Here is a 72089-nt window from a genome sequence, read left to right as displayed (position 1 = left end):
CGTTGTAATACACTTTTGTGGACCTCCAAGATCAGTATCCAAGGTAGGTTGGTAACCAACAGCCGAGGGAATACATCCAAGTAAAGCAGACACCTCTGAGTTAGCCTAGAATCAACAAAAAAAAAGGGTTTGCATAATCAAGAGGATCAATCCACGGAAGATTCACAATGAGTAGAGAAGTTCTTTGACAGGAAACCATACTTGGGTAAAACGGAAAATGTTGTCAATAAAGAGCAGCACATCTTGTCCCTCGGCATTACGGAAGTTTGGAATTGATCCCGAAATCATCTGTACATCAGGAAAAAGAGATTCTGACAAAAACCTGAGAATTGCTACTGTCAAAACCCAGAAGTTAAGCATGCTTAGTGACGACTAACAGAAGACCGTTTCACAAAGTCTTGTTGAGGAATAGGAGTACACGGGCATAATAGTGTATAAGAAGGTCTCATACTAACTTAATGTAAGATGTGGATAGCATAATATGTACAAGGGATGACAATTTTTTTCCTTTTTCTGGTTTCAAATCATAGCAGTATATACGCAACAATCCCACCCGAGACTTAATCAAATATTCGTTTTTTTTTTACTATTCTAGCTGATCATCCAGAAAAGATACGGAGACCGTAGGTTCTGAATGCAAAGTTACCTAAGGTTAACTTCTGCACATAAGCAGGAAAAGATAACTGAATCTCCTTACTGAAATCAACGAGGACCAGATTAAAATATACAAAACCTTAGCAGAATAAGCTAAAAAATCAGGTTACCTTATGTTGTTGGCTGCAAAAACCTCTTGCAATATCTGAACGAAAAAAAGAAGTTGTGAACTCTACTATCGAAAGTTGATGGAGTTCATCGACATCACACCCTATAAAGCCGCAAACTGCTTTGCTCAAGGGCATCCAAGTAAAAGCAACATAAGGGCATGAAGATTACAATGACAACTAATAAAACAAAATGTACCAATTCAAATAGTTCACAAATAGACAAATAGTCATGGGAAATTCCAAGTATTAGAATTATTTACCTGCTGAATATGCAACGGTCTCTCTCCCATTGCAGAACATATGGTTGCCACCTTTGCTTCATGATCATCAATTTCCTTTAGTAGCTAAGCTCTTTTAACAATCATGCCACTGATCATTCTTTCCAGCATAGACTTACGAGATATTCTCCAAGTCTGTGAATTTGCGGAATTTATTAGGAAAAATAGCCAATGTTGTAAACATGGTGAATGGAAAATATCAAATTGAAGTTCTCTGTATAAGCCAGAGAAACTCCTTTTCCACCTAGATTAAGTTCATATGGTGTGTCGTGGAATGGCAAACAAATCTTCACCCAAATTTAGTGCACACAGTGAAGAAACATAAAACCGTGGATACGGAGATAGGAATTTAAGCAAAGAAGTTGTATAGTTGAATGAAAACTTCTCTAGCATTGCCCACTAATAACATATTCAATACAACTATAGTGGTTCGTAGTATAGTGCCTACACCCAGACATTAAAGAGACTGTGGACTTGGCTCAAGTACCAAATTCTACTCAAGCGGCTAATTGCTTTTAAAAACCTCAAATAGATACACCCTAAACATGGTGCTAGGACAATATCTTAGATTCATGGACCTATCTCAACGCATGAGATCTTTCACTCACATTTTTTCTCATTCAAGAATTGTTTGTTTCTTGCCCATTTACAATTTACAGTATGTAATCATGAACCCTATTACTAATTAGAGCAAACATTTGAAATCGCGATCTTTTTTGGGGGTAATTTTGGGCAATTAGACATTATTGATCTATGCACTATCGCTTCAAAGTAAATTACCTAATTCTTCTAAGCCAATTACAGTACATCAGAATACCCTTTTATCTTCACAAAAGGTTTACACATTGCAACTCACTTGAGCTTAACAAGCCTTGAGCACAAAGACAAAATGTGGTCCATTACTTTTAACCTAGGTAGCATATGTCAATAACAAAAGGAAAAACTCGACGATTTCTCAAGTTTATATGCAATCATGATTAAACATTAAAAAGCACCATTCAAAAATTACTCTTTTTCCCCTACATTTTGAGCAAGAGAGGAAATTAAACTATCATCCAACGTACTTTAAAATACTGAACAAGAGTAATTGATGATCTTACTTGTACAAATATGCAGCAATCGCTGCAATCAACCTTTAATTCGACGAATCTCAGCATTCAACGCCACAACCGAATATAACCTGACAAAATTAGGGAAATTTGGGCACCAAACAATTAAATGTTGAAGTAAAATCAAGTTCAGTGGTATCACAAAACAAAATTGAGAATAATAACTCACCCTTTTTTTGAGCCAATCGCTGCAATCAACCTTTAATTCGACGAATCTCAGCATTCAACGCCACAACCGATGCCCTATTCGTCTCACTTGCTGCCGTTTCAGCTTTCTGCATAAGAAACTTTTAAAACAATTGAAAATGATAACAATTTCAGATCTGAAGAGCTTACAATTCAAAGGCAGAGAATCTTTGCGATATTTACCTCCCTTCATTCGTGAATTGTGTGGTCGACAAAATTTCAGTAGGAGATGGGGATGAGATTATACCAAGAAGAGAAGCAGGAGGAAAGAGAAAGGGGAAGCTCGAGCAAGCAAAAGGAAGAGGACGAAAGACCTAGGTCAAAGGCTGAACGTAAAGAGAGGGTCTAAGGCTGAAGCAACGTGGAGGAGCAAGATGTTAAGAGGGCAAAAACGATGAATCGGTAGAAATTGAAGGGCATTTTAGGTGTTCCACTATTGGATGAATAGTGAAACACAACTCCTTGCTTTTAAAGGTTGTAGGATTTATAGCTTTGTAATAGTTTGATTTGTTTTAGGAACTTCGCTTTTTCACAACAACAAAAAACACAACACTCAAACCATTATAAGTGGAATGTTAACCGGGAAGGAGGTATGTGAAGTGACATGTTGGCATGTGGTTTGAAAATTTGGTTTAACGCTTTTCACTTATTCTAGATTAGGTAATTATAAAAAATAATATTAACTTGATTTAACTTATTATTTAGTTAGGTCAATGACAAATCTGGTTGTCACCAGGTCGTGTAAAATCAGGTAACGGATTGTCACAAGTTGGGTCAATAACATGTTTCATAGGGTTATAATCGGTTTTGGGTTCACATCGGGTCGGGTGTTGAATCGGGTTCGCGTCATTTTTCGGTCGGGTAAGTTGACTCAGTTTGTTATCGGTTATACTTCGATCGGGTGCCAGGTTCGGGTCTGTGTCATGCATTAACGGGTCAAAATCGATCATCGGTTTTAACAGGTTGGATACGGTCGGGATACGGGTTTCCTATTTTAACAACATTTCGGGTCTCGGGTCGGATCCAGATCCTTAAAAATACATGTCGATTCAGGTCAGTCTTTCGAATCATGTCAGTTTTTGACAGCTCTAGGTAAGAGTAGACAGTGGTCGTTATGTACAAAAGAAAACGCATATGGGCGTAAAATGGAAAGAAAGTGGGCCAAAATGAATGTGTATGGTCGTATGGAGGTGGTGAGTTGTGAATAGTAGTGCACTTATCTTTGTTTTGGTAGAAATGGTAGTCCAATCATGCTTTTAAAGTTCGCTTTCATGCCCAAAAAGGCCCATCACGTCAAGTACAACATTAATTTGGGCTCATTGGCCAACACCTCACGTTCCTGTCCATCATGTGCTGCAGCATGTGTCATTTTGTCATTTTACACTCCACTTGTAACTTGTAACTTGTAAGAGCACAGTCTTGAATCCTAGGAGAGTTTGATTGTATACAAATGTTCTGAACATGTTAAAACTAGCATGCACTTGATTACCCGATATGAGATCCGAATTCAACTCCACCCGAAATGTATCATGTAACCAGTGTGTATAATATCGATAATGTAATTGTTATAAAGCAATAAAGAATGAAATCTTATCTTTAGGCTATAGCCCAGCCCTTCCGACAAGAACATTACACGCAATAAAACCAAAATTAATAGAAACGGAGTAATCAAATCTGACCTAATGGCTAATGCCAATTTCTTGAAGAGTGATCCCCTTTGATTAAAATGTTACTGTATGGGTATGCTACCAGCCTGCTGGTAACACCCTCGTCCAGGTAAGGCCTATATGCAAACACACCCTACCAGCAGTTATAATTCTTACCAGCTTCTCGAGAATGCTGGTAGAGAGGAGGTACGTGATCAGGCGAAAAGTCAACGGGTCGCTATCAATCGGGTAGGACCCATACATATCTGTATACCCGACCCGCGCCTATAGGTCTCATTTATTGTGAAAGGCACGCAAAACCCAATCATTTTACTTAACCTTAAACGCATATCCAACACCATATCTGACTTAGGCATCAGAAGGGGATCCTCGAATCACCTCCGAGGCCAGTTTACCAGTGTTACCTGTGCAAGAACTCAACTGGATAACAGTATCACACAACCCGCAAGACCTCTCCAACCGTTCCTAATCCATACCGGAACAGTTACCACATCCAAATATTATAATATAAAAAAAATACATTATATTTGAATATTTAATATATTGTGAATTAGCGTACGGATCAAACTTTTTGAAGAAAATAAGCAGAAACATGGGTTGTGGGCCCTTGTGGCTAGGTATTGGATTTATTGGCATCGGCAATGAGAGTAGGTCCTAGCGTCGTACATGAGATGTCTCCTTCACCCCCTGCCTTCTTATGGAAATTATTCTATGCTCCAACATTAGGCTTTCAACCCTTCGTGTTTCCCTTTACCTCCAATTTCTGTTATGCACCTGATGCGTCATGGTGCAAAATACATACTTTCTCTGTTCTTTTTTAAATGATACAATTATATAGGCATGTTTGTCAATGCATGATTTCAAACGTTGATATCTCTAACTAAGGATAAGAAAAAATTATAAAAAGTTGATATTTAAAAAATATTTATTCAGACGAATCTAATAAGACCACGTGACTATGTTTTTTCTTAAACATAAATCACAAAGTGAAGTCAAAGGGCTTGTGTGAATAGTGTAATAAACTCAATTGTGTCATGTAAATAAGAACGGAGGAAGTATTTCCTTCTTTCCTAAAATTCATATTCTGCTATCAACCCATATATATATTTTACAACTAATTGTTAATAAAGTAAATTTTGACCTTGAGACGATCTTTTACGGATGGAGATAGTTCATGAAAGACAAACTTAACACGATAATAGGAGTACATAAATAATTTTAAGAAATGGATATTTAATTCTCAAGAGTAGACTCATGCGTAATACGGAGTACTCCATATTTGGTTCTTCGTCTTTTTGGGCATTAGGGGCGGTTTTGAGAGTGTGCTGGGTGAGCGACGGAACAGGGCCCTCTAATATTTAGAATAATAATATAATTAGTTTTCTCAATGTAAACAAAAACAAAGTTGAAATAGTGGTTAAGGTCTTATTTTACAATAACGATGGTCTTTCAATTCCTAACAAGTTCATTTTTTTTAATTCAGCTCCATAGTCGTGACGTCATTGTAGCTCCGACACTGGTTGGGATCATCTAGCTTTTTTTTTATGAAAAAGCACAACAACATACGACTTAACACGACAAAACATATTAAATTTTGTGAAATTAGGGTTTGACATGACAGAGGCATAGCTCGACTCGACACGCTATGAGTGCATGGACTTGGGCCGTGTCCGGGCTACCTTTAGAAATTTTTGATTCGCCCAACCCGACAAGAAATAAGTGGGTTTAGCATGGATGCACTTGTTCAAGCCCAAAACACGAGGGATGGTTAAGAAGCACGACACGTCCAGGTCGACTCACAATCATCTTTACACAAAGGCAATACAAATTACAAAGGGGAAGAGAGAACAAATCTGAAACCTATATATTGAAAGATGAATGCTTGTACATATGACCAATTTATAAGGCGGTGATCGAGTAGGGAAGGGCATGGGGGTGGTCTGATGAGACTCCGACCCAGTCCATATTTTCATGTGGACCCAAATCTATCGGGTTTGAAAATACTAACCCATACAGATCTGATGGGTTTGGGCGGGTTTTGAGTCTGAAATGGCTTTGAAATGTGTCTATGAAATGTGACTTGAGATGTTATTTATTTTCAATATTTTTTGTCTCTAAAATTTTACTAGGTCAATAATTTGACCATTATTTACTTCATATATAAAATATCATAAGTTAATGCATATTACCCTGTAATTCCTGACAAACCAAAGTAAAAAAACAAATACGCCCCAAAATAAGTTAAATTAATATATTTATTTTTAATTTTAAAACAGTTAAATGGGTCAATGGGTCGGATCTGGACCGAGTTTGAATCTTAAAATATTAAACCCATATACATTTTTTAGAATGTGAACTCAAATCCGCCTCAGATCCAATGAGTCTCAAATAATTGGACTCAAATTCTCAAAATTAGGGACTGGTCCAATAGGGTATGAGCCTGCCCTGAACCGGTGAACCCATGCCTATCTCTACCGGTGAAGCGGTGAGTAATGACTAGTGAGCTACTCATCCTATCATCGTTGACCTTATGATGGAACTCTGAATATAATTGAATTGTGCTTGAATGTTCAGACAGGGATCAGACGTGGGCTTGTGCTAGCGATTTTACTTAGTTCCATGAGATTTAAGCAAGATTAGCGCTAGTATAAGCTAAGACTTCCACATCATCTTTTTATTAATCAGATTTTTGTCGAGACCCTTTCAGATTTACTTAATTTTTCCACTTCACCCCTCGTACTCATTCAAGACTCCTAAAATAAAAACATAAAAAATAAAAAATAAAAATAATTGAGATTGAATTTGCAATTTAAACGTCTTATGTAGAGTCTTAGAATTCCAAGACTCTTGCTCAGACTTTTGTCATACTCTTCCACTTAAATGGGAGGTCTTAAGTTAATATTCAATAAGACTATTGCTCAGACTATTGCTCAGACCAGCGCTAATCTTGCTCTAATGTTAATGAGAGAGCAAGGGTAAAAAGTAAAAACAAAATGAGGCTTAGGGTTTGTTAAGTCGAGGCCACAATTATATAATTATATTATAAACTCAGGTACAATGTACAATCGCAATTGGCAAACATATTTGCATACCATATTATAAAGGAGGCAGATCATAGCAATTGACTATCATCTTCTATTGCAAAGAATTGTACTGCAATTGGATTTATGAGATTAATTTGTTTATGCATGTTTTTGATCGTCGCGCGGCGTGTTTTAAGATTGTTCTGTGTCCCATTGCGCTCATTATCCAGACCCGTTTGCACCCCCATATACCAAGAAACCTATTATTAAATTTAAACCAATTCCATTTCCATTTAATTACCATTTCTTTCTTTTTTATGATCCATAATTTCCTTAATGGTCCCCCATACTTAAAATGTCCAAGAATCCTAAGATAGTGATTAAAGAGAACAAATCTTGTATTATATCATCTAAATTACTCCATTAAAATGCAGGCTTCGTGGTATGGTCCCCTAGTACCCTGCAAATTATCTTGTTAATTTTCTTTTATTTACCATTGGTTTAAGCTAAAATAAAGGGGACCACTATTGCATTTGAACCCTTTTGTACCCAAAGTTTAGTACAATTAAGACGAAATGCAAATTTAATTATAATTTGGACCACCCTACCATATTAGAACATATTCTTTGATATCCCTAAATTTGGCCATGAAATAAGAGAATTTTATCAATGGTTTTAGTTTTTAGTTAATTGCTTTTTTAGAGGGATGCGTTATTCCCAAGCACACCTTAACTATCTTAACCATCTAATTTCATGAGTGGAGCTAATAGATAGATGAGTGATCCAAATAATCGAATATCATTTTACTCCCTCCGTCCCAAAATTATAGTTTTATTTAACTAAAAACACGAGTTTTAAAAAAAATAGAATTTACGGAGTAATGTATAACTAACAATTGAGAAAGTGGAATATAATGTAAAGCATAAAAAGCGGAATATAATGTATGGAAAAGTGGGAAAGTAGGAAAAGTAATTGATAAAGTATAAAACTAATCTTGGGCTCTGATACCATGTCAGAAGACCAACTCAACCAAAAGCTTAAGCTAATGGTTGAAGCCCCAAGATTAGTTTTAGACTCTATCAGTAATGAGCAAATAAGACTAAAAATTTCAGACGTTCTAAATAAAAAACAGGACTACAATTTTGAGACTGAGAGAGTAATTCTTAACCATCTTTTTGCCATCTCTAAAGGGGTAATGGGTGTTCCGACAATTTTTTTTTAATTATGATTTATGGGGGTAATTCCTTTGACAGTATATATTGTAACTGAACAACTTCTTACTTGAATTTCATGAGTGGAGCTGGAGGTAATAGATAAATGAAGTGATCCGAATAATCGAATATGACCTATCAAAACTACTTCGTATGTTTTTGCCACCTCTAAAGAATACGTGTGTTCCGACAACTTGTGTAATTACGGATTGGAGTAATTTATTTGATACGGAGTAGTAATGTAAAAGGACAAGACATAAGACACCAAATATTCTTCATTTTTTTGGCTTCCAACTGTCGGTAGTTAATTGAAATAGGGGTTTGAACTGAGAAAGAATGATGCTTTTTTTGAGAGTGGAAGGGAATATGAAGGTATTTGCCATACCCTGGACTGGGACTTCTATAAAAGTCTAAATGGGTGATCAATTGATCATTGTCAGGGAGGCAAACTGAACATATTTTAAAGTTCTTGTTGTTTTTTTAAGTAAAGGGGAATTAGTGAATGACGAATATGGAGATGATGAAGATGAACTTCGTAAAGATCCAACTTGTTACGTACTCTCTCAGTTTTTTTGGTTTACCTCATTTGTTGTTTTTGATCCGTTTTTAAAATATTGTTCAATTATTAAAAAATGACTATGAGACCCTAATTTTATTCTCATATATATATATATAATACGTTTGGTTTCACCACTTTTGTTTTTTATTCAATTTGTATTCCATTTAATTAACCAATTCTTAATAAAGTACTTCTAGAACATGAGAATGATAAACAATAAGGGATGATCCCGACATTAGGTTTTTATTTTTTGCGGAAAAGCTACTTTTCCTCAATTCAACTATAGAAGGGAGTTACCAAACTCATTTTTTATGGGTTCTACTACGAGGAGTTCCCACCGCCTTCGGCGAGTGGACTAATCTCCCGCGGGAGTTTGCATGGGTACCTCGATGGACATCATCCCTCCCATTTGAGATTTTTTCCATTTACAAGGCTCGAACCCGAGATCTTGGTTAAGGAGCAAGAGATCCTTAACCACTCATGACAACCTCAATTGATACCAAACTCATTTATTTGTTGTTGATTGATGACATTAAAACTTAAAAATCAATAAACACTTGCCAAACACCCCCATAAACAATTTTGAGAGAACTTGTTTCATAATTAAGCACGGAACCGTACATTAGTGGTAAACATGTTTGTGTATTAAAAAAAAAGTTTAACCAACATTAGATATTTGGTGGTAAACTAAAACGTACGGATTTGCAGGTAGGGATACAGATTGTGGCCAAGAAGGGCACATCGCCAAGTTGGCAAAGACAACGGCAGCAAATTAAAGCGTCTTAAGAATAAAAATGGAGTAGCAAGTTGAAATTAACAGACTGTTAATCTCTCAGGGCTGTACACTTATTATACCACTAGGTTAGCCTTTTGGTTGAAATGTTGACATTAAACACGCCTCTTTGTTTTCCTGAAAGACATAAAAACATGCCTAATTGAAAAACCAGGAATAACCTGTCAAAAAAAAAATGTAAAAATAAATAAAAGGGTTATGGGAAAATCGTACGGAGTATCATATTAAAAAGAAAATAATGGTATAGTTTAGGTTGGTAATTTTAAAATAAAATAAAAAGACCCGGTGAGAATGACTAAGATACAACATTGACCGCCTATTCATTTTACGATGAATCCCTCCTTGTTATGTGACCAGATTCACTACAATATAACCTTGTTTTAGTACTCCGTAAATCTAAAATAAATAAATTAAACTTGTTTAATTTTTTCATAAATTTTGATAGGCCAACGTCTAGAAGGGGAGCGTGGTTGTTTATTTAAAATTTATATGGAAATTTCTATACTGATTTTGCAGATTATATTTCGTACGTTTACAATCTCTATTTTCACTTTTTTTGTGTTTGTGCCAACCAAACATTTACATATCTAACCAATTTTTTAGATGAAAATTTGATTGGTAAGTATTTTGAATTAAGCCATATTCAGTTTGCGTTATATTCAATTTTTTCAGCAAATAATACGTTTATATAAGTTTAAGTTAAAGTATAACGGAAAATTCAAGTAAATATAACACACAATCGATAACATGTTTAAATTACCTGGACCTAGGGACCAAGGGTCAGTGACTTGGTGTCACACACTCACACCCGTTTTATTACCATCCAAAACAAAAGATGAAAGCCATGAAATTGGGCACAAATGCTAATAAAACAAATCTAGTAAGGACATTAATTCTTAAAAGGTCAAGAAGTGTATTGATAATCAAACAAGAAAATCCATTCATTTCAATTGATTAGTGAGTGTGGGCCTTAATTAATTAAAAAAAATACCAATCTAACTAATTTTTTATTTCCTCTTGTTAATACGAAACAAAAAGAGTACTTGTATTTTGACGAGAAACGGTGAGAGTACTTAAGCGTTATCATATCATCCAATTTTATTTTATTTTTATATTTTTTCTTTTGGGACTGAGTCATCGAATTTATAGCCAAAAGAAGAACATTTCCTCCATTCCTTCCCTCTAGTTATCCTTAACTAGATACTCCGTACTTAGTGGCTGATCTACATTCTACAATATGAACACAGTACGAAATGGTTTTGGTATGGTGAATGGAAGGTTTTCTGGAAATGTTTTTAGTAAAAAAAGTAAGAAACTGATTTATCCTATTTGGATTGAAAAGATGAAAAATGAGTCATGAGTCATGAGTCATGAGTCTAGTAGTGTACTTAATGCATTGTAGTAACATGATGCAAGGTACGACGTAGGCGTACTAATTATGAAATAAAAAAGAAAAAATAGAGAGAAATTAGAGCATCGTCCAATTACAAGTCGAAACGATTAGCAATCAGAAAAGTGACAGCTGTACTATCTCTGATAGAAAGATGGTAAAGATGAACAGAGGTTAAACATACTAACACCTGCTTAAATTAGCTGTCAACATTAACACACTTGTAACTTGTACACCCCCCAATCACTTCTCAACAACACATTCCAATATCATTTTCTCTCAGATTAAAGTTTTTAACTCAGTCTTCCATGACAAACCAAGAGAAAGAGAATATACTCTTGTCTTGTTTGCCAAGATTCTATTTATCTTATTTTAGCTTAATTGAACTTATTTTAATTAATATGAACTGAAGAAGCCAGGTCGTTGTTCTATTTGTCGCTTTCTTTATTCAATATCGATCTTTGTACTATTGTTAATTATTCAACTAGCAATTCCGAGATGAAAAGAAACGACAATATAATATAATTCCGACCTGAAATTACTTAGAGAAATTTCCAATCCGAAGCGAATCAGCACGAACAAGAATATGCCAACTCTAATTATAAGTAGATTAAAATTATCAATAAAGTGTTATAATGTTTATTTTAAGAACAAGGTATCTATCGACATACAAGTAATTAGTTTTTATTGACATGTACTCGATCTGTATTCTTTTAACACTTACGGAGTACTTAATTATCAAACCATGCTTAAAACTACTCCGATTAGAAATGTGTAGGATAATAGGAGATTGGTGGCGTAGTGACATAACACGTGTATTTGATAATTAGTAATTATTTTTTACAAAAAATTATACGTAGTACTTCGTATTTATTTATAAAGCACAATAATTGGTCATGAGTTCATGTATACATTGTTAGATTTGTTAATTGTTAGTATTTGTTAGTGTGAAACGGGAGGAGTAAAATGGAAAGAATTGGATAAACTCAATAAATGGAGTATTTATTATGCACAAAAAGTAATAGCTCCCCAACTAAGCCACGTTGGATGATGCTTTCATTAACATTTTTACCTTAATAAACAGCGGATCTACATAATGAAAACAATATTTTCCCTATAATATGTCAATTATAAATGTACCTTTAAAGTATGTGAAATTAGTTTTAAAGAAAAAAAAGAATATATAGTGTTCATAAAAGGAGAGAGACCATAACCACAAGTAACAACGTACTCCATCTCAATATCTCATTAATGTTAACCCTTTTTTTGTATCCCTCTCTTATCAATCGTGACAATGAGCATCAATTATACACCCCCTTCACATCTCCCATTCGATGACTAATTTTGCACATGATCGAGCATGTGTGTTTTTAGAATTTAGATGAGCGTGTGCATACTCGTATCCTAACACTTATAAAGCTTCATACTTTGATTACTATTCACCCAATAGTGCATTTACGTGCATGTCTGTTAAGATATTAGATATTATTTTGTGAATATTCTGTAGAGTCCTAACTATGGTATGTTACCTAATGTGTACCTAGGGTTTAGGTAACTGAGTTGTACTATATATACGTGTGTGATTAATGAGAATGATACGAGATTACACAATATTTGACATGGTATCATGAGCCTAGGTTAAAAATCCTAGATTTTCTTTCCGCAATAATTTGAGAGAGTGTAGCCGAGTATTGAGAACAGCGAATTTCTTCGCTTGTTGAGTATCGAGATTAGGAGTTAACAATTCCTTAAGTATCACCATGAGTTCCGATGAGGAGGCACCACCAAAGGTCATCGCCGCCGCCGTCGACCTAGACTACTATCTCGGGTCAGGCAACGGTCCCGGTATTGTTATCACCCCTGTGAAACTGAGAGGAGCATCGAACTACGATGAATGGGCCAAAGACGTTCGTCGCTCGATGATTTCAAAATTAAAATTTGGATTTCTTGATGGTTCTGTGAAGGAACCCATTACGGACGCAACGAAGATGAAACATTGGATTGCGGTCAATTCGATGGTGGTGTCTTGGATCACAAACACCATAGACGAGAGTTTGCGTTCGAATCTGGAAGATTTTGATATTGCTCACGAGTTGTGGTGTCATTTGAGGACGCGGTACTGCGTCGTGTCGGGCACTAGGGTCTACCATATTAAGATAGCTCTGAGTGGCTGCAAGCAGGGCACGTCTGAGGGCGTCATGGAGTACTATGGCCGCTTGTCGAAGGTATGGAAGGAGTACGTACAGTATGCACGAGTTCCAAGGTGTATATGTGCGGGTTGCACGTGCAACATAGCGAATCAGGTGGGGGACATTCATGATGAAGATCGTCTGCACTATTTCTTAATTGGCCTAGACGATCACTATGAAGCCATTCGTGCACAACTGTTAGCAAGATCGCCGTTGCCAGGCCTCGACGAGGCATACCAGACGGTTATGAATACCGAGACCATGCGCGCCAAGGCAACGAGAGGTAAGGAGAGTGTCATGGCGTTCAAGGTCGAGACTAAGGGTTGGTCGAGGTCGGGAGATGCGAGTGACAGATTTTGTGTTCATTGCAATCGTGAGGGTCATGAGGAAGAAACTTGTTATCAGCTGATTGGTTTTCCCGAATGGTGGGATGAGAAGAAACGAGGTGGTAGAGGGCCTGGTCGAGGAGGCAGGACGTCGATTAGAGGAGGCAGAGGAGCTCGTGGGGCAGCGTCGTCGACCAGTGGTGTCGCTCGCGCCAATGCCGTGAGTAATACCACAGGAGGGGCGACAACCACTGTGACGAGTGGAGGCAGATCGCAGGGAGCAGTGACGACAACCAATCATGAGCTTGTTGGTGTGACGAAGGAGCAAGTCCAGCAAATTGTTGACATCTTATCACGACCACCAAACAAGTTGCAAGGTAATCTTGATTTACGATGGATTGTTGACAGTGGGGCCTCACGTCATGTGACGGGTGATATTTCAATTCTGAGAAATATCAAAACATCGAGCAATCAACAGGTTGTGTTACCAGATGGTCAACCTGCAAATTCAAATCAATATGGTTCGGTGGTCTTGGAGGATGGTTTCGTGCTCGATAACGTTCTATTTGTGCCTAAAATGAACTGCAATTTAATTTCTGTAACTCAATTAAGTGACGAATTACATTGTGCTGCTCAATTTACTAACAAAATGTGTGTTCTTCAGGACCGCTCGACGAGGATGGTGATTGGCGTGGGTGATCGACATGAAGGACTATATTTTTTCCATGGGGCTCCAAGGGTTCGTGTGCTAGCAGTGGAGTGTGTGGTCGACTTGTGGCACCAACGTATGGGGCATCCGTCTGAAAAAGTGTTGCAGTTACTTCCTCCTGTGAGTCATAAGATTAGGAAGAATAAAAACATTTGTGATGTATGCCCACGGGCGAAACAATGTAGGGAGAGTTTTCCAAATAGTGATAGTCGTCCAAGTCGCTCATTCGACCTTGTTCATCTTGATTTATGGGGGTCTTACAAAACACCCTCGTCGAGTGGGGCGAAATATTTTCTTACCATTGTGGACGATTATTCTAGGGGTGTGTGGATTTATTTATTGTGCAATAAAATGGAAGTTGAATCGTTGTTTCTTAATTTTGTTGCCATGATTAAATGTCAGTTTAATCGATCCCTAAGAGTTGTTCGCAGTGACAATGGTACTGAGTTTAATTGTTTGCAAGGTTATTTCTTTAAAAATGGGATTCTGTTTGAGTCGTCATGTGTTGGGACACCTCAACAGAATGGGAGAGTCGAGAGGAAGCACCAACATATTTTGAATGTTGGGAGAGCGTTACGGTTTCAAGGGAATCTTCCTATAAAATTATGGGGAGAATGTATTCTGGCTGCTTGTCACTTGATCAATCGTACACCTACACCGGTCCTTGACAATAAAACCCCTTATGGGATGTTATTTGGAAAACCACCATCGTATGTGTCTATCCGGGTATTTGGGTGTCTGTGTTATGCGTATAATCTCCGGAGTAAAGGGGATAAGTTTGCGTCTCGTGGTCGCAAATGTGTGTTTCTGGGTTACCCGTTTGGCAGGAAGGGATGGCAACTGTACGACCTGGAGACACACGAGTTATTTGTCTCAAGGGATGTAAAATTTCATGAACGGACGTTTCCATTCGCAGACACGTCGACTATGTTGCCTGCAATGCATGATGGTGGTGGGGTGATTGACCAGTGGGGTTTGGATGAGAGTGGGACTGGATGTACTCAGGAGGTGTCACCTGCAGGTGACAATGAGGAAGTGTCGTCACCTGCAGGTGCCACAGAGGAGGTGTCGTCGCCTGCGGGTGACACGGAGGAGGTCTTGTCGACTGTGAGGGAGGAACAACATGATACACCTAGTCGAGGTGAATCAGACGTCGTCTCAGGTGTAGATGAGACGACGGGTAGTGATGAGAGTGAGACAAGGCAGTGTGTGGAGGATACGGAGTTAGGAAGGGGGAAGCGTGTGAAGTTTCCGTCGACAAAGCTGAAAGACTGTGTGATACATACAATACGGGAAAAATATAGTACTTCCGACAAAACACCTACGGCGTCACCACCCTCAGGTACTCCTTATCCTATCACATATTTTGTTAATTATGAGCGTTTTTCGTCAAAGAACAGGCATTATATAGCAGCATTGCAAGAAGGGCAAGTTCCTAAGAGTTTTAAACAAGCGATGCAACATGAGGGGTGGCGTCAGGCAATGGCTGCTGAAATCGACGCGTTGGAGGAACAGGGGACATGGACGTTGGAAAATTTGCCGGAAGGGAAGAAAGCACTAGGGAGTAAATGGGTGTATACTGAGAAGCGTGATGAGGATGGGAATTTGTTGAGACTGAAGGCTCGATTGGTATGTTTAGGGAATCATCAGGAGGAAGGGTTAGATTATAATGAGACATTCGCTCCCGTCGCGAAGATGGCGACAGTCCGAACTTTTCTAGCTGTCGCAGCTGTCAAACAGTGGGACGTGCATCAGATGGACGTACACAATGCGTTCTTGCACGGTGACTTGGAGGAAGAGATCTATATGAAGATTCCTCCTGGATTTCAGAAGAATCACTTTGACAAGGTGTGTCGAATGAGAAAGTCGTTGTATGGGTTGAAACAAGCACCTAGATGTTGGTTCCAGAAGTTGTCGACATCATTAACACACTATGGCTTTCGACAGTCGCTGTCCGATTATTCGCTCTTTACTCTGTCCAAAGGTACGTTGCAGCTGAGTGTGCTCATTTATGTGGACGACATGATTATCGCAGGCAATAACAAGTTTGCGCTTGAGAGTTTTAAGGCATACTTGAAGGAGTGTTTTAAAATGAAAGACCTCGGGGCTCTGAAGTACTTCCTCGGGTTAGAGGTGGCACGAAGTAGTCAAGGGTCATATGTATGTCAGAGAAAATATGCCCTCGACATCATCTCAGAGGCCGGATTGTTGGGAGCAAAGCCTGTGGACTTTCCCATGGAACAGAATCATAGGTTGGCATTGGCAGACGGGCCAGACCTGTCGGACAGTGAGCAGTATAGGCGTCTGATCGGACGTCTGGTTTATTTGGCTGTCACGCGACCAGACGTTGCCTACTCTGTACATGTCCTATCTCAATTTATGCAAGCACCAAAGGAGGCACATTGGGAAGCAGCTTTGCGAGTAGTGAGATACTTGAAGAAGTGTCCAGGTCAAGGTATACTACTTCGGTCGGACAGCGCGTTGCAGTTGGAGGGGTGGTGCGACTCGGATTGGGCAGGGTGTCCAATGACGCGTCGGTCGGTGACTGGATGGTTTGTGTCACTTGGTATGTCGCCAGTTTCTTGGAAGACCAAGAAACAACATACTGTTTCTCGGTCGTCTGCTGAGGCAGAATATCGGTCGATGGCAGCTCTGATGTGTGAGTTGAAGTGGTTGAAACAACTACTACGCGACTTGGGGGTGACACACGACCAAGGCATGAGGATGTATTGCGACAGTCAGTCTGCGTTGCATATTGCACAGAATCCGGTGTTCCATGAAAGGACAAAACAAATCGAGTCAGATTGTCATTTCATTCGAGATGCAATCAAGGAAGGGATCATCAGTCCGTCGTACGTGTCGACGAAGGTTCAGTTAGCAGATATCTTCACCAAAGCGTTGGGGAAGGCGCAATTTGAGTTTTTTTTGAACAAGATGGGCATTCGAGATCTACATGCTCCACCTTGAGGGGGGATGTTAAGATATGTTAAGATATTAGATATTATTCTGTGAATATTCTGTAGAGTCCTAACTATGGTATGTTACCTAATGTGTACCTAGGGTTTAGGTAACTGAGTTGTACTATATATACGTGTGTGATTAATGAGAATGATACGAGATTACACAATATTTGACAATGCCCCTCATTTCTTTCTTTGTTTTATTTTGTCTCATTCTTAACAATAGAGCATTTACGGTTTCACCCTTTCATTGCTATACAAAATGTATTGTTTTCTTTGGGTATAATTTCCTATATATTGTACATTCGAACTATCAATTCAAACGTATATGGTTTCTACTGTCTTGGTGTAGAAAAAGCCACAAAAAACTACAGATATACTCTGTATGTGGTATGTTGACATGACTTGATTTCAATGGTTGAATACCACCCGTCCTGCCGTCCACCCCAAATTCAACTTATTAAGCTAGTTCTCATCCCCTCAAATAAAACATTTTAAAATGTCATAAGCTCACTAAAGACTTGGTAAGTTCAAATAAATTTTAGATATAGAAGTACGTAGTATATGTTTATTCAGTCCTAAAAAACGAAATCTTAAATTAGCCATTCAGATGAAAATTTCAGTATAAATGATATAGGGGGATTTAAACTTGTAAACTATAGAGTATTGTATACAATTACAAATTATTGATCTACTGGTAGATCAAGATCTTATTGATAACGAACATCGGAATACAATTTAACATAAAATATAAATATTGAGAAGACTAGAAGGACAATAATTAGTATTGACAAATTTGGCAAAAATAAAATCTAATAACATAACACCAAAAATGAGTACAACGTTTGTATGCTCCATATTTTCTCGACAGCCAATCCCAAAGCGACAACACAAACACCCTAGTTTTCCCAAAACTACCCTTTTGCCATAAATTCCCTCTTGTTGAGGAACTATCTTTAACAAGCGTAAGGCGTAACCTTACCTTCTTCTTCTATCCATTTCCTACAAACTCATCTTCAAAAATAGAAACCCAGCCATGTTTATTTTTCTCTCTCATTCCCTCTTTTTCTCCCTCCCCCTTTGAAATCTACCTTCCATTTTTAGAAGTATAAGCTAAAAAACAAACAAGGTTTTTTTTTTAGTTTGGGGAAAAATAATCTCCATTTATATAAAAATATAAATCAGATATTCCATATTTGCATATGTACTAGTTTGTAGTGAATTTATAAGTAAATTGAGTAGAGAAATTAAGGGAAAAATAATAAAGAATCAGTGAAAATGGGGAGGGGTAAAGTGGAGCTTAAGCGAATCGAGAACAAGATTAGTAGACAGGTAACATTCTCAAAGAGAAGATCTGGGTTGTTGAAGAAGGCTCATGAGATCTCTGTGCTTTGTGATGCTGAAGTTGCTTTGATTGTTTTCTCTACTAAAGGCAAACTCTTTGAGTATGCTAGCACTGACTCCAGGTTCACTCTTTTTCCACTCTCTCATGCATCAATCTTTATTTTTCACTATTTTAATTCCAATCCATATATGTGTTAATTAATTTTAAATGTAATGTTCAAAATCATTATTACGGAATCACACGATATGATTTCCGTTATTCCATATCGGAAATTCAGTATGCGTTCTGTTTTATCGATTAGTAACAGAGTTTGAGGATGTCAAGATATACATACCTTTTCTCTTTCTAGTCAAACACGCGGGGTCATAAAGTGTGATTAATTTAACTTCTTTAGAGTTTTTTTTATATCATTGACAAACTCTATGGTGTCATGAAGCATGTCAATTTTTTGTGCAATTTGATCAGGTTATGTCCCCCTTTCTCCATACTTTACCTATTTTGGTTAAGAACTACCATTTTCAAAGTCTCCATTAAATCAATTTGATTATTGATATTAAAAAGATAATTATCTTAATTAACCTAATTATATTTTGTCTTAGCTTCCTTTATAAGCTGGAGCTTCTCCTAATTGATCCATTTTTTTAATTTACTTTATTTTTGAAATCAATTAAATAATAATAAAACTAATACGGAGGATTAATTTTATTTTTATTACTTCATGTTTAGTACCAGTACGGACTACGGAGTATTATTATTTGAACTTGTTAAAAAACAATTACCATTTTTTTTAGTAAAAAACTCATTTCAATTGGTGCAGTATGCAGTATGCAGTATACTACTGTGAATACTTGTACTACTTGATCCAGTGGATATGATCATTATTTATCGGGTTTTATCCAGTTGTTTAGATTTTCCGGACATAGCTAATCCCTGATTGGTTTTGCAAAAAGTAGGAGTATTGAATTTAAAAGTCCTCTGAGGCTGTGAGTTTCACGAGTAGGGATTTAAACCCTCGTTTTATTTCTCGAATTTTTTTTTTTTTTTTTTAAATAAATAAATTATGAAGATTATGCAAAAGTGTTTAGAAAACGGTTTTTTTCCTAAGATTGTGCACAATTCAAGTGTTTAGAAAACGGTAGTCTACTGGTACGACGATTTTGTTAACATATCGGAGGAAATTATATATATATTCTCAAATGCCGTTCTTTTTTGTTTGCTCTATCTGACTTTTCGATGTCTGTGAGATGCGATTTGAAACGTAAATATTATGCGCGTAAAAATTCTAAAAAGTTGATATTATAAAAATATACATTGAACGAATTTAACAAGACTCCAAAATGACTATATTAATTCTTATAGGTTCGAATGGTCAAACTTTTTAAAGTTTGATCTAAAAAATTCAATGTATGGTACACATTTAGGGACGAACGGAGTGAGTAGAATTAGTTAAGCGGTCGATACGAAATGTGTATTTCTTTAATTAATCTAGGGGTAATGGATTGGAGCATGGTGATCTTGAGCTCCGTGTGGGTAAAACCTAGTATTTTTTTGTTACTATTGAGGTTATATTTGATGAAACTTAGGGTTAGGGTCACTCCATTATCATCATCATCATATGTTATTATATGAAAAGGAGTGCTGATCGCCATGGTTACAAGTGATTCTACCTTGGGGATTGAATATTTACATTTATCAATATACGGAGTAATTTGAAAGGAGAGCCACTCAATTTTTTTAATATAATAATTAAATCATATCCATTATATTTTTTATGTACAATTGTACATAACTTATAGAAGTAGCTAGGTTAAAATTTCCTTGCTTAATTTCGAGCTCCATTCTTCAATTGAAATAAGTTAAACATCTTCCGTACTAAGATCATTTTATATATATTTTGACTTATGATGCATTTTATTTACATGATTTTCACTTATTTTTTCTGAACTTAATTTATCTGAACTTATTAAAACTTATCAAAACTGATTTTATTTATAAATTGCATTTGACCAACTTATTTTTTCTGACCTTATTTCCGAAATATATAAGTGAAAATAGGGTGGGCGAAACAAAACCTTAATATACATCCTTAGGGATTCGATTATGTCTAAGTAAAACAATAAGTTTAACGTCTTAACTTTTTTCACATGAGATCTCGTAAACTTATTAAAATTAATCAGCTTGAAGTTGTCTTGGCTTACTTATCGGTCTTGAACTTAACTTAATTGAACTTATTCCCTCAATTAAGCAGGAAGCAGTGCCTTACTTCTTACCAAATAAGTTTCCATATTTCTTACCAACCGTTGTCTTATGTATAAAATACTACGCCTCTATTTGTACGCAATTGTATAAGATTACATACACTTAGGCTCCATTTGGTAGGGCGTAAAACATTTTCATGGAAAACGATTTTTCCTTTTTCAACCGTTTTACGTTGTTTGGTTGGGTAAGGGATGGAAAATAATTTTCCATGACTTCCTCCAAGGTGGAAAACCATTTTCCATTTGAAAGGGAGGGAAACCACTTTTCCTTCTTTCCTCCTTACCTCTTCTCCTTTTTCCCCCTCAATCTTCACCATCTTCTCCCATTTTCCTTTAAGGTACCAAACAAAGGAAAACTAGTTTGAAATTGTGTTTTTCCTTGAAAATTGTTTTCCATGGAAAATCATTTTACAATGAAAACCTTTTACGCCCTACCAAACGGAGCCTTAAAGGTACGTCCACACTCCACATCTTAATCTACCCAACACCAAACTAAGCTATGTCAGCTTCTTAGGCGAGAAACTTGTTAAAGACAGAACAAATAACAAAGTCTCAAATAGTCAAATACCTCCTCGCATATTCCTCCCAACCCCATGGTATTATTTTAGGATTGGAATAACGAAAATGATAAAGGTAGTAACTTGCGACCTTTAAGCTGTGGCAGAGAGATGACATTACATGCTTATGTGTAATGAACGTAATTGGAAACTAAAATATTTAACTTATATTTCTTATAACATATTATACATGTTATTAAAAAGGTAGAAAAATCTTAATATTTTTAATTTATTATAAATATAATATATATTTGATTTCTTCTTTGTAACGACTACCCTATTTACATATTTTTATAGTAAAAATATTTCATTGGTAGTAAAAATATTTTGATGACACATGGTCTATATGACGTCTATATGTACCATTTTAAATACGATATCTTGAGACCTTTAACATCATCATAGAACATTGGCCTTTTACAAAAATGTGTTTTGATTACGGATTACATTCATTTATTATCGCGTATCAAATACTTAGTATATTCATAATTGTTCAAAGAAATCAATTGCTTGTTGGTTCAGTGGTGATTGAGATTGAACTTGGTAGGGAGAACCCATGTTCGATCCCCCGCAACAACAATTGGAATGGGACTAGAACACTTAGAACTCGCCCCGAATCCGGATTAGCCTTAAAGGTGAACCGGGTGCTAACACACAAAAAAAAAAAAAAAAAATGTTCAAAGAACAAATTAGAAGGCGACCATCAATTTATAATCTTTATTTCATGTTTTCTTCTTTCTTGTTTGGATTCAAAAATAACTAGGAAACACCCTAACTACAAATCTATTATCTAAATGATTTTAAAGAAGCCATAACGCATGTCTTATTCTTTTAATTTTGACCTTATCTTGCAGTTTTGAAATTCAATTCAATCTATCTATTACTATATACTAAAAAGATACACCAGGAATGACACGTGTCATTTTCTGGTGCGATTTTTTACCGCCAAAATATTTTTTATTTTTTTACTTTAAAATAAATAAATTACATTACGTTTTTTTAGGAAACTAAGATACAAATATATTTTAATTACCATAGATGTATACTGCATAATATATTATTGGAGGAAAGCTAAATCAATATTATTTTTTCCTTTATGATATAATTTTATTTATGTATTATTATAACTTTTTAATCTAATAAGAAATATAAAAAATATTGATAAATGAACTTCTAATGTTAGTCTACTATTAATAATATAATACATGGTAACAGGTAAGTAAGAAAGTTAATTAAAATAATAATATATGGTAAGTAGACTAACATATAAGTTTATTTATCAAGATTTTACTCAATTCAAAATATGTTGTATTTGACTAACTCGGTTATGCTCGAGTCTTTTCGAAAATTAGTCTTGAGTCATTCGAGTTTGGTTAACATTATTAGATCGTTCTACATACACTTAGCGACTATAATTTTTAACTTTGTATAGTAATATGCAAATTTAGTTCATTTGAATATCTTTTTTACACAACTTTGAATTTATACTTTTTCATATATCCTTTTTACTTTCATGTTTTCCTAATATCATAAGTCTTTTAGTTACTATTAAAATAAAAAATTGTTTTAATAGTAGTCGTGCATTGCACGGGCCCTAAACTAGTTTAATACTATAGCTAACAGTTCTATTCTGTTGCAACAAATTGAGTTGAGATTAATTTAGTTCGAAAGAACAAGTCCTTAGTTATATAAATTGATCAACTATGAAACCAAAAGAAGTGGAGATAGTTCTGAATAGTCTGATTGATAAAAATTGTAAAGTGCAGGGTTGATAATGGGTCCCACTCCCATTAGCCATTGGTGACCAGTTAAGTGTGCTTAAGTCATCACATCAGTGACAAACAGAAATATCGGAAAATTCAGCACCAAGGGACCACATTGTACTATAATCAGACATATTAATTAGCATAAATAAATTTATTACAAAAGCTTTTTCAATGGTGGCAATAGATATTACATGGATTGAGTTGGTTGTCTATATCTTTTGCGTTATTACTACTTGTTTATACTCGGTAAGTACATATGATTCCTGTGAAGGGAGTATAGTAGTTAGTTATATAATTAAAGAAAATATGTTACTGAATTTGGCAGCAGCATGGAAAAAATCCTAGAAAGGTATGAGAGGTACTGTTATGCAGAGAGACAACTTGTTGCACCTGATTCAGAGTCCCAACAGGAGGTATATATTATACTTGATTAGTACTATCCTCTTCATCATTCATCTTAACCTTAATTATATTACATGTTTTAGACCTTAATCTTTCCAAATTACACGACTTTACAACATACTGAAGGGTTATATCTTGCTTCCATCTCATGGCCTTTCAACATATGATAAAAATATATAAATTATTATAGGCCGGCCTTTGTATTATATTACAGTACTATTTCCCCATTATTCCATTAATCCATACATTATGTGTAGGTATGTATTCAAAACTAGCACTCTAGCTTAATACTTAAACTTTAAGTGAATCCTGGGGTAGTGTAGTGGTGTTCTTGGATTGATTCTCACCACAATGCACGCAAGGAGAGATCTAGCCCGGGGTAGAAAATGTTTAACACTTTAACTTGAGCTAGATTTTACCTAAGGTAATCTAGACCTAGCTTACTGGCCATATTCTTTGTTTTATAATTGCATTGGATGTTAAGTCTACTCAAGTTGACATTAACTAACGCGCTCCATGTAATGCAAGTGCTGGTTTTGAAAACCTAAGATGAATGAATAATCCATGTTTATATCTAGAACTTCATTTTCAATTAGGTCATACTTAAACAAGCTAGGCGCACTTACTAGCTGGGTATATATATGTAATTATCATCCTTCTCTAGGTAGCTGAATGACTTGTCTATCCTCTTTTAAGATGTTTTTTTGGATGTTGTAACTTTTAAATAGGGAAGCTGGGCTATGGAGTATCCAAAACTCGTCTCCAAACTTGAGGCCTTAGAAAGGAACATGAGGTAAATACAAACTTCCCACAGGATATATATAATATAACTTGCTGTTTTTTTAAGTAGAAATATAATTTGATGCCATACAATTACATCACCTTCCACTTCACATGAATATGCCATTTTTCATCGCTTTTTTGATTCAAGAACTGATTATTCGCGTTAATAAGCCAGCCACACACACTAAGTCATCCTTCTGATCTTCATACGTCCAACACCTAACTGTGATTAGCTAGGTAAAAGTATTGGAATGTTAAACTTGTTTCATGTTTTATAGAAACGTCATAGCATCGCAAACATGTAAGAACAACCCTAACTGGCTGTTAGTCCAGGTAAAGTCTTTATATGTATCATGTATGTATATATTCATAAATAAGCCCCTTTTTCACCAAGTTGATTTATTAGAGCACATATCAGGCACTATGTAGGAGAAGATACTGATGCATTGAGCCTAAGGGAACTCCAACATCTCGAGCAACAGCTTGACGTAGCTCTTAAGCGAATAAGAAGCAAGAAGGTATACCAAGTATTTAATTATATATCATCCCTTTAATTTCTTCGGTTCTCAAGTCACATTGATTAGTGATGTTTGATCGAACTAGTAATATGACAACTAAATCCGCACATTTTTATATTATGTATAACTTTCTGCACTACATCTAAGTAAATCTCTCTCATCTATTCTTGCAGAATCAACTGATGCATGAATCCATCTCTCAGCTCAACAAAAAAGTACGCGACATCCTTCAATGTTTCCTTTTTTTTTTTTTCTAGGTTTGAGAGGATTAATAAATTGAATCAATTCACTTATTTAACTTGTGTTTTGGCAGGAAAAAGCTATGCAGGAGCAAAATAACCAATTATCCAAACTGGTATTTTTTTCAAACCAAATTTTTCTTCCATAATTTTTTTTTGTAGGATGTAGATTATTCTATACTTTTTTTTTTATTAATGTTACATACATTGCAACATAAAATAGATGATGGAGAATGACAAGAAGGTGGTGGAACAACAAAAAGACGAGCAAAACCCTAGTCAAGTCTTCATGCTATCAGCATCAAATCCATTTCAATTTCCTTCTCTCACCATTGGGTAAGCACCTTTTCTTAATACGTTGATTTAAACATTTTTGGCAAACTATTAAAATGCGCTCTCATGTGATGAGGCAACCATTTTTGGACTATGTTTTTCCCCTCCAACCTCCTGGATTGTTATCACATTAATTGAGAATAAGAAACTCTGGCCTTGCTTAGCTAATAGCCTCTTCAACCTAATAATAAATTAATAATGATTCTATTTAGATTTTTAAATCATCCATTTTTGTGACAAAAGATACCTATAAAATAATACAATAAAATTAGTTAGTATGAGTAGAATTTAGAGTTGAACATAATAATGAATGATTATGGTTTATTTCCCCATGTATTATGCAGAGGTGCTTATCATGAGATGAGAGAATTACAGATGGAGTCAGCGAACCTGGAAGCTCAAGGACCATCAAGAACAAACACTAATATTCCGGCATGGATGTTTAGTCATCATGTTGGTGAATGATCGACAAGCTTTTTCAGCTGCTTGCTCAATCGATCAAATGCTCTATAATTTCAGTCCTTTGATATGAACGATGAGTATAAAAGCGAATTCGATCGGTATTATATTTATATATATGGAGTAATATATAATGTGTTGTTCTACTACTAATTTGTAAATCATAATATTAATAACTATAAACAGCAAATCAAATTAAGAACAAAGGGGTTTGGAATTGGATGCTACCAAACAACCGGCCTCGTGATAAATGTACGGCCTAGCTAGTAAATTTTGAGTATTTTGGTAATATATCTCAAATATTAATCGAATGTATTATGGTTTATTGAAATGTATTATGTATGCATCTCTGGTGTACAAATTAAATATTCTCTGTATGGCTGTATTATGTCTATCTTCAAGATTTTCGCTGTTTTTGTTGGTCATATCATGTACTTTAGGCTTCCTTAATTGGTATTTAGACTTGTTGAAATCTCAACTTATTAGAACTTCTATCGTGAATATTGTTGTGTACAGTTTTAGGTTGAAGAATTAATTAAACTGCTGGTAAACCACGATTGCTTTCATCATCTTTATATTAGTATATTGCTTTCACGATTAACCCAAACGGATTGGCTTTGAATCAAAAGACCTCTATTAATCCCTGAGATTTATCTCCGACTGTTCCACTGCAAGTCTGCAACCATTGCTTCAGATAAAACCGGGCATCACAATACTACTCCGTATGTTCAAGACTTCAAGCTAGTATATGTTGTTATTTGTTAACTAGCTAGAGAATAAACAATACTCTTGGAATGGATTTATGGCTCACAAGTCACAAGTCACAAACAAGCAGTCTTTTGAAGTCTCAACATGTCTGAAATTGAGCATTTGAGCTGTTAATACATTCTTAATATTGTTAGTAGCTCAAGTAAATGATTATTCTTGCGTGGACCGCAATAATACTAGTGTGATATTATTGTGGACCTAAAACCATCAATTTACTCGATCTATCACCCTTTTTGCATACATAGCGACTTTTATTGTTCACATAGTGACAGTAATAAATTAAACACCAATTTTATTAGATATAGTAGTCATTTTTTGAATCAAAGTAAACTCTATGTTTTTAAAAGAAAATCGCAAATTTAAATCACATTATTCAAGCACAACAGGTACTAATAACACTGTTGAGCCAATATGGTTTTGATGATGACAAACTAAAGTAATCAACTAATGTGATTTTCAAGTTGTATTTGTGCAAGGGTCATTAATAAATTGTTGTGCCCAAATCTAATAGAACTTACTGGATGTTGATGATTGTGAGATGCTTATAGCAAAGAAGCATAAACTTCCAGAGTTGGAACTGCACAACAGTTTCTAAGGAAGAACTCCATACAAGTTGGAGCACATGAAAGTTCCTAAAGGGAACACTGTCGAGTTCCTGGGGAACAAAGATAGGAAAGTTCCTGAAGGCAACACTCCCGAGCTCCTGAGGAACAACCAATATGCGGAGCAACATGGAACATGAAGACAGGAAAGTTCTTGAAGGGAACATTGCCGAGTTCGTGAGAAACAACCAATATGCGGTGCACTTGTTCCTGAGGAACAACCAACATGCGGAGCAACATGAAACATGAAGACAGAAAATAAGAGTTGTTCTCTATGATTCATGTAAGTATGTAGAAACTTGAATAACATGGAACCAACGTACGGAGAACACTCATGTCCGAGTAACTCGTGTCTGAGAACTTGTGTAAGTGGAACTTGGTTTGCATCCTAAACATAACATCAATATGCATTAATCTAATTGTCAGGTAGTCTATAATATAAACTTGTATTTATGATAATTTATTTAAGAGTTTTAATTTGATTAAAAGTCTTTAATAAATAGGTAATTGACTAAGTCTAGGATTCTAAATAAGATAAATAAGATATATATTTTGGGATAGATTAACTAAATTAATTGATTAATTAGAGTCCTAGAAATATGGGAATCCTATCTTGTCAACGCTTATATATTTTGGAATAGATTAATTAAATTAATTGATTAATTAGAGTCATAGAAATATGGGAATTCTATGTTGTCAAGGCTAATATATTTTGGAATAGATTAATTAAATTAATTGATTAATTAGAGTCCTAGAAATATGGGAATCCTAGGTTGTCAAGGCTAAATAAACGTTTATAAGTAAAACAATTAAGGTTCCTATTTACATGGGAATCCTATGAAGTCATAGGTAAATCACGTCTAATATAACTAACATATTAGTTGTTGATTTTAGGATCATGCCTAGAAACTAGGATGCATTACTTGGTATTGGCTTGTTCCCCAAGTATAATTAATCACATTATACTCCACGTATGTTCATATATCACGTTCAACAGTTAGTGGGTTACTGGGTGTGCTTGTTTCCCAAGTAAAGAATCATGGAGTAGTGGCCAAGGCATTCTTAATGCTATATAAGTATGCATCATCATTCATTCTAAAGTTTCTGACTCTACCAGTCATTCCAGTAGGTCTGGTTTAAGAGGAAAAATGCTCTAAAAGAAATATGTTTTGTTTTTCACGTTCTTGAGTCAGTGTATTAGTTCCAAGTTCCTATGAGTGTCTTGTTTCTCATTTTCCTTTCACGTGATACATACTAGAGGGATACTAATCAATTAGCAATCATCTATATTTTGAGAGTTGGTCAAGAGTTCAGTGAGCTCTTGTAATGGGGCATTGGTCAAGAGTTTGAGTGAATTCTTGTATCAAGTTTTGGGCAGGAACTTGAGTGAGTTGCTGATGTGTATGGGGTAGGAATTTGAGTGATTTCCTATTGTAATTGGGTAGGCTTTGAGTGAAGACTATAAGAGAGAAACAGAGAGGCTTTGAGTAAAGTCAAAGAGTCAAGAGAGACTTATAGGGAAGTCGGTGAGAGCGTAGTTGTTTGAGGGAACAATTATTGGGAACTTGAGTTTGTAAAGGAAATCAAGTTTTGCCCAAGTTCCTTATAGGTTTGTAACTGAGTTGTTCCCCTATAGTGAAAAGAGTTTGAGTTGAAATCCTAGTGGGTCGAGGTTTTCTTTCTAGTTGGGCCTATAAATTTTCCTCGTAAAATCTCTCTTGCATTGTTTATCTACTTGCTTTAAGTTTTTTTATAATTCCGCAAAATTGACTAGTAAGTTCCATACTACAATTCACCCCCCTCCTGTAGTGTTCAATCCGAAAAACAAACATCAATTTGAAAATTTTCATAATAATTCTAATAAACACGTCAAAATAAACTATATCACTAAAATACCTCTACAGGGAGATAAGGCTAAGCGGAGCGAAAAGGGTTTTCCATGAGAATGAAGTTGTTGATTATTTTTTAGAAATGGTCATTATTGTGGACCATGGTCCATTTAAAAATTAGAGCATTTTGATGACCAAATTTAAGTACCAGAAATTGTTAACATGTTTTCATGGAGCTAAATGTAGTAGACTACCAATAGTTATGAGGGTTGACTTTGCAACCACTCATCTCCATGTTCTACTCCCTCTGTCCCATAATTATCTTCCTGTTTGATCAAAAACACGGATTTTAAGAAAAGTGAAATATAGTACATGAAAAAGTGGAATAAAGTACAAATAATGATTGAGTTGTATGGAAAAGTGGAATAAAGTACATGTGAAAGAGAATATAGTACATGGGAAAAGTGAAATATAGTACATGGGTGAGGTTTTCAATTCAATTTTAATTAATATAGTACATGAGAAGGTGGAGACCTAGTAGCCAAAATTTGAAATAGGAAGATAATTTTAGAACGCTCGTTTAAAAAAGCAGGAAGATAATTTTGGGACGGAGATACGATAGGACTCGGAGACATCCCTAAGGTTCCATACCGGAACAATTGCTATTAGCGTTTTTCTCGTGTTTAAAAACCACCAGCTTTTAAAATTTGAACTTGTTGCCAAAAAAAATAAAAAAAATAAAAACTTTTAGGGCAGAAACGGTTAAATTAGCAAATTGGTAATAAAAATGGGTCCCAGACAGTTGACACTGGGGTCACTGCTATTAAAAAAGGCTTTCGGGTGTTGTTAAATCTGCTACTGAGACAGTCAGTCGGTATTAGAGCTGTCAAAAACTGACCCGACCCGAAAACCCGACCTGAACCGACCGAACCCGTAACCGACCATGACCCGAAATTACGGTAAAACAGGTAACCCGAAACCCGACCTGTACCCGACCCGAAAAAACCGTTAACCGATTTTAACCCGATGTTGTAACACCCGAACCCGAACCCGACACCCGACCCGAAAATGACCGATAACCGAACTGACCCGACCGAACAATGACCCGAACCCGATTTGATACCCGACCCGATGTCAACCCGAAACCGATTGTAACTCGATGAAACCTGCTATTGACCCGACCTGTGAGAACCCGCTACTCGATTTACCCGAGTTATCAATGACACGACCAAATATTAACTTCATTGATATATCTATTTTAATTATTTATTGCTAAATATTGAAAAATTTAACTCTAAAATAAGTTAAACAAAATTTTTTAGAATATAAAATCCTTAAAATGTATAGGTTAATTATCAGACCCGAGTTTGACCCGTCCCTGAGAGTGACCCGATCTGAATTCTATTTGATCTGATTATTATCCGATCCAAACTAAGACCCGAACCCGAAAATAACTGTGTTGCAAACTGACTTAAACCCGACTCGATAAGACCCAAACCCGAAATTATCTGCTACAAACCGACTTAAACCCGACCCGATAAGACCCGAACCCGAAATCAAACCTGACCGAAATGTGACCCGACTCGAACCCGACCTGAACCCGGGATAGGAAAAAACCCGATATGACCCGACCTGAAATCGACCCGACCGAACCCGAACTCAACCCGAATGAAATATTGACCCGACACGACCCGACCTGATCATGACCCGAAACCCGAGATGACCCGACCCAAACCCGACCCGATGACCTGTTTTGACAGCTCTAGTCGGTATAGCGTATAGATATTGGAAAAGATTTCTATTAACTTGATTATGCAATTCATATATTGGGATCACGTTACTCGAATACTCCTTATTACATCAAATGATGATAATCAGTGTCAATAAAGTATCTACGCAAGCATATTACATTATGCATTTATGCTTACTAGTACAAATGATACATTACATTAAGGTTTATACATAAATAAATAAAGCTACATTGGAAGAGAGATCAAACAGCTGAAACCTTCCTAATAACGGCAGCTGTCCCAATATCAATCTCCCAAAATCGATACAATGACATAGGAAGCCGGGCTCTCTTGCACCAACTTCTTCCTCAAGACTCATCCTCTTCAGATTCCCATCCATCACCACATTGCATCTCCCTGATCATACAGAAAACTTGTCAGCATTTCGCTTCTCAGACCATTATTTATATTTCCCCGTCCATAATAGGTTGTCACAATCCTCTCCTCTTCACTTAGTTTAAGCAGTGTCATATAAGTAAATCAAATCATATACCAAACTATCTTATGAAAGATGACAACTTTTCTCGGACATCCTATAATTTCTATTTTGGTCCATAAGGCATAAGCCACAAATGGAAATTAAAATAAAAAAGAAAAGAAGACGGTGATCGGTGGTATCTAACGGAGTACCTACTTAATTGCATTTCAGATGCCATCTAACATAAAACTTGATAAAATACAAGCCTTGCTAAAAGTAGCCGGGAAAATCTGAACAAGGACATTACCTCAATCTTCCACAAAGACGTACTAAAGCATCAGAGCTGGTTCTGAATGCAACATCCTCAATGTGGGCTGCATTTTCTAGAGTAACATTTTCAGCAAGCCTGAATTCACATAAATCTTTCAACGAACAAGCATCAGTCAAAACAGCTGAGTGACCACCACCAGCGGCAAGCTTTCTCACTTCTCCCACACACCTGCAAACGGTAGTTGTTTTTAAGTTATTGTACTCAACTAGTCTAATTGAAATCCTTGTTAATTTCCCGGCGTAGGGTTCTTACCAATCAACCGGTGATGGGTACCAAGCATATGTAGACTTGTCATTTGACGCCTGACCATAGCTGTTATACCCCCATCCGTGAATTCTCCCATCTGAGGTAGATATAAGAGTGTGAGAATGGCCACAAGCAACAAGCTGCACACCACTTGGGATAACCATAGCCGGGATATTCCGTAGCATCAACTGAGAGTCCTTGAATATAAAAGATGCTGAACTAGTTTGTGGTCCAAGGCCAAGCTGACCAACTTGTCCACCACCCCAGGCATAGAGAGCTCCTTTTATAGTCACTGCACATGTATGGACACCTCCGCAAGCAACACTAGTAATGTGAACACCATCAAGAGCAACCACTCGTCTAGGTAATAATTCCTTATCTTCAGATTGCAGGGAACAATGGCCTAGTTGATACATGTTCCCTAGACCCCAAGTATACCTGCCAGAGTAGAGATAGACTCGTCTCATCAGGACTATATCCGTGCGTACTTAACCACAGAGTATAAGTGCAATACAACATTTCCGCAAGAGTTTATGCTGTTAAATTATGCCATGTGGACAATCACATTGCTAAAACGTTACCATTGAGTTGGACAGGGATATTAAGAAGGAAGAAAAAGCGAGTGGTTGGTGTGGGTCCCAATTTCGAAGAATAAACAAAGAGGAAACTGTGGGTAAAGTTGTTAACTTTGATTTGGGACCCTTTTTGGTATATAAATTAACCTTGAGCTGCTGCTAGAAACACAAATCAGTTGCAGGAAGTCCTTTAAGATCACTTACACGTCGCCAGTCTCAGATACAGCAGCAGTGTGGTACTCCCCACATGACACTTGGGTGATGTTCACTTCCTCAGGGGCTTCATCAAGGTGTTTTGCATATGCTTTTAGAACACCTGGCCTCTGCAGTCCTTCACAGGTAAACCCTCTACCAAGTTGACCATATTCATTGTACCCTGGCAAAGTGGCAACAACAATTACATTCTAGTTAGACAGCAAACATTTTATGTTACAGAAAACCATTGCTGGGAACTATATCTAATTAAAAACCAACTGCATGGAAGAGGCATAACTTGCAGAAGTAGCAGAAGCAGAACATTACCCCACGATTGAAGAAGACCATCCTCTGACAGGGCCACTACATGAACAGATCCACATGAAACTTGGCGGATAACCTGTACGTATCATTGTATTGTTAGGAGTAGTACTTAGCAAACTGCACAGACAAACAACCAAAGGGAAACAACTGCACACGGCACACCACATACTTGCAAGCTGCACTAGTAACAGCAAGATAACAATACCTACAGCATAGGTTTCTAAATTGAATTCTTTGGAATAAAGCAATGAGGTAATAATTGTAATAAATTACTAATGACAGCAACGACAAAAGACACACTTGTGCACACATCATAATCACCGTCATCTAGATGCAATAAGATATAGATGGCTCCAGGCAAAACCCAAGACACACTGTTTCTGTTTCTTCTCGATACAAAAAAAATCATCACAAAGACAAATCCAGATTAACAAGTAAAGACTCTTTATAAACACCTGGAAAGTAAGAGTAACCCATTTTTTGAGATAAATTATAGAGCTTTATTGCATGCTTTTGATGGTAGGATCTTGATAGCTTGGTATGTGTATCCAGGAGTCAAAAGTATTATAGAAGCAATTCGGAAATCAAACTAGAACATTCACAAGAAAATTAAGGTCCGATCTTCAGAGGGGCCAGGCCATATCCACAACTCCAAAACTCACAAGTAAAGCACCCAATTGGATTGTTATCATCTCAGGACAACGGAGACCACTAAATATTATTTATATCAAGACTAACAAGCCAAGCAAGAGTACAGATTTCATTCCTAGTAGACCTTTCCACAATGATCTGTAAAAAAAAAAAACAATACACTCAGCAGTTTAACACCTTGAGCTTCCCAGAATAGATATCAAATACAAAAGTTGCACAGCAGCACATCAATCACAAAAAATATACTTCACATTTTACACCTCTATCCACTCAAGCAATCGAAATGCTGACATGGACCAGTACAAAATTTACCGTGTTTGGTGCAAAGGCTCCCCAAAATAGACGAGGATAATTTGAGCCCTGAAGAAATGAAAGAAGAGAGCTTATAATGATATAACAAAAGAATGAAGTAAATAACTGCAGGGCAATAGTAGGGACCCAAGTGTGACCTGATTTTGGCCCCACACCCATAGTCTACCAGTTGATACTGTCCCGTCATTTTTACGAGGCTCTGCAATAGCGGCAGTACAATTCGTCCCACAAGATACAGATTTTACAAATTCAGTGCTCAACAGGTCCACTTTCTTAGGGTATTTCCTACTTTCTTCAGTTCCATCCCCTAACTGCCCAAAATCATTTGCTCCTGCCAAGATATCCAAGTAAAATAATTAAAGTCCAGCTACAGCATGGGCAATGGGTGACATAATCAATATGCCTAAAACATGAAGAGCAGACAACAAAATCATGATTCATAAGCTATCAACCACCATGAACTTGAGAAATGATAACATGGAAATGGATATCCACAAGAACTGCATCAACAGAACTAAAGAAACTCCTAAAATAGTGTCACCATTCAATAGATTAAGAACTCATAGAAATGCTGATTGAAGATGATTGATGAAAAAACACTGGCCACTTCTGATAGCCTCTACATTAACAAGAAAATCAAACTTCTGAAAACCAATTGACCTGTTCTGAAGGTCTGCTCACTTATTTTTTCTTGTTCACTTTAGATTTCACATAGAAGAATATAACTACAAGAGAATAGCACTATCTATTCATACACTAGGCCTAATAACAGTCAAGACAAAACCAACCTTTTGATTAACTTTAAAGGTGTCAAAATGTCCATAACACTCACTTCCAAACAAATAAAAGAATTTCAAACACAAAGGCACAACTGAAAAGAATTAACACGAAACTAATATTATTCTAGTCACATCACAAAACTTATAGGAAGAATAATGAGGTTACACAGGGGTTCAAAACTGCAGGAGGATGGATAATTGAGGAAAGAGATGAGAACCCCAAGTAAAGAGCGACCCATCAGAGGCGACAGCAGCAGTATGCTCCCAACCACAAGCAACATCTAGCCACCTAGTACTGACCCCAGCTGGGCAACCGAACAGCTCCGGTGGCAGCTGCCTCGGAATCCTTAATTTGTGCTCTTTCTCCCTCCTCCCAGTCTGCCCTCTTTGGTTGTAACCCCACACATAGATGGCACTCTTTGTTGGCACAGACACAGATTTTGACTCCCCAAGGATTTTACCAATCTCCATCTTTTACAAATTAAACTGCAAGTAAATATTGAAAAGTTCAATTGAAGTTAAATTTTTTGCAATACTTTACCAACTCAAAGACAACAACTTTTTCTGGGATCTCTATAAATGTAAAATTTACAACCTTGACAAAATAAAACCCTAAATCAATGGCAAATTGGCAACATAATGTAAATGGTCAGTGCACAATCGAACCCACAAAAATCAACTAGAAAAAAGTACCCTGAATTAATGGCAACAAAAATCCCAGTTACAAAAATAAAACTCAACAGCATTATAAAATCAGATTGTTAACAAGATTAACTTTTGGGTATTTCCTTTTGCTCTTAACTCGTGAAAGTTACAATCGTTATTGCTTCAAACAAGAATGAGATTACAATAAACAAATAAAGGGTCAACACACGACTAATCAGCAACATAAAAAGAAATAAAAAAATGGAAATTTGGGAGAAATACAAAACGCCGGAGAAATGTAATGCAAATCTTCCATGGAAAAGCAGAAAATTACCTGGAATTTTATGTGGTGGATTGAAAAGATCAAATTATTGAAGAAATGGACAAAATACGGAGGTTTATAGCTGAAGAGAGGAGGTAATATTTCACAGTTGCAAGATTCCGGGGAGAGTGGTAATGGAGAATTAGAGAGGTGGCGTTCCGATTATCTTGGGAATCTACCAAGTGGTCGGTGGTTGTGAAATGTTTATTTTTTATTTTTTTTATGGTAAAATTAGTTCAATAATAAAATAGTCATACGGCATCTACTATAGAAATCAAAACTAACAAATACTTCTACAAAATAACTTAGATCAAACGAAATTCTCATTCGGCAAAACCACTATCGTTGTGGATGAGATCTTGACAATGATGAATACCCTCTTTCACATCGCTACTTGATACAACCTTCAACGAGGGGGTCTTTTGATCTGTTGTAGCTTTGGGATTGAATTGAATTCGATTCAATTGATTGTAGACGTAAAATTGACATCCGTTGTAACAACGCACAAATCTTCATCAATGAACAAACTTTTCCCGCGAAATTAGAAACATAGTCTCAAACTTTCGTTAGGAGATAGATAAAATCCAATAAATGGGTTAAAAAGCTCTCCAATAGGAAGATAATGAAGTTTTATTCCGAACATAAAATCACAAGCTAGAAAAAAAAAACAAGAAAATGAGGGCTTTGAAGGAGGGAGGGAGAAAAGAGAGAGAAAAGGGAGAGGAGCGCTTTTCACAATAATTAGTCTAGTCTAGTACTTCGTATTTCTTTGTGAAATGTTTAGTTAATTTAAGATTAAATGGATAAAATTTGAATATCTTTTTTTTTTTAAAAAGAAATAAAAATTGAATATTTTTGTTGAAGGAAATAAAAATTGAATATTTTTAAAATTATTTTATTTATGATTATCTCATGTGATTTGTATTATTCGTCAATAGTAGTTGTTGATTCGGATATTTCATGAATTACCCCCCGAGTTTTGAAGTAATTCACCAAATGCCCATGAAGTTCCAATAATTCACCAAATATCCCTGACAATTGACTTAATGCCCAAAATACCCTTCTTGATCCACTAAAGTCGTGATAATATATATCTAAAGGCTAATTATGAACAAACGTAGTAAGAAGAGAAAATAATAATGTTGATTGTGTGTTCCCCTCAATACAAAGCTACGTAATTTATAGGTATCAAAGTAACAAACTAAGCCTTACAATAAGGGAGAAAGATACTTATGAAAAGAATCCAAGCATCAAAGAAAATCAATGTTCTGATTAACGAGTGGGATATCTTGAAATGACAATTTGTACGTCAAACCCAAGGCATAATCCAAAGAAAAGCTAGTAGGAAAACTTATTCCTGATTTACAGCTACTATGCCAATTGCGAGCTTTGGATCTACTGATGTCACAAGGAAATTTGACAAGCATCGACTCATCGTACACAAATCAACTCAACTGCTTCAACCCAGGGACGGGAAACACTTGAGGAGAATCTCAGAACCTGTTTCGAGCTCCTGCGATAATATGGTCAGTGGAGGAACCAATCTCACTATTTTCCTTTTCCAGCAGTTAATATTAACAATTTAACATTACTGAATTTCGACAAGCATCAACTAGCGGGATAGCTTGTACATCCAACTCTATAACAATAATAAGACCATGCCCTCGGACTTCTTTCACATGTTGGTTGCCTCCGATTTCTTTGCTAAGAGTTCTCCGAAGTCCTGACCTTTCTTTGCTAAAAGTACTTGCGTGCTCTCCTGAGTCCTAAGTTTTGCATGTCCATCCCAAACCATGACATAAATAGGATTAGCCTTTCTTCATTTCAAAATCAAAGTAAGATGCCTTGTATTGACATTACAATATCAGTTTTTTCTTCATTTGCTTCAAGTCCTATTGCATCTTACTGTTTCCCCTATTTTCAATACTTTCTCCTTCGTCTAAGCTTCCCCTGTATTGTCCTTCATGCTGCTGCCCCCTGTTTTCTTGCTCAACTACTCCCTTGCACCATCTCAGATTGTTGCAAGGATCACACTAGTAGTACAACCTTTGTGGATTGAGTGTTGTATCGGAGCTTCGAATGACAAATTTCCTACCACAATAGCAAAATTGGGTAGGTACTCTAATATATGTGGACTCATTGTGTGTGGATGATGATTTTGAAACAAAACTCATGACACAAATCTAATGAAATTAGCAAAGCAAAGCAAAACAACATCTAAATTACAAGAAACATTCAGAAAATGGGTTTATATAGCCAAGCAAGACCAACAACTACTTTTCAAACGAAAAAACTAGCCGTTGGAACATTAGAATAACTATTTTTATTTTTGGGGCATTTGGTAAAATAAGTTTAATTATAGGGGTATTTGGTGAATTATGAAACTAGGCTAACGGCGGAATAACGGGTCATTATTAGTAAGGGTATTGTCAGGGGTATTTGGTGAATTATTGGAACTTGATGAGCATTTAGTGAATTACTTCAAAACTCGGGGTATTTCATGAAATATTCGTTGTTGATTCGGTTTGATCCTAATTCAATTGGTAGAAAGATAAATGAAACGTTTAGTTATGGGTTATCCAAAAAAAAAAAATTACAGTGTAATTATAGCATTCTGATGTAAAACATCATTTGAATATAATAGCTCATTTAGTAGAAAAAAAAAGATTCGATTAGTTTGGGAGGATAGTCCATGTCAATTAGAAAGAGTGCTTTGTATAAGTGTAAATCACATTGTTAGAAAAGTTAGGCAAATTTGCCAAAAAGGACCTTTTATAACTCAAATTTTGCAAGAAAGGACCTTATATAATTTTTTTTGTGAAAACACACCTTAAAGTAATTTTTTTTGCGAGAAAGGACCTAAGGAAAGTTTCTAGCATTGACTGAGTTTTTCCGGCCATTAACTTGCACGTGAGCAGCACGTGTGGCTTACGTTAGCTAAAGACAATGATTTTCCCGACTCTTGAATTTTCAAACTTGATTTTATTTCGGTTTTTTTTTTTCAACTTTAGGTTTTAAAGCTTAGAATTTTGGAGGAAAATTGGGTGTGATAAGCAAAATAATGCCACACGTGCTTCTCACGTGCAAGTCAATGGCCGGAAAAGCTCAGTCAATGCCGGAAATTTACTTTTGGTTGTCTTTCGCAAAAAAAAATTACATTAACGTGTGATTTCACAAAAAATAAATTATATAAGGTCCTTTCTCGCAAAAAATTTTACATTAAGGTGTTATTTCACAAAAAAAATTATATAAGGTCCTTTCTCGCAAAATTTGGGTTATAAAAGGTCCTTTTTAACAAATTTGCCGAAAAGTTAATCATTATGAACTCTTTCTCCATTCATTTTTGGTGGAGCTTGACGTGCAACAAGAGCAACTCTAAGTCTCTCACGGTTGAATTTAGAGACTTGCTTCTAATTCTACAACCTCAAGCTAATTGATAACTATTGTAGCAGAATTTCAACCTGTTGCTAGTCTTGCTAGACAAATGAGCAAAGCAAATAGCTCATCCAAGCTAATGGTTGGCAAGAAAGTAAAGATGTATTTACATATTATACTTTATATGTTTTCACTAAAATTGTTATATTTTTAGTTTTGGAATGTTTCAGTGAAATGTTTAACTGAACATTCATAGCAAATGAGGTTTGTTTTTTTAATAATTATTACGAAGTATTAGAGCATGCACATTGGAGCTATTGGAGTGGCTCTTCAAGTAGCTCTCCAACAAAAATTATCTTTTGGCCAATATTGGGGCTCTTGAGTGGTTCTTGAGGGGCTCTTGAGTAGCTCTTCATGGAGAGCTACTTCAAGGTAGCTCTTGCACAAGAGCCTTTCAAGAGTTGATTCTTGTTGAAAAGTGAGGAGTAACTTTGAAAATTAGATAGTAACTTTGGTGAAAGACAATTAATTATGGACCACCAAATGGTAAAAAAAGAGATTGGAGAGCTCACTTTAGGAACCAACCAATGTTGGATTTTTTAGGAATGAATTATTGAGCGTGTCTTGTAGAGAGATAGTGGTAGAGAGAGAGTGAAAAGTCTCCCAAGAGCTTTTTTGAGGAGCCAACCAATGTATATGCTCTTATAAGCCCTGACGACTTTGATGACTAGACTTTACACTTTTGCTAAAAACCCAGGAGCCAGTTTCCAGCATAGTCCCTAAACACCCCTGCTACACTCGCATCATTGCCAAACATATAAAGGACGAGTCACAATTTAACATTATCACACCAAGGGAGGTGGGATCCAGGATGGAAGGTTCGAAGGGGGTAGAGAAATGGATAAGTTGCAACTTCTAGAGGTGTGGAACTATTTTTCCGGGGTAGTTTGAAGTTGGTTGAAAGTAAGGTTGTTTCTTCTCTTCCATATGGACCAAAGAAGATATGGGAATTATGAGGGTCTTCTAAGGAAGAAAAAAAGTGTTCTGAGGTGGCAGATTGTGGGAGAGGTTTGAGTAAGGTAGACTACACCTCTGGTGGACAGAGGGATTTTGCCTCATACCCACCCCCATAAGAAAAGTAAAATAAAATAAAATTGGAAAAGACGGCCCACCCTTAAATAAATGTGTAAAAATATTGCTAACTTGTTATATACTGTTAACGGTAATATAAGTATTGTCATTGTTGTATACTCCCTCCGTCCCTTAATACTCGCACCGGTTTGACCGGTGCGTAATTTAAGACACTTGAATTGACTTATTAATTTAATGTGTGTTAGTTGATAGCGGGGTATTTTTTTAATATAGTTAGTGGGAAATGCGTAAGGGTAGGGAGTGGTGAGTGGGGGTGTGAATTTTTAAATGATTTTTTGTAGGGAGTAGGGGTGTAGGTGGGTTAGTAGGTAAGTGTGAGAAATAATATAGTATTAGTAAAAATTTCCATTTATAGAAGCGGTGCAAGTATTAAGGGACGGTCCGAAAAGGAAAGCGGTGCAAGTATTAAGGGACGGAGGGAGTATATAATGTCATTGTTGTATTAAAATACTGTCACAATCACACAAAAAAAAAAGGAAAATGAAATAGAAATAGAAAAAGTAAAGGAACCACTTAATTGAATGGGTAAAAGTGTTGCATATTAAATGAATGGATAAAAGTATGTATACAAAGTGTTATATTTCCTCCGTTCCGGAAATATCGCACCATGGTTGACTTTTACTCTTTTAATCATTACTTTGACTCTTTATATCTCAAATAGTGTGCAAGTAAACATTATAAAAAATTAGTATTTAAAAAATATATATCGATACGAATCTAACATGACCCCACATGACTAAAATTAATTTCATTATGTACGAATCACAAAAAATGGCCAAAGTCGTAGTGTGAATAGTGTAAAAAACAAATGGTGCGATATTTCCGGAACGGATGAAGTATAAGTATTGTCATCGTTCACATAAATATTGTCATTGTTAAATTAAAATACTGTCATTGTTACATTAATTACTGTCATTGTCGCCAATACTTAGTACTTTGTTTGACTTTTCAACGCATTAGGTGAAAATACTATTTTACCCCTGGGTATGGGGCAAAAAGCTGGTGGACAACGGTGTAGCCTACCTCAGGTTTGAGTTAAGCCAAGTTGAAGAGCTAAATAGTACAATATTTCTTTTTTCTTATCTTAAAGTGGTGGGTAAAGTTTTACATCAATGAAAGCGAGATCATGAGTTCGAACACCGATACCAATATTTTTTTGAGGTAACAATATGTATAATTTGTGCGCATGATATGACACCATGTCATTTGTCAAGTAATGACGACAAGTGGAGAGATATCATGCATTGTCTTGGAGATTTAATAATATAATAGATATTTCATAACAATAATAATAAAAATTAGTATTTAAGTTAGGAAAAAACATTGTTAATCCCAATTATGGGTAGTCTTTCAATATTAATCCCAATTAATGATTATTCCAGATTAATCATAACTATGTGTTTTCCCTTCTTTATACCGTCTTAGTAAATTTAGAACCTCTTAAAACCGATTACTTCATTAATTGTGGGCCCCATCCCCTCTATCCTTCTTCTTCTTCTTCCTCCTTGTTACTGCATTATAACGAAGGATTCTTCCTTCATTAAAGCTCTCTCTTCTTATTCCTTTTCTATTTTTCTTGTCTTATTCCTTTTCTATTTTTTCTGCTTTTTTATTCATTCTTCTAGATCAATCTTCATTGAATTATAGAGTTAAGATCGTTTGGGTCTTCATCAAATTTAAGGGGTCAATGATCTGGGAACGTTGTAAAAAGGCTACCACAACATCCCAGCAAAGGCGAGGCTAGCCAAACGTGGGGAAAACATTGGAAGTTATTTTTATGGTTGTTCATACTAGACAGTAGGTATTTTAATTGTTTAAAGCAATTTAAATATGAAATTTGAATTTTAGGGCTAACATTTCCTTTTTATTTTATTTTTGAAGAATTGAGATTGTGGGTTTTTCATCTGGGAACAAGAGCTCATAGAGGATCGTGTGAAGGATCAAATTGCACATGAGAAGAGTGAATTGGAAGAGAAAGTAGCAAAATTGAAGTCACAAAAAAAGGCTATGGAGTAGATTGTTATTGAATTGAAGGTGGTTGTTGGTAGGCATGCTAAATGAGAGAGAGTAGTTATTTTAGGTCTGATTGTGTCATGGGTTTTTTTTTGCAGTTGTAATGTTTGTAATGTATGGCAAGTAGTGGTCGTGAAGTTAGTTGATGGGTTACAATCTTAACGAGTACGGAGTACCTAATTGTATTGAACAAGATCGATTTCAATGGATAACAATCATCTTTTGCCGTTGTAGACACCTACTTTTGTCCCCATTCCCGAAAGGGAAGGTTCGATGATGAGAACATAAATCTCCACTTGACAACGCATCTCCTATAAAATAACGAATCTCAATCACCCTTTTCATTTCACCCGAAGCCTGCTATTTATAGAAACCTGCTATTTATATAAACCTGCTAAAAATAGTAACTACTGTAAAGGGTAGTTGCTAAAAGTAGTAAGAATAAAAAGATAGAAACCTGTCAGAATTAGGTGTTGCACTCCAACATAAACCCTAAATGAGATAGAGATTACGAGAGTACCAAACTCTTAATGGAAGAATGTAACACCCCGACAATTCCCATTTTCTAAAATAACCCCTTTTTAAATATAACTGTAGGGAATTATCAAAGTATTATCGCCCGTGTGAAAACGTTACGGCTTATTCAGAATTTTGCAGCGGAAAACATAAACTAACTTTTAGGTTCATAAATAAGCTATTACATATTAGGTCCAAACCAATTAACTGAATTAAGGAAATACGAATAGTACGACAAATTTCAAATCCAGGTTAACAAATTAAATCACTTAATTAACCGAATAGAACTACAAGCTCTCTAATCCCGATCCCAATGATGCATCATCTTCAAACCTGTAGATGGGCAACGCTTATTGATCCTTAGAGACTGCTCACCAGAGATGGGTCATCACAGGATCAATAAGGCATAGCCATGATCAACACACACAAACAAAGCACGTAATCAGCAAAGCTGAGTACTACATACTAAAACAACAACAATCCTAGCATGATACTATCAAACCAACAACCCTAACATGATACTACTAAGTATAAGTAAGGACAGACAAAACATAATAAATTGACGATTATACTTGACTAGACTAAGCTAGGCTTAATAACCATAACATTATTTTAGTTGAAATAGACAATGGACCGAGTTGACCATCCAGAAGTCTTCACTAAGGAAGACGAGGTACGGGCGCGACTCCGTAACCTCAGTGACCTGCGATATCGAGGAACGTTTAAATAAAAATAGGACACGGTGATCAATCCGGTCCCAGAAAAGGCCATGGGCTACCACCATGAACCCCAACTCCTGTTTGTCCGTCACTTCAGACGTGCACAGTCTAAAGCTATTGCTATTCAGTTTCACTTTACATGATTTACAAATTGGGATTCCGTTATGACTCGACCATTACATAAGCCAGACAATTCACATTTGTTCACAACTGTTTTTATCTTGGAATTAAGTAAGTGATCATAAAAGCATCAATCAAGACTCATTCCAACTTAACCCAACCTTTCCTTTAACCATGAGCAACCCTGTATATGGGCATAAAGTTTCAACCTACTAAACAAGGTCCTCCGCCCTTATAAAGTAGTGAAAAGATAGAAAGGGAACAACAACCAATTGATCCAACCCAATCATATAGAATAATCTAGTGTTCCCAACCAACATGTTTGTATCAAACATCCATACTAACATGTTACAGTTCTTATAGTGCAAAATAAGTTCAATAAGTTTGTCCAACAGTATTAAACATGCACATTCAATATAACCCAGTTCGTCCATAATATCAACATCACCAAGTTCCACAATAATATTAACATAACCAAGTTCAACAACAAGATTCAACATGGTTTCAACAATTAGCACACATTCCAGGCACACAGGTATGTACGTACCTTGTGTAAACAAACTGATAGGCCACCTTAACACTTTCAAAAGTCGCCTAAAGAGAATTCTCCGCCTAAAACAACCCACGAGTAATACCAATCAATTTCTAATCATTGGTAACCATAATAAAGCATTCTAAATGCATCCTAAACATATTTAGAGCTCTCCCCAATATCAAAACTTAAACATTTGATTTCCTAGCATCATAGTTATTGAACCAGTGATTGAAATTCGTTGAAAACTTTGCAAACATCGTACTCTAAATTTTCAGCAACATTAATTCATTTGAAAAGCTTCACCAAGGTCAATCTACGTTCCTAGTATCTCAAAACAACCAATTCAATAATCCATACTCAACCTATCATGATTAAAACTCATAAAAACCTTGAATTTCGTACTTTAAACCATCCAAATTAATATTTCAAAGTAATTTGATAATCTGAAAATTAATAACTTTATTATATAATTTGCAAAAATCTGAAATTTATAACTTAAATCACAAAACTCCTAACTTTAATTCAAGAAACTTAATTCAAACTAATACATCATGAATAAACCCTAACTCGATATTTAATTACCCAAAACTGAAACAATTCGTTTATAATTAGCAACCCAAAACTGAAAATCATGTTCAAGCCATAAAAATCATGAATTTCATATCAAGAACATAATCTAATTAACAAACTTTAATTTAAGATAATTAGTTACTTAGGATTTAAGAAAGTAACCAATTCAAGAGTTTAAGGGGGGCTGGCCGGCGGACAGCGGTGGCTCGCGGCAGGGCTGAGCACGGTCGCGTGCGGTGGTCGGCCTTGAGTCACTGGTTGCTGCGCGAAAACGAAGGGGGTCAAGCCATGAGAGCAAGAACGAAAATAGGGAATTACAACGAAGAAGGAGGAAGGAGGAAGGAGCTTGAAGGAGGAGGAGGATTACCGTTGATGGTGGTCGGCTGGGCGGCGAGCAGCGGGAGGGAAGGAGAGCTGAGTTGCGTGTGGGCTTTCTCCCTTTTTTTTTTTTTTTTGGTTTTCACGTGAATGAGGAAGGAGAAAGAGAATAGGGTTTTATTTTTTTTTTGTTTTACATGAATTAGAAAAGAGAAAGGAGTATGGTCATATGGGTTTTGTTGGTTTGGGCTTTGCCCAATTGGGCTAGGAATAGTAATCGGGATTTGCTTTCTAATTCCAATAGAACGTGATTTCAAAATTCGAATCCGTTTCAACGTAAAATTCAAAAATACCTTTGATTTCGTAAATCATTTAAAATATTCAAAATGTAATAACATAATTATATTTCAATTACATATTCATTTCTAAAATTCGTAAATTTACATTTAAATATACTAAATATACGTTAAAGTATATAATTAAAATATAATAAAATTACGGGGGATTACAATCTACCCCTCTTAAAAGAAGTTTCGTCCCGAAACTTGACACGAAAATTCACATTTTTTTCCAAACTTCACAACTTATTCTAATTGTACTCGTACTTTGTGCCACTCTTGTGCACTCTTTTGCCAATTAAGAATTACTTGTTATATTCACGAACACATTTCCTTATGCGGAGAATCTATTTACTTGCATCAACATGTAAAGGTTGCTAAAAATTAAGTATAAAATGCATAAAATACCATGAAAATAGTATAAAGTAGTGAAAAGATAGAAAGGGAACAACAACCAATTGATCCAACCCAATCATATAGAATAATCTAGTGTTCCCAACCAACATGTTTGTATCAAACATCCATACTAACATGTTACAGTTCTTATAGTGCAAAATAAGTTCAATAAGTTTGTCCAACAGTATTAAACATGCACATTCAATATAACCCAGTTCGTCCATAATATCAACATCACCAAGTTCCACAATAATATTAACATAACCAAGTTCAACAACAAGATTCAACATGGTTTCAACAATTAGCACACATTCCAGGCACACAGGTATGTACGTACCTTGTGTAAACAAACTGATAGGCCACCTTAACACTTTCAAAAGTCGCCTAAAGAGAATTCTCCGCCTAAAACAACCCACGAGTAATACCAATCAATTTCTAATCATTGGTAACCATAATAAAGCATTCTAAATGCATCCTAAACATATTTAGAGCTCTCCCCAATATCAAAACTTAAACATTTGATTTCCTAGCATCATAGTTATTGAACCAGTGATTGAAATTCGTTGAAAACTTTGCAAACATCGTACTCTAAATTTTCAGCAACATTAATTCATTTGAAAAGCTTCACCAAGGTCAATCTACGTTCCTAGTATCTCAAAACAACCAATTCAATAATCCATACTCAACCTATCATGATTAAAACTCATAAAAACCTTGAATTTCGTACTTTAAACCATCCAAATTAATATTTCAAAGTAATTTGATAATCTGAAAATTAATAACTTTATTATATAATTTGCAAAAATCTGAAATTTATAACTTAAATCACAAAACTCCTAACTTTAATTCAAGAAACTTAATTCAAACTAATACATCATGAATAAACCCTAACTCGATATTTAATTACCCAAAACTGAAACAATTCGTTTATAATTAGCAACCCAAAACTGAAAATCATGTTCAAGCCATAAAAATCATGAATTTCATATCAAGAACATAATCTAATTAACAAACTTTAATTTAAGATAATTAGTTACTTAGGATTTAAGAAAGTAACCAATTCAAGAGTTTAAGGGGGGCTGGCCGGCGGACAGCGGTGGCTCGCGGCAGGGCTGAGCACGGTCGCGTGCGGTGGTCGGCCTTGAGTCACTGGTTGCTGCGCGAAAACGAAGGGGGTCAAGCCATGAGAGCAAGAACGAAAATAGGGAATTACAACGAAGAAGGAGGAAGGAGGAAGGAGCTTGAAGGAGGAGGAGGATTACCGTTGATGGTGGTCGGCTGGGCGGCGAGCAGCGGGAGGGAAGGAGAGCTGAGTTGCGTGTGGGCTTTCTCCCTTTTTTTTTTTTTTTTGGTTTTCACGTGAATGAGGAAGGAGAAAGAGAATAGGGTTTTATTTTTTTTTTGTTTTACATGAATTAGAAAAGAGAAAGGAGTATGGTCATATGGGTTTTGTTGGTTTGGGCTTTGCCCAATTGGGCTAGGAATAGTAATCGGGATTTGCTTTCTAATTCCAATAGAACGTGATTTCAAAATTCGAATCCGTTTCAACGTAAAATTCAAAAATACCTTTGATTTCGTAAATCATTTAAAATATTCAAAATGTAATAACATAATTATATTTCAATTACATATTCATTTCTAAAATTCGTAAATTTACATTTAAATATACTAAATATACGTTAAAGTATATAATTAAAATATAATAAAATTACGGGGGATTACAATCTACCCCTCTTAAAAGAAGTTTCGTCCCGAAACTTGACACGAAAATTCACATTTTTTTCCAAACTTCACAACTTATTCTAATTGTACTCGTACTTTGTGCCACTCTTGTGCACTCTTTTGCCAATTAAGAATTACTTGTTATATTCACGAACACATTTCCTTATGCGGAGAATCTATTTACTTGCATCAACATGTAAAGGTTGCTAAAAATTAAGTATAAAATGCATAAAATACCATGAAAATAGGTAAAAGCGCGAATTTCTATCGCATTCTACCCCCCTTAAAGAAAACGAGTTACGCCCTCGTAACTCACCTCGGAAAATAACTCTGGGTACTTGAACTTCATTTCAGCTTCGGCTTCCCACGTTGCCTCTTCGTACTCGTGGTTCGACCAAAGCACTTTCACTATGCTGACGTCCTTATTGCGTGTACTACGCACTTTTCTATCAAGGATTTTCACAGGCCTTTCTTCGTATGTGAGGCTACTATCAATCTGAATTCTCTCAGGCTCTAAGATATGACGCTCATCAGGGATATAGCGCTTTAGTTGGGAAATGTGAAACACGTCGTGCATCTTTTCGAACTCCATTGGCAAGGCTAACTTGTATGCTACTTTCCCTATTCGTTGCAGAATTTCATATGGGCCTACATACTTGGCACTTAGCTTGCCCTTCTTCCCAAATCTCATCACACCCTTGGTTGGTGATACTTTCAAGAACACTTTATCACCTACTGCAAATTCATCATCTCTTCTTTTCAAATCAGCATAACTCTTTTGCCTATCCTGGGCAGCTTGAATTCTAGCCTGAATTATTTTCACATTCTTGACAGTTTCTTCAATGAATTCCGTTCCCAAGACTATATTTTCACTGAAATCATTCCAGCAGGTGGGACTTCTACATTTTCTCCCATATAGTGCCTCAAAAGGTGCCATCTTAATGCTTGCGTGGTAGCTATTGTTGTATGAAAATTCGATCAAGTCTAGATGGTCTTCCCAACTACCCTTAAAGTCAATTGCACAAGCTCTCAACATATCTTCCATAGTTTGGTTAGTTCTCTCAGTCTGACCATCGGTTGCAGGGTGGAAAGCAGTGCTCATTTTCAAAGTTGTGCCAAGGTTCAACTGGACTTTTTGCCAAAATTTCGAGAGGAATCTTGAGTCACGGTCTGAGATAATATCGGTTGGGACCCCATGCAACCTCACTACATGCTTAATGTATGTCCTTGCAAGCTGTTTCTTTTTCCAAGTCTCTTTAATCGGAATAAACACGGCTGATTTTGTTAGACGATCCACAATCACCCAAATGGTATCATTTCCGTTCTTTGATCTAGGCAAGGCAGTAACAAAATCCATAGAAATGGAATCCCACTTCCATCCAGGCACTTCTAAAGGTTGAACTTTCCCCATGGGTCTTTTGTGGTCTATTTTGACTTTCTGACAGGTTAGGCATCTAGACACAAACTCAGCAACTTCCCGTTTCATATTAGGCCACCAATAGATTTGTTTCAGGTCTTTGTACAACTTGTCACCCCCAGGGTGCACAGAATATGGAGTATTATGCCCCTCGTCCATAAGACGTCTCTTGAGTTCTTCACACTTTTGTGGTACGCACCATCTCCCTTTGAACCTCAAACTACCATCTTCATGAATCTTGAAATCCACTTCTTTCCCTTGACCCATCTTTTCTTTGATTCTCTCTAGGCACTCATCCCCAGCTTGACTTTCTCTAATCTCCTCGAATATAGGCAACCCCAATGATAATGCGCTCAGTTTTGCTTTGGTTTCCCCAGGGTTTACTATTTCCAGGCTAAGTCTCTGCATGTCTCGACACAACTCTTCAGGCACTACCAAGACATTCATACTATGGCTAGATTTTCTACTCAATGCATCGGCGACTACGTTTGCTTTCCCCTCATGGTACTGGATGTTCAAATCGTAGTCCTTGATCAACTCTAACCATCTTCTTTGTCTCATGTTCAGATCTTTCTGGGTGAAAATGTATTTTAGGCTTTTGTGGTCTGTGAAGATCTTACATGTTGCCCCATAGAGGTAATGTCTCCAAATTTTCAAAGCGAAAACAATCGCAGCTAGCTCTAGATCGTGGGTAGGGTAATTAGCCTCATATGGTTTTAATTGACGCGACGCATACGCAATCACCTTCCCATTTTGCTGTAACACACACCCCAACCCATTCTTCGACGCATCGCTATATACCTCAAACCCTTCATTCCCATCAGGCAAGGTTAAAACAGGTGCTGAGGTTAAACGTTCTTTGAGAATTTGGAAGGCTTCCTCACATTTTTCGCTCCATTCAAATTTTGATTCTTTCTTCATCAAGTTGGTCATGGGTCTTGCTATCTTTGAGAAATCTCTCACAAATCTCCTATAATACCCAGCTAGACCTAAGAAACTCCGAATATCAGACACATTCTTCGGGGTAGGCCACTCACTCACGGCTTGAATCTTGGCAGGATCCACAGAGACTCCTTCCTTTGACACATAATGCCCCAAAAATGCTACCTTTTCCAGGCGGAATTCACACTTAGAGAACTTTGCATACAACTGGTTCTTCCTAAGCGTCTCCAAGATAACCCTCAAATGATCATCGTGTTCCTTTTCATTCCTCGAATAGATCAGAATATCATCAATGAATACCACCACAAACTTATCTAGGAACTCATGGAAAATCCTATTCATCAGATCCATAAATATGGCGGGTGCATTGGTTAACCCAAAAGGCATTACTGTAAACTCATAATGGCCATAACGAGTCCTAAATGCAGTCTTAGGAATGTCTTTTTCAGCTACCCTCAATTGGTGATATCCCGAACGCAAATCAATCTTTGAGAATACACTTGCCCCGCTCAACTGGTCAAACAGGTCATCTATCCTAGGCAAAGGATATTTGTTTTTGATTGTTACGTTGTTCAACTCCCTATAATCAATACATAGCCGCATACTCCCATCTTTCTTTTTGACGAACAATACTGGAGCTCCCCACGGTGATGCACTAGGCCTAATGTACCCCTTGTCGAACAAGTCCTGCAATTGTGTCTTTAACTCACTCATTTCTGGGGGTGCCATCCTATAAGGTGCTTTGGATATAGGTGCGGTTCCGGGATTTAACTCTATGGTAAATTCAAGGGTTCTAGCCGGTGGCATACCCGGAATCTCATCCGGAAATACATCTACAAATTCTCTTACGATTGGGACATCCTCTATCTTTACCCCGACTTTCTTACTTACATCTTGGACGCTACAGAAAAATAGTTCACACCCTTTATTTACCAGTTTCCTCACTTGTAATGCGGAGATCACCCCAAAGTTCCCAGACTTCCCAAAACGTCTATATGATATTGATTTCCCAGTAGGGTTCTTTAGGCTTACTTTCTGAATCTCGCAATCTATCCTGGCCTTGTATAAGCTTAGCCAATCCATCCCCAGAATCACATCTAGGTCCCCCAAACTAAGTTCTATCAAATTAGATGGAAAAGTGCAATCTTTTATCTTCAAAGGCAAGTTCTTAAATAATTTCGTACACCTTATTGTTGCACCATTAGGCATACTAACAGGTAAATCAATTGCCTCAAAATCTACTAACTTCAAATTTTTAACAATAGAGGTCGAAATAAAAGAATATGTTGCCCCTGAATCAAACAATGTTTTAACAGGTAAGGAGTTGATAGAGAAAGTACCCGAAACTACGTCTGCAGAACGTTCAGCTTCATTTCTACTCATTACGAACAGCTTTCCGGGAGCCTTGTTGTTATTGTTGTTTCCATTGGCAGGTTTGTTTTGGTTTCCCTGGTTGTTTGGTGCCCCAGCATGCTTCGAACTTTGGTTTCCCGAATGGTTAAAACCTGGTTTCCCTTGGTTACTACTCCCACTACCATTCTGCTCTCTCTTCTGCTTTGTGAAGCACTCAAACTCCCTATGTCCCTTCTTATGACAATAGTTGCAAATTACCAATTCCCCCTTACAATCCTTCCCAGGGTGGTTGTTGTTGCACCTCTTGCAGTGGTACACTCTGTCAGTTTGGTTTCTGTTGTTATAGTTATTCCCCTGGTTGTTTCTTCCCTGGAATTTACCATTACCATTACCATTACCATTACCATTCCCATTTCTATTCCTTTTGAAGTTCCCCTGACTTTCCCCAGCATTAAACTCTTTCCTTTTATCCCCAACAACAATATTTTTTTTGTCTCTCCTGGTCTGAAGGCCATAGATATGAGCAGCTCTCCCATAAACAATGTCTAAGGACGTAAAGGTTTCCCCGCCTAATCCCAGTTGGATCTCATCGGTTAACCCTTGCTCAAACCTCTGAGCTTTTAGTTCCTCAGTAGCTACCACCTCAGGTGCAAACCTCGACAAGGCTATAAACTTACTGTAGTATTCAGCAATGGTCATATTCCCCATCCTAAGGTTGATAAATTCCTGGGCTTTCTGCTTCCTCATAAAAGGAGGATAAAACTTCCCCCTCAAAGCAACAATAAAAGAATCCCAATTGAATCCCTCAGCAGCGCTTAGTCTAGTCCCATTTTCCCTCCACCAAAGGTCGGCCTCATCTTTCAGGTAGAGGACAGCTTGGCCTACTTTCATATGCTCAGGACAGTTTACCGCCCCAAATAGTTTCTCAAATTCCCTGATCCAGTTTTCAAGGAAGGTGGGGTCTGCCTGCCCCTTAAAGTATGGTGGCTTAACTTTCGCAAGCCTTTCAAACATGTCCCCTGCAGAATCGGGACGCTCAGTTCTTTCCTGGGTTAGTTTTTCCGCCAAGAGGCGAATAGCAGCAGCTAGGTCACTATTATTGGCCATCCTAGAGCGCGACCTGAAATTTATATGCTCTAATTCAGGTTCAAAACTTTACTTACATTATCCTCTAGCAATGCAATATCACATTAACATTCAAAATGCACACGAAATGAACAATCATGCAAAACATTCAACTGAGAGACAAGGAATGACTTCAATCATCACGAATAATAAGTTAGAATAAAAAAGAAAACATTCCCCTTGCGTGCCCGTAAAACTCTGATCTTTTAGATAGTCAATCATCTAGCTTTTATTCCTCAGAAGAATGTCAATAACAATCCTAAATATTAACACACACCTGTTCTCAAAATAAAGTAAAAAGGTTCTACGATATAAACATAAACTATGGTTGGGCGGATTGACCAACATTTTTCTCACACACAACTAAATATGTAAGCAAAGCTAAAGGGAAACATCATCAGACTTGTCCTTTGACTCGCTATAACCTTCTAGGGTGAATAGCTCATATTTAAGTTCATCATCGTCATCCATATCAAAATAATAAGCTTCTTTTCTTGGCCTAGAGGATCTTCGTAGACCTTGAAATTGATGATTAGCTTCCTCTGGCTCAGGCTCAGGTTCAGGTTCATGTTCGGGCTCAAACTCAAACTCAGGTTCAACCTCTAATTCATGTTCGAACTCAAACTCAAATTCTTGTTCGAACTCGAACCCAAATTCATGCTCAAACTCAGGCTCCGAATCGCTTTCAGGTCTCAAAACAGCTTGATAAATATCGACCCTAGTTTGCCCTCTAGCACGATCAAATTCACGAAGGGCTTCATCATCACTATCAGGTTCTCCTGCTCTTAAAACTCGACGCAGAACAAGTTCACGGCTGGTGTAACTGTTAATGTCAGACTCGTAATCCATTTCATTTTCATCATCGCTTAGAATAATAGGGTTAGAGTTGCTCCCTATTCTATTTCCTTGTATGCCAGACATGATTAGTGATCTATAACAATTAAACATAGTTTCTATGTTAGTAATTAGTACTCTCACTTACCGTATGATCCCACAATACACAATAAGTAAGAATATATATCAATCGCAATGCATAGGAAAGACACAACAGTTAGCAGGTAGAGAAATTACAATCATGTTGACATAATGCATGCACAATGCTTCTATTCTATATGCCCTTTCCTATACTACCCAACTCTCAAAATAATCATAGTATATGAAACATTGAAGCATAAAAGGATAAACAAGAATGATTTATACGAATTAGATTGATTAAAAGAATAATTATTAAACGATAAATAATTAATTTTTTTTTTTTTTTTTTTTTTTTTTTTTTTTTTTTTTTTTTTTTTCACGGTACTGTAGCAGCAGCAGCAGTAAAATTTTTTTTTTTTTTTTTTTTTTTTTTTTTTTTTTTTTTTTTTTTTAGTTGAAATATTAATTTAAATTTCAAAAGAATCGAAATACATTTATTCGCATAAAAACGTATTTCAAAGCACGATTCAAGAGTCAATATTAAAATAAATTCAAACATTTCTAGCTAATAACTTTAAATTTATTCACTAATGTGAAATTACTTTTACATAACTAATTAGTTGGTTAGGCGCCTAAGATATAAAAGGTAGACACGAAATGTCAGTGAAACCTTTAGCTCAAAAATACCACTTTGTAACACCCCGACAATTCCCATTTTCTAAAATAACCCCTTTTTAAATATAACTGTAGGGAATTATCAAAGTATTATCGCCCGTGTGAAAACGTTACGGCTTATTCAGAATTTTGCAGCGGAAAACATAAACTAACTTTTAGGTTCATAAATAAGCTATTACATATTAGGTCCAAACCAATTAACTGAATTAAGGAAATACGAATAGTACGACAAATTTCAAATCCAGGTTAACAAATTAAATCACTTAATTAACCGAATAGAACTACAAGCTCTCTAATCCCGATCCCAATGATGCATCATCTTCAAACCTGTAGATGGGCAACGCTTATTGATCCTTAGAGACTGCTCACCAGAGATGGGTCATCACAGGATCAATAAGGCATAGCCATGATCAACACACACAAACAAAGCACGTAATCAGCAAAGCTGAGTACTACATACTAAAACAACAACAATCCTAGCATGATACTATCAAACCAACAACCCTAACATGATACTACTAAGTATAAGTAAGGACAGACAAAACATAATAAATTGACGATTATACTTGACTAGACTAAGCTAGGCTTAATAACCATAACATTATTTTAGTTGAAATAGACAATGGACCGAGTTGACCATCCAGAAGTCTTCACTAAGGAAGACGAGGTACGGGCGCGACTCCGTAACCTCAGTGACCTGCGATATCGAGGAACGTTTAAATAAAAATAGGACACGGTGATCAATCCGGTCCCAGAAAAGGCCATGGGCTACCACCATGAACCCCAACTCCTGTTTGTCCGTCACTTCAGACGTGCACAGTCTAAAGCTATTGCTATTCAGTTTCACTTTACATGATTTACAAATTGGGATTCCGTTATGACTCGACCATTACATAAGCCAGACAATTCACATTTGTTCACAACTGTTTTTATCTTGGAATTAAGTAAGTGATCATAAAAGCATCAATCAAGACTCATTCCAACTTAACCCAACCTTTCCTTTAACCATGAGCAACCCTGTATATGGGCATAAAGTTTCAACCTACTAAACAAGGTCCTCCGCCCTTATAAAGTAGTGAAAAGATAGAAAGGGAACAACAACCAATTGATCCAACCCAATCATATAGAATAATCTAGTGTTCCCAACCAACATGTTTGTATCAAACATCCATACTAACATGTTACAGTTCTTATAGTGCAAAATAAGTTCAATAAGTTTGTCCAACAGTATTAAACATGCACATTCAATATAACCCAGTTCGTCCATAATATCAACATCACCAAGTTCCACAATAATATTAACATAACCAAGTTCAACAACAAGATTCAACATGGTTTCAACAATTAGCACACATTCCAGGCACACAGGTATGTACGTACCTTGTGTAAACAAACTGATAGGCCACCTTAACACTTTCAAAAGTCGCCTAAAGAGAATTCTCCGCCTAAAACAACCCACGAGTAATACCAATCAATTTCTAATCATTGGTAACCATAATAAAGCATTCTAAATGCATCCTAAACATATTTAGAGCTCTCCCCAATATCAAAACTTAAACATTTGATTTCCTAGCATCATAGTTATTGAACCAGTGATTGAAATTCGTTGAAAACTTTGCAAACATCGTACTCTAAATTTTCAGCAACATTAATTCATTTGAAAAGCTTCACCAAGGTCAATCTACGTTCCTAGTATCTCAAAACAACCAATTCAATAATCCATACTCAACCTATCATGATTAAAACTCATAAAAACCTTGAATTTCGTACTTTAAACCATCCAAATTAATATTTCAAAGTAATTTGATAATCTGAAAATTAATAACTTTATTATATAATTTGCAAAAATCTGAAATTTATAACTTAAATCACAAAACTCCTAACTTTAATTCAAGAAACTTAATTCAAACTAATACATCATGAATAAACCCTAACTCGATATTTAATTACCCAAAACTGAAACAATTCGTTTATAATTAGCAACCCAAAACTGAAAATCATGTTCAAGCCATAAAAATCATGAATTTCATATCAAGAACATAATCTAATTAACAAACTTTAATTTAAGATAATTAGTTACTTAGGATTTAAGAAAGTAACCAATTCAAGAGTTTAAGGGGGGCTGGCCGGCGGACAGCGGTGGCTCGCGGCAGGGCTGAGCACGGTCGCGTGCGGTGGTCGGCCTTGAGTCACTGGTTGCTGCGCGAAAACGAAGGGGGTCAAGCCATGAGAGCAAGAACGAAAATAGGGAATTACAACGAAGAAGGAGGAAGGAGGAAGGAGCTTGAAGGAGGAGGAGGATTACCGTTGATGGTGGTCGGCTGGGCGGCGAGCAGCGGGAGGGAAGGAGAGCTGAGTTGCGTGTGGGCTTTCTCCCTTTTTTTTTTTTTTTTGGTTTTCACGTGAATGAGGAAGGAGAAAGAGAATAGGGTTTTATTTTTTTTTTGTTTTACATGAATTAGAAAAGAGAAAGGAGTATGGTCATATGGGTTTTGTTGGTTTGGGCTTTGCCCAATTGGGCTAGGAATAGTAATCGGGATTTGCTTTCTAATTCCAATAGAACGTGATTTCAAAATTCGAATCCGTTTCAACGTAAAATTCAAAAATACCTTTGATTTCGTAAATCATTTAAAATATTCAAAATGTAATAACATAATTATATTTCAATTACATATTCATTTCTAAAATTCGTAAATTTACATTTAAATATACTAAATATACGTTAAAGTATATAATTAAAATATAATAAAATTACGGGGGATTACAAAGAATCGAAATAGTCATAATAATCCTGTTGTTTTTGTTCCGGACATTCCTTTTTTCCTGACTTGTTCCAAGTAAGTGAATTGGCATTACCCTGCCTGGGGTGAGGGTACCTATTATTCGTCGGCGGTTCCTAATATGATTCGAAAATAAGAGTCATGTATTAATTAAAATCCTAACGAGCCTAGAGTTCGTAACGGGCCCAGACGCATTCCGTCACAAGGTTAATACGCACCAAATAACTCGGATTAAGTCTCTTAATGGACTCCGTACTCTAGAGTCCAATCTGACAAAGAATTCTGCCCAGACCCTATTTTCAACGCCCAGCCCTGGGCGCCGAAATCTTTGGCGCCCAGAGCTGGGCGCCGAAAATACCTGGGACGGATTCTTTTCCTCATCCGTTTCGTATTCAAATTCCTGAAAATCTATCTTTCTACGCCACTCTTTCCTATAAATAGACCCCTAAGTTCGACGTGAAAAACATACAACACACAATTATTATTCTGAGTATTGACTCTAAACCCCTAAGCCTAAGCCTCACGCTGCAAAACTGATCACGCGTTCTGTCGCAATCGATCCATAAATCGAACAGAACGTATCCCGTCCCACAATTTTAGATTCGTTAAATAAAAGGAGAAATAGCAAAGTCAAAGTGGTTAGTTTTCTGAGAACCGTGACGCACCTCTCAAGGGTGCGTCGTAATGTGTCCCTTTTCCATGGTTTAATTGCTTTCCTAGCCCTTTTATGAACTGTTAAACTAACTAAAATCTGATTGTTCGATCACGCTTAATAAATATGATATTTTTGGGAAATTGGATTATCATGCTAGGTCCCTTAAAGCAATCTAAATCAGATAATCGCGTTTGATCTAGTACTATATGTTGCATATTGTTAAAATCCACTCAGATTAGTTTAATAGTTAACGCATGTCCCTTCAATTATTTATGCTGAGCTAGTAAGGATATCCTGCCTCTGGAGTTATCGAAGAGCGAGTACTCCTCTCGGTAGTTACAGTCCCCCGAACCCTCAATCTCTACCCTGCGGGTGTACGTTGAGCGATCCCCACCACCAGGGATCACAAGGGAACCTACGGCCGTCGTGGTCAAACATAATTGCACTCCCTTTATGTCACGATAACCGGGTTTTGTCAGTTTTTCTCATTGTCGTTAAAAACTGAATGGCGACTCCTATATTACTAGTCAATTGGGTGTAAACTCACATGAAATCCAACTACACTTGATTTGACAAAAAGAAGCGTCACACCCACGAGGGACGAGGTCACGCATTAGCCTCGTGCTTTTTCGACCCCCTCACAGTGGCGACTCCACTGGGGATAGTGAAGGAAATACTCGTGCTTGTAGGTAATCAAAATAGCCGAAGGGTGAAACGATCCTACCCCGCGTTTATTTCCCCATCAAGTTGGGACGACCTGAAAATCAGAATATTAATGTGAACGGGCAGAACCGCATAACGAATCTTGGCTCCCTTGGTGTTTCATCTCGGGAGTTGGGACTAAGGATACCCATCGCCAACCGGGGGGTGCATACGCTTCGAATGTTGTCCACTCGGCACTTTCGCTAGTAGTACACCCGTCCCAAACCCAATCGCTCGCTCATTAGGTCCCTCTCGCCTGCATGCCCCCTTGGCTTGCACTTGCGGGTTGGCCTTCTGGGACGAAATTCGTCTGTTGAAGACACTACCTCGACCGGGGCATGTGTTGGATCTGCGATAGAAGCGGTACCAAGCCAGGCGCAAATAACTACCCATAGAAGCCTATCATAAACTACATGACATATTATTATTGCCTCATGATGGAATGTTAGTTATGTGTAGCGAAATATATGATTGTGTGTGACAAACTATCCTAGAAAAACCAACGACCTTAAAAAATTGCCCAAACATTCATAAACCAATTTGCCAAAGAGTTATACCGAAATACGTATTTCGCAAACCCGAACGATCGCCACAAAAATAAGCGACGCTCGGGATGGCCTGTAATGAATCCCACAAACGCTGCACAACGCGTAGAGGACGTTATTAGGAAAGCACGCAAAATCGAAGTCGCATAAACAAAAGTAGACGCAAACAGAAAACGAGAACCAGCCAGGAACGCATTTTCAACGCCCCTGGCTGGGCGCCAGAATTTCTCACGCCCTACGCTGGGCGCCGAAGTTGCTGCTTGGCCTTTTGGTCAGGCACAGCAGCCTCGGTGCCCGCGCATAAAGAAAATACGTAGCCAAAAAAAACTTTTCGGAAAAAAAAATTGCTACGAGGGCGTATGAAAAAGCACTCGATTCTAAAAGCGACTTATAAAAAAATAAATAATTCTTTGTGTCGTTGTTAGGCCTCCTACGACGACGATGTTCGGCACCAAAACCGAGCATGCTAATTTTTTTTTAAAAAAAAAACACTTTGAATGTCACATGGGCAAAGAATTCAAAAAAATAATGTTCAAATAAAAAAATAAATCCGAGTCTAGACTAGGCTATGCCAAAGTACAATCTAAATCCTAAGTCTTAGTTGTCTTATCCATAGAATCGGTCCTAATGCTTGGTGTCGTTCTGCAAGTAAAAAGGTTAAATCGTATTGAGTCTCCCTTCCTAACATTTAAATCAATAAGCACCCATATGTAATTGTCATCCCTTGCTAAGAATCAACGGCCTTAATACTCTCTCTTACCAATAAAAAGAATATATTATAGTATTTGCAAAATGGAAACAGTCACATTCTGAAAATCATTCCCCCATAGTCGCACAACCCCCAAAGTGAACCTAAGGTGTCAATACCATTGGCGAGAAAAATTAATGGCCTCAAGGCTTATAATCACATTGGGTCACGACTGTCATAGTCCTCTCGAGTCACTCGCTCCTTGAAATACTACTAAGTACGGACTAAAAGATTTTCCATGAATGCAACATGACCAACCATGAAAATACCCAAATCGGCATACCGTAAGGCTACCATTGGGGTAAAGCAATACACACTAAGAGAGAAGCCGCACTAATGATTCTAGTCTTGCAAAAATAAAAATTCGATCTCCCCAACTAACTACCTTGCCAACATTAAGCAAAATGGCGCATGACAAATGAACACCCAAGGGTTAAAATCTAAAGTGTCAACCAACGAAAGTTATGGTCCAATTAGCCTAAGTCTGAGAGTCGCTTGGTCAAGTATTATAGGCTCACGCCACGTCATTATTTTGAGTCTAGGCCACCTCCTTGTATTCATACACGGGTTATAATCAGAAAGATTAATGAAAGTTTGAGTCTAAATCACAACTTCCAATTAAATCCCAGAAACCGGAGTCTGAAAAGAAACAAAAAAAATCATTTTCGATGTAATTCTTTCGTTAAATTTCAATGAGGTAAAAACAACATTTTGAATCTACGCTATTTGCACATTTTAAGAAACGACTAAATACGCTTGCAAAGTAAGACAATTTAAAGGTCCACCCTAGGCCCACTAAAGTTAAAGGTCCACTATAGGCCTACCAAACGAGACTCACTCAGTCTCGCCTCGTGACTCAAAGGCCACAACCATCCACCCTTTTAGCCCAAATAAAAAAAATTGAAGGATTTATGTTGGGGAGAAATCCCAAGCAAAAAGGAAAAAAGGAAGAGAAAAGGGAGAGCGAAAAGAGAAAGCCATGAAATACATAAAAAAGAAAGAGAAAAGGGAGAGCGAAAAGAGCAAGCCATGAAATACTTAAAAAAGAAAGAGAAAAGGGAGAGCGAAAAGAGCGAGCCACGAAATACTTAGCCCGTACCTCCCAAAGTGCGAAATTTACTCAAGTAAACGAAGGAAAAGAATTGAGCCAACCAATCCAAATCATAAAGTTCTACGATGTCTACCCTTTCCAATCCTTATGTTCTTAGACGCCTTCGCCCTGGGGCCCCTGTTCAACTCATTTAACCCATCCATGTTCTCATTGCCATAACCCAAGAAACCATTACCTCGACTCTTGTTCTTGAGCTTGTTATCAACTGCAAACCACGTACGGTCATTGACACGTGCGTCATGCCCATTATTTCCAAAGCCCAAACCTACCCTTACACCACCGTTAGCATAATGACCATATAACTTGTTTGGATACATCCTGTTGATATACCCTTGAGTCATCCCCATGCTACACATTGGCCTTGGTTGATGTAAACTCATGACACTAGCACGAGGCTGCAAATTGTGAGTCCTAGTAGATGTAATCCTCATGCTTGACCAATACCTATACAAATTATCCTATCTCATACAACCCATCTTTCAAACCGTCTTGAGTCACGAATAAAAAGAGACAAATGAAAAAGTACATTCTACGCTCAACGTAAAAATAAAAAAATAATATATAAAAAAATGTGAATAATGAAAAAGGAACTTTGCAAAGCGCCTCTAAAAGTTAGTCTAAAAAGAAAAAGAAGCATTTAGCGCACCAAAAAAGATCCGCCCAGAAATCATTTTCAGCGCCCACAGCTGGGCGCCGAAATCTTTAGCGCCCCAGCCTGGGCGCTGAATCTCTCTGCTTGCTAAAATTTGTCCAGAAGTGCTCGTCATTTTATCCGCACATACACGGAACAATAACGAACACTTGGGGGGGTACAGCACGTATTCAGATATACGTACCACCAAAAAAATACATGTACTCAATCAAAAAAATATAAAACAAAATTTTGGCTTACGGCAAAGCAGTAGATTGAAATAATAATAAACTTCACTTATTCTACCGTTTCAAATAATATTTTTCCACCTCAGAACGTACTTGTTTAAAATCGGCATTCTAAGAAACCATTTTCTAGGCTAAGAACTACGCAAGACCTGATTCCAAATTAAATCTATTTAAGGCGGATACGTAGGCAATCCATGATTCGGTCCAACCAATTTGCAAAAATATTAAAGCCTATAGAAAAACAAGAATAAAAATAGAAGTCCCTTATTGAAATTTAATTACCTGCAATCCAAGTCGAAAGAAAAAATTTAAGTCAAAGGAAGAATTCAAGTCATCAAGATGCCAAAACGAGCACACATCGAAAAATAATAAGGGCACGTACCCTTGCCAGAAGGAGCACTCACACTCCTAGGCACTTAGCCAACACTCAAAAAAGCGCTTTGCCTCAATTGAATGGGGGTTAGCGCAAGCGTCCATGACCTCTAAAGTACTCGACTTGACCCTCCCTAAAGCGAACTAACTCACTTAAAGACTTTCTTTCACCACTAGACATAGTCGTTCGCTTAAAGACCTTCTTTCACCACTAGACACAGTCATGATCGCCAACAAGTAGTAAAGGCAGTAAGCTTGCAATGAAAAAGATTGCTCTACGGCGTCGCCCCATCGTTCCCTCGACCTCAGGGCACCCGTTCATGGTAATTCAAATGCTTGCGAATCCCCTTTGAAAAAAAATCAGACATTGTCAATAGGACTTGGCACTTAACCAAGGCTCACCCCACTCAGACATGTAGCACGGGCATCTAAAATCGAAATCTAAAAGCATCATTAATGGGAAGACATAATAGCAACTGGGGCTAAAATATTGAAGTGAAAGAGCTAGGGAAAGAACTAAGTATACCTTGACCTTTTGTACGGACATACACCAAGTAAATCAAAGTCAATTTGACAACGGTTTATATCCCCGCAATTCTGGAAAAGATGGCCCTAAAAGCCTAAAGCATATGCCAAACGGGCACAAGTAATATCTTGACGCCTGCACCCTGGCTTCCAGCAAATCCTTAGACAGCATTCCAAAAATCGTAACAGTATTTTGATTCACTCATGTAATCCTGTACGAACCCTTCTATAAGTCAACCTACTTAGGACACCTCGGATTGTACACAGTAGGACTCGGATTTTAAATAATTTTCAAATGATTTTTAAAGACTTCTTCGAACATAATAAAGTGTCGTTGGTTTAAGCTTAGTATGCGTGTATCTCAACGTTGCAAGTGAGTCAAAAGATTTCCAAATATGATTATGGGTAAAGAAAGGCACCTAGCTTTTGGTCAAGGCACACTTCCACATGTTACTACCTTGACCATGGCAATGTCGCATAATACGACATTTACAAGAGAAGTAGCAGGTCACTACTCGAACGTACCTCGCACTAAACGAGTCTGGTTCAAACTATTCATGATCCATGTCACCATGAATGCATAAAGACGTATGCAAAGCATTATAGCACCAAGCCAATCCCGTAGCTACAATTGGGGGCTTGAGAAAAACACTCTAAAAATACTCGAAATGACGATTTTATCGCAAATTCTCGACGCTAATGCTATACATACATCATAGGGGCACAATCCTAAGCTTTAATCGTGTAAAACAAACCTTAGAATGGCTACAACCCCTCCCAAATTCTAAGCACTACTTAGAATATATAAAGTCACCCCACTAACAAGGGTAACTGAAAATCGCGAGTCACCAAAACTCCGATCAAACTACTGCACATAACGCTCGCCCTACAAGCACCCGTTACACAGTCTACCTCGTTCCAAAGCAAAAGCGAAAGAAAAATCAAGGATAAGAACTGTCAAAATATACCCAGAAATCATTATCAACGCCCAGAGCTGGGCGCCGATATCTTTAACGCCCCAGCCTGGGCGCTGATTCTTTCTGCTAGCCAAGTTTTGCCCAGATATAAAAATAAAAAAGAAACATCTATGAATTCTGGCATCGAACAGAGTAATAAGCCGTGCATACCCACACAGAAGGTGCTACACTTGTTCGAACACCTGAACGAGGCGTGACGAAGTACTCCAATGCAAAAAATAATAATGATATCCCAACACCCGGAGAAATGTTCTAATACATGTTGTTAGGCCACACAAGCCTACGTCGCACCATAGGTTCAACCATCCCTCGGTACAAGTCTAAAAAAAAAAGAGTAAGGCATATTGCACTAATGCGGGCACGACCAAAGAGCATGTGTAAAAGAGGCAAAGACTACTTATCGCCCAAATTCAAAATGCAAGCCACACGACTTCTACATTAAGGATTGAAAGTAGCAAAATATTACCTACCACGAAAGGGATAGCTCGCACCTACACGAGCGGAACCCCAAGGCATCTTTCTCGAAAGAACCTACAAAAATCGTACGCCAGAAGGAAACATCCCAACATGCATACTTGGGGGCTCCAAGATACGAAACAACCATAACAAAATAAAAAAATCTCGAAGTAAATTTTTGAACAATCGAAAGGGCACGATGTTTGAGCCCACTTCATGAATAGGCTTGAACCCTATCAAGCTTCTAAGAAAACTATTCAAAATCAGTCATTGCTCAAAAAAAATTTGATTCAAGCAAACTGATTAATGGACCGCACACAACGACAATTCTATGAACACTCGTTCGCACATACATATCATCATTCAAAGTATCGGACATTCACGAACGCGTTCAAAAGGAAAAATATACAACAACAAGAGCGGTCAAAGTCTTACGCCTCAAGGTATGTTCCTCGGGCCATATAGACTCGCCCAACTATCGCAATAACTGTACGCCTTAAGAGCAACAGTTCCTTAAAATGATCGCCCCAAAGCGACAAGCACCGTAGTCCACCAATCGGCTATGGCTTCTCAAGAAAATCATCACGTTCTAAAAACAAAGAAAAAACAAAAGAAAAGAGAATACATAGAACTTCCAAGTGAAATAAACGAATGAACAAGAGGCCAACTGTGTCATCAAAAGACCAGCCCAAACAACACTTTCAACGCCCCACCTGGGCGTGAATTATTTCAACGCCCAGGCCTGGGCGCCGATAATGAACCCAGGCTCAAAAAAGGCCTTAACTTCTGTTGGGCCCTGCCGCATCCATTCGACTCGAAAATTGCCGACTTCCTTACTGAAAGTCGCACCTCACGACTTTGTCAAGAGTAGCACACCACTACAAAGATCGCTCGCACTTACGAGTACAATCCCAAACATGATCAAGGACATCACAAATTGCGTATCCCCAAGGAACCCCTTTGACAAGAAATGACCGTCAAGCACGAATGCTTGGGGGCTCGAAAGAAAATATATATTTCAAAAGAAAGTATGAAAAGTTAAAACAATATTCCCATACTACGCTGTACGAAGTCCGGTGTTTGGATGTCTCAAAAAAATAAAACCAGTTTACGACCTCGAGACAAAGGTCGCCGTTGATATTTATACATAGTCCCCTAATCAAGGACCCAGGTAGTGGCAGAATTGAGACGAAAAGACTAGCTCAAAACCATGAAAGAAGATGACCACAAGACAATGGTCCGTCTAAGCACGTTGTCAACCCACATTCAGGTTACGACTAAATCCGAGCATCCCTCGAAAGAAGTCGCTCTTACAAGAATGAATAAAAGAAATTCTCAAAAGAAATCACGATAGGGACTTGCCCACCTCAATCGGGCAAGATCGCGCCACGAACCACGCGAGTTCCAAATCAAGAAAAAACGAATTCAGGGACGTCCACCCTCAGCGGACAGGGCTCGCCCACCTTTAGCGGGCGGGGTCTGCGTCACTAGCCGCGCAGGTCCTCAGTTTTCGAAAAATAGAATCTTCAAAAAACAAAAACGAAACAGGCTCGCCATCTTTAGCCGGCGGGGTCTACGTCACAAACCACGTAGGTCCTTACTTTCAAAAAGCACAAACAAATTTCAAAATAGATTCGTCCACTTCTATCGGACGGGGTGTCCACCCTTAGAGGACAGGTTCGCCATCTTTAGCCGGCGGGGTCTACGTCACAAACCGCGTAGGTCCTTATTTTCAAATTTCAAAAACAGTTTCGTCCACTTCTATCGGAAGGGGTGTCCACCCTTAGCGGACAGGCTCGCCATCTTTAGCCGGCGGGGTTTGCGTCACTAACCGCGCAGGTCCTTAGTTGTTGCAGCAATAATTTTTTGGGTTTTCCGTTTTTCCAAAAAAGAACGATGTGAGTAGCTTTTGGTTTTCCGTTTTTCCAAAAAAAGAACGATGTGAGTAGCTTTTGGTTTACCGTTTTTCCAAAAAAAAGAACGATGTGAGTAGCTTTTGGTTTTCCGTTTTTTCCAAAAAAGCGATGTGAGTAGTTTCCCTTTTTTCCAAAATTTAAAAGATTGGTTTTCCGTTTTTCCAAAAAAGGAACGATGTGCTGGATTTTCCTTCGTTTTACGTCCCGTAAAAACAAGGGGGTTTTCTCGTTTAGCTAACCCTGAAAATGAGAATCTTTAAAACATTTTTACCTCGTGATTGGGCTTGGCAAGGCCCAATTACACTTTATAGCTTTGATTTCGAAAACATCTGTAGCTACTCCTAATGACAAAGTGAGGTGGTTTCTGCGCACCTTTAGATCCTTCCAATGACAAAGTGAGGAAGTTTCTATACTATCCGTTGACAAATCCCAATGACACGTGAGGGATATGTCGACACTTCAAGTGATGACCCTTAAGTCAAATGTTATCACTCGGGGGCTCGTGAGACCCTCGCCAAAACAGGTCACCATGGCTTGTGCGACGCACTCCGTCTAATACTTTGATCATCGTCTTACTCCAAGACTCAGTCAAAGTGGGGGCTAACTGTAGACACCTACTTTTGTCCCCATTCCCGAAAGGGAAGGTTCGATGATGAGAACATAAATCTCCACTTGACAACGCATCTCCTATAAAATAACGAATCTCAATCACCCTTTTCATTTCACCCGAAACCTGCTATTTATAGAAACCTGCTATTTATGGAAACCTGCTAAAAATAGTAACTGCCGTAAAGGGTAGTTGCTAAAAGTAGTAAGAATAAAAAGATAGAAACCTGTCAGAATTAGGTGTTGCACTCCAACATAAACCCTAAATGAGATAGAGATTACGAGAGAATCCTATTCCTAATATGATTCGAAAATAAGAGTCACGTATTAATTAAAATCCTAACGAGCCTAGAGTTCGTAACGGGCCCAGACGCATTCCGTCACATGGTTAATACGCACCAAATAACTCGGATTAAGTCTCTTAATGGACTCCGTACTCTAGAGTCCAATCTGACAAAGAATTCTGCCCAGACCCTATTTTCAACGCCCAGCCCTGGACGCCGAAATCTTTGGCGCCCAGAGCTGGGCGCCGAAAATACCTGGGACGGATTCTTTTCCTCATCCGTTTCGTATTCAAATTCCTGAAAATCTATCTTTCTACGCCACTCTTTCCTATAAATAGACCCCTAAGTTCGACGTGAAAAACACACAACACACAATTATTATTGTGAGTATTGACTCTAAACCCCTAAGCCTAAGCCTCACGCTGCAAAACTGATCACGCGTTCTGTCGCAATCGATCCATAAATCGAACAGAACGTATCCCGTCCCACAATTTGAGATTCGTTAAATAAAAGGAGAAATAGCAAAGTCAAAGTGGTTAGTTTTCTGAGAACCGTGACGCACCTCTAAAGGGTGCGTCGTAATGTGTCCCTTTTCCATGGTTTAATTGCTTTCCTCGCCCTTTGATGAACTGTTAAACTAACTAAAATCTGATTGTTCGATCACGCTTAATAAATATGATATTTTTGGGAAATTGGATTATCATGCTAGGTCCCTTAAAGCAATCTAAATCAGGTAATCGCGTTCGATCTAGTACTATATGTTGCATATTGTTAAAATCAACTCAGATTAGTTTAATAGTTAACGCATGTCCCTTCAATTATTTATGCTGAGCTAGTAAGGATATCCTGCCTCTGGAGTTATCGAAGAGCGAGTACTCCTCTCGGTAGTTACAGTCCCCCGAACCCTCAATCTCTACCCTGCGGGTGTACATTGAGCGATCCCCACCACCAGGGATCACAAGGGAACCTACGACCGTCGTGGTCAAACATAATTGCACTCCCTTTATGTCACGATAACCGGGTTTTGTCAGTTTTTCTCATTGTCGTTAAAAACTGAATGGCGACTCCTATATTACTAGTCAATTGGGTGTAAACTCACAGGAAATCCAACTACACTTGATTTGACAAAAAGAAGCGTCACACCCACGAGGGACGAGGTCACCCATTAGCCTCGTGCTTTTTCGACCCCCTCACAACCGTATTTGTTTTTGTATCATTTCAGAATCAGCCCATGACAGAGGTGTTTACTGAGATTTCGTGTTTGACATAATGTTGTAAAAAGACTAGAACCAGGAAATCGATCAAACAATGAATCCCTTGATCAATGAGGGGATGTTACGATAGATTAGGCATATTGTAATAATATTCCTAATTAGTGTAGTATTCTAGCAGAAGTAGTATAGCATCAACAGTAGTCTAGTACTCCCTCCATTCCTAAATGATGTATCCATTTGGAAAAGGGTGGTGTTTTTAAGAAAATTGGAATCTTAATTTGTATTGGTATAAGTGTAATGATTGGGTGTAAGAAAAATGATTGTATGTAACAGATTATAATAAAAAAAGAAGAGAGAAAATAATAAAGAAATAAGGTAAGAGAGAGAAGTGATAATGATGGGTGATAAAGGAGGTGAGAGAGTGGGTATATGGGAAAGGGAAAAGAATTAAATAATAGGGGTGAGGAAATTTAGGTGGGGAATCTTTAGGTATTTTGGTAATTAGATAGAAATGTAAGGGTATTTTAGGAGAAAATGTATGTCCAAAAATAGAAACGGATACAACAAAAAGAAACGCTTAAAATGGAAACGGATACAACAAAAAGAAATGGAGGGAGTAGTATTCTGGCATAAGTAGTAAGTTATACCATAAATGAAAGGGATATGTAATTAAACCTTATTGATGGTTTTCTTGAAGCAGTCTTTGTGTTCGTCCATTGAGTCATTGATAAACTCGTCAATGTGGCGCTTCAAATCCTCTAGGAAAGCTGCTTGTCCGCGCTCCTTCTTCCGGCATGAACTAGCTGCTCTGTCAGGTGCACTAGAAGATGGTTTTGTTAAATATTAGTGACTTTGCTCAATAATTATAATATGCTTACTATACATATCTACCGTTAAAAGTTAGCGCAAGTCAACTATGGTAACTCAACATCACTCGCCCACCCGTGCGTACCTCAAACACATTAATTACCTGGTCATACAATCCAATCAAAATAGTTACAAGGTTACTTACTGTATTACACACGTTTCTATAGAAACAAACCAAAGAATGAATGAAGTAAATATTTCTCCAAGTATCACACAACTAAAATAGAAACAACCTCTCTGAATCTGTTTTGGTAATTAAAGACAGCAGCATAAAGACAGCAACATATTTCTTCTTGTGCTTGACCCAAAAAATCCTCCAAAAAACATCAGCATAAATACATAAAAATCCTGAAGATTAATGACTTTGCTGGTTTCATTCATACATACACAACCAGACCGGAAACATCAGCATAAAAACACAACGGTAGGCACAAACAACCAGAAATAACAACATATAATAATCCTAAAAAATAGAAATAACCAGCATTAAAGTACAACCAAAAATACAAAAAAAGACACGTCATCATTAACTTTTGCAATCATCTAAGTTTACCCAAAATACCATCATCCTTAAACAAAAGATCATAAATTCGATGTACGATTAGCTTACAAATACGACTAGCTAAAGTCAAGATACAACTAGATACAAACATCAATATACTACTACTAGCTAAAGTCAAGTTCTTCACACTGGTGGTGTTGTTGCAACAAAAGAGGTCTTGGAGCAGCCATTGACGGAAGAATTTCCATTAGTGTCAACGATGACTCCGACACCAATGCCTCTTCCTCCCCTGCTACCTCTTCCTCCCCTACTACCTCTGCCACCTCTAATAACCCTCCCTCATCTACCTGTTCTTGTTGATTCCGCAGTCGCGTCATGATGAGATGTAGTAGCTGCTCTTGTAGTTGTAGGTGTTGATCTGGTAGTTGCTGTTGTTGGAATACTTGTTGTTGCTGCTTGCACATTTGTTTTGTTATTGCTTGCTTCCCCATGCTTCTTCAGCCTGCCTCTCGGTCTTTTTGCATGGGGTTCAACAACTTTATCCTTGTCGGGACACCTCCTCTTGTTGTGGTTCATAGACTTGCAAACACTAAAAGTCATTTGCATACCATACTTTATTAACCTTCCAGATATTTTAGGATCTTCATGAGTCCCCCTTCTTCTATTCTTCCCCGGTCTCCCAGTCCTAATTTTGATTGGTGGTGGATCAAGAGGCAACTCAACCTTTGGCCAATGTCTTTCTCCGATACACGGACTAATTGTTTCATTGTATATATTTATATATGTGCTCTTCTTATACCAATCATGAACATAATCTTTGGCATTATTATGCAAATAAAAGATGGCTGCCACTGCATGACGGCATGGTACACCTCTCAAATCCCACTTCCTACAGGTACAAGTTTTGGCTTCCAAATCAACACACAAAGTACCCACATAGTAGCTCATTGGAATAAATTCGGTCCAGAGGGAAGAACCATACAATTGGATGCATGTTCTTTCTCAATCTCCAATTTCTTTTGAACCCTTTGACAATTGGTTGATGTACTCTTTTCACCTTCTAGCCTCTTCAAAACCATCCGTTGATCTACTTTCTCCATTTCTTCAATTGCATCATTATAGTCAGCCTCGTTGTATGCCTTTGCAAATTTCCAGAACAGTAGCTTCTTTCATCTCCTTTGAAGTTCTTATGCCAATTTGCAAATATATGTCGCGCACAATGTCGGTGCTCTGTTTCGGGCAACTCTTGTGCAACTGCATTCAAAATCCCCTGAAAGGTACATACACATAAGTACATAGCATATTTAGCAAAAATAGAAGCAAAACATAAGCAAAACATAAGCAACATAGAAGCATAAGGAAGAAACACATAAGCAAAACAGAAAGTAAGAACAGAAAATGACGGCATAAAGTAAAATAAAAATCTAACGAATCATTTGGAAACAAGAAGCCACTACAAATGTTGATTAACAGTACGAAAAAGAAAGCAATTAGCAGTTAGGACTTGCAGACTAACAGTATGACAAGCAAGCAGTTAGGACCAACAAAATAAAAACACCAACAAAAGTTCACAGTTAGACTTGCAGACTAACAGTAGGACAAGCAAGCAGTTAGCAGTTAGGACCAGCAAAATAAATGTCTGAAAGGTGTTAGCAGTTAGGACCAGTAAGCACTTAGCAGCAATGAGACAAAGCAACACCAATGCAGACAAACTTGCAAACTAACATTAAAATATCAGTGAAGACATAAAGATAAATTACTGAAATAAAAAGAAAGTAAAACATAAAGTAAGTGAAGGTAGAAAGTAAAACAAAAGAGAAGAATATACAAATGTCTAGTACCTGATGTTCATATGAGATTATTTTCCATTCTGCCCCATCACTTTCTCCTAATATTGTCTTCAAATGACTAATAAACCATTGCCAAGATTCATTATTTTCACCTTCTACAACAGCCCAAGCCAATGGGTACATTTTCTCGTTCGCATCCCGACCTACTGCAGACAGAAGCATTCCACCAAGAAATGTCTTAAAAAAGCAACCATCCATACAAAGAACTTTCCTACAACAACTCCACCCTTTTTTCACACCATCAAAACAGCAGAACAATCTATGGAATGTAGGGGGGTTTATTTTAGGATCTGTTTCAAGTTTGAAATAACTATTACGACTCGACTGTTTAAGAGCTTTTAAGTATCTCCTCATCTTAGTGTAATGCTCCTTCATTGAGCCATGAAGCATTCTATGAGCATGGTACTTAAACTTGTAAGCACACCCGAAGGACACAAGCACTCTGTATACTCTCCTCACTGTTTCACATATCTCGGCAGCAGGCTAGTGAGGTCGAGATTTGAAGATTTCCATAAATTGTTTAGCTAGCCATATAGTCTTCAATTGTCGATTCGCCTTCATGTTTCTAGTGCAAGTGTGTTGGTAATCAACATATTTAACCACAAACCATGCCCTTGAACTTTCCCAACTTGCATACATTCTAAATGGACAAACCAGGGACGCACCTCACACCTAAACGTTGTTGTCTACTTTTATCACTAACAGAAAAAGTCAGATTTCTACCTTGTGCTATAGAATATCTAGCTACACAATCCCTAAATTCAACTTTATTAGGAAATCTAATACCAACAGCCCACCTCAACTTAGTGAAATCAGTGCTAGCATTCACCACAACTGTCTTAGATCTCCTCCTTTTACCAGAGAAATCATCATCCTCACTCTCTCCCGGTGTATGAATTTCATCCTCACTTTCCTCGTACTCACTACAAAAATCATCAGATTGGTATATTATACCTTGCGGTGGTGGTTGTGCTTGTGGATTCGTGTCCTGGCCTAAAAGCTTCCCATATTCAACATCATTATGAAGTTTCCTAGCTATCTTTAACGCATCAGCGTTCCAAGATCAAAGACTCTTTCATGCATCTTTAAACTCATCATCATCATCTGTGTCCCCATCTGAATGTATGGCATCTTCAACCAAAACCTCTTTAATCTCTTCAACATCTAATGCATCTATATTAATCTCACCACTGCCTTCTAACTCATCACCAATATCATCATTTGTACAGTCATCTACATAATACTCCTCATCAGCATCATATTCATTTTCAGATTCATAAGCTAAAGT

At 37.2% G+C, this 72089-nt stretch overlaps 2 protein-coding genes and 5 long non-coding RNA genes across 11 annotated transcripts in view; 1 reads left to right on the top strand and 6 right to left on the bottom strand.

The window, feature by feature from the left end:
• LOC110779450 (uncharacterized) overlaps positions 1–1165 on the bottom strand; it is a 6307-nt gene extending 5142 nt beyond the window's left edge. The window contains exons 1-4 of one of the 2 annotated variants that reach the window (XR_008927503.1): positions 1025–1165; positions 765–888; positions 202–322; positions 1–105 (exon numbers count right to left, since the gene is read on the bottom strand). The exon at positions 1–105 is cut by the window's left edge and continues 120 nt beyond it. This is a non-coding gene — a long non-coding RNA (uncharacterized lncRNA). The remainder of the gene's footprint in view (positions 106–201; positions 323–764; positions 889–1024) is intronic. The other variant, XR_008927506.1, reaches the window with a different exon arrangement.
• Positions 1166–18099: 16934 nt separating this feature from the next.
• On the top strand, positions 18100–26245 carry LOC110774948 (truncated transcription factor CAULIFLOWER A). 4 transcript variants are annotated; one of them, XM_021979547.2, is made up of 8 exons: positions 18100–18630; positions 23416–23503; positions 24221–24285; positions 24682–24793; positions 24967–25008; positions 25107–25148; positions 25256–25368; positions 25710–26245. In XM_021979547.2, the coding sequence occupies exons 1-8, from the start codon at positions 18443–18445 to the stop codon at positions 25828–25830; spliced, it is 771 nt and encodes a 256-aa protein (XP_021835239.2). In that variant the 5' UTR covers positions 18100–18442; the 3' UTR covers positions 25831–26245. The 4 variants fall into 4 exon arrangements, with proteins under 4 accessions (XP_021835239.2, XP_021835240.2, XP_021835242.2 ...); XM_021979548.2 differs by having other exon boundaries at positions 18101–18630; positions 23419–23503; XM_021979550.2 differs by having other exon boundaries at positions 18111–18630; positions 23419–23503; positions 24694–24793.
• Positions 26246–30806: 4561 nt separating this feature from the next.
• On the bottom strand, positions 30807–35806 carry LOC110774940 (ultraviolet-B receptor UVR8). Its single transcript, XM_021979540.2, has 9 exons — positions 35624–35806; positions 34863–35130; positions 34003–34196; positions 33866–33913; positions 32906–32978; positions 32588–32759; positions 31815–32246; positions 31539–31730; positions 30807–31170 (listed from the first exon to the last, which is right to left on the bottom strand). Exons 2-9 carry the CDS (start codon positions 35113–35115, stop codon positions 31122–31124), a joined length of 1413 nt encoding a protein of 470 aa, XP_021835232.2. The 5' UTR covers positions 35116–35130; positions 35624–35806; the 3' UTR covers positions 30807–31121.
• Positions 35807–36861: 1055 nt separating this feature from the next.
• Positions 36862–40164, bottom strand: LOC130466032 (uncharacterized). Its single transcript, XR_008926050.1, has 2 exons — positions 39559–40164; positions 36862–37702 (listed from the first exon to the last, which is right to left on the bottom strand). It is a non-coding gene; the product is annotated as an uncharacterized lncRNA (long non-coding RNA).
• A 2570-nt stretch (positions 40165–42734) lies between these two features.
• On the bottom strand, positions 42735–45497 carry LOC130466031 (uncharacterized). Its single transcript, XR_008926049.1, has 4 exons — positions 44979–45497; positions 44774–44872; positions 44054–44118; positions 42735–43034 (listed from the first exon to the last, which is right to left on the bottom strand). It is a non-coding gene; the product is annotated as an uncharacterized lncRNA (long non-coding RNA).
• A 245-nt stretch (positions 45498–45742) lies between these two features.
• LOC130466030 (uncharacterized) lies at positions 45743–47444 on the bottom strand. Its single transcript, XR_008926048.1, has 3 exons — positions 46926–47444; positions 46721–46819; positions 45743–46065 (listed from the first exon to the last, which is right to left on the bottom strand). It is a non-coding gene; the product is annotated as an uncharacterized lncRNA (long non-coding RNA).
• Positions 47445–53607: 6163 nt separating this feature from the next.
• LOC130466029 (uncharacterized) lies at positions 53608–56541 on the bottom strand. The gene is made up of 4 exons (XR_008926047.1): positions 56118–56541; positions 55913–56011; positions 55193–55257; positions 53608–54173 (listed from the first exon to the last, which is right to left on the bottom strand). It is a non-coding gene; the product is annotated as an uncharacterized lncRNA (long non-coding RNA).
• Positions 56542–72089: the final 15548 nt, after the last annotated feature.

This window comes from Spinacia oleracea, chromosome 1, assembly GCF_020520425.1.
Source record: "Spinacia oleracea cultivar Varoflay chromosome 1, BTI_SOV_V1, whole genome shotgun sequence".
Taxonomy (NCBI): domain Eukaryota; kingdom Viridiplantae; phylum Streptophyta; class Magnoliopsida; order Caryophyllales; family Amaranthaceae; genus Spinacia; species Spinacia oleracea.
Note: the sequence above shows the minus strand (reverse complement) of the source record. Positions and strands in the feature narration are given on the sequence as shown.

Excerpts from the sequence above, each read along its gene's own strand:
- LOC110774948 (XM_021979547.2), top strand. The coding sequence starts at position 18,443 with ATGGGGAGGGGTAAAGTGGAGCTTAAGCGAATCGAGAACAAGATTAGT. Across the intron at positions 24,286-24,681 it reads GCCTTAGAAAGGAACATGAG|AGCACATATCAGGCACTATG; the intron begins GTAAATACAAAC and ends TTGATTTATTAG. Across the intron at positions 25,009-25,106 it reads TCTCTCAGCTCAACAAAAAA|GAAAAAGCTATGCAGGAGCA; the intron begins GTACGCGACATC and ends GTGTTTTGGCAG.
- LOC110774940 (XM_021979540.2), bottom strand. The coding sequence starts at position 35,115 with ATGGAGATTGGTAAAATCCTTGGGGAGTCAAAATCTGTGTCTGTGCCA. Across the intron at positions 33,914-34,002 it reads GGGTGTGGGGCCAAAATCAG|GGCTCAAATTATCCTCGTCT; the intron begins GTCACACTTGGG and ends TCATTTCTTCAG. Across the intron at positions 31,731-31,814 it reads TACCCATCACCGGTTGATTG|GTGTGTGGGAGAAGTGAGAA; the intron begins GTAAGAACCCTA and ends TACCGTTTGCAG.